The following is a 72,089-nucleotide window of genomic DNA, read 5'->3' as shown; positions in this document are numbered from 1 at the left end:
CCTCCAGATTTCACAACACTTTCTTTCCACTCTCCTTATGTTTCAGGTCTTGGATCTCTTCGTGGGCTCCTACACACTGATATCCATCTCACCCGCTTGTAAGTATCCATCACAGCAGGCGTGGAAACCTGGAGCTTCCTCCAGATTTCACGGCGCTTTCTTTCCACTCTACTTATGTTTCAGGTCTTGGATCTGTTCCTGGGCTCCTGCACTCTGATATCCATCTCGCCCGCTTGTAAGTATCCATCACAGCAGGCGTGGAAACCTGGAGGTTCCTCCAGATTTCTAGCTTTCTTTCCACTCTCCTTATGTTTCAGGTCTTGGATCTCTTCGTGGGCTCCTACACACTGATATCCATCTCACCCGCTTGTAAGTATCCATCACAGCAGGCGTGGAAACCTGGAGCTTCCCTCCAGATTTCACGACGCTTTCTTTCCACTCTACTTATGTTTCAGGTCTTGGATCTGTTCCTGGGCTCCTGCACTCTGATATCCATCTCGCCCGCTTCTAAGTGTCCGTCACAGCAGGCGTGGAAACCTGGAGCTTCCTCCAGATTTCACGACGCTTTCTTTCCACTCTACTTATGTTTCAGGTCTTGGATCTCTTCCTGGGCTCCTGCACTCTGATATCCATCTCACCCGCTTCTAAGTGTCCGTCACAGCAGGCGTGGAAACCTGGAGCTTCCCTCCAGATTTCACGACGCTTTCTTTCCACTCTACTTATGTTTCAGGTCTTGGATCTCTTCCTGGGCTCCTGCACTCTGATATCCATCTCACCCGCTTCTAAGTGTCCGTCACAGCAGGCGTGGAAACCTGGAGGTTCCTCCAGATTTCACAACGCTTTCTTTCAATCTCCTTATGTTTCAGGTCTTGGACCTCTTCCTGGGCTCCTGCACTCTGATATCCATCTCACCCGCTTTTAAGTGTCCGTCACAGCAGGCGTGGAAACCTGGAGGTTCCTCCAGATTTCCTGACAACGCTTTCTTTCAATCTTCTTGTGTTTCAGGTCTTGGATCTCTTCCTGGGCTCCTGCACTCTGATATCCATCTCACCCGCTTGTAAGTATCCATCACAGCAGGCGTGGGGTGGAGGTTCCTCCAGATTTCACAATGCTTTCTTTCCAATCTCCTTATGTTTCAGGTCTTGGACCTCTTCCTGGGCTCCTGCACTCTGATATCCATCTCACCCGCTTGTAAGTATCCATCACAGCAGGCGTGGGGTGGAGGTTCCTCCAGATTTCACAATGCTTTCTTTCCAATCTCCTTATGTTTCAGGTCTTGGACCTCTTCCTGGGCTCCTGCACTCTGATATCCATCTCACCCGCTTGTAAGTATCCATCACAGCAGGCGTGGAAACCTGGAGGTTCCTCCAGATTTCCTGCACGCTTTCTTTCCAATCTCCTTATGTTTCAGGTCTTGGACCTCTTCCTGGGCTCCTGCACTCTGATATCCATCTCACCCGCTTTTAAGTGTCCGTCACAGCAGGCGTGGAAACCTGGAGGTTCCTCCAGATTTCACGACGCTTTCTTTCAATCTTCTTGTGTTTCAGGTCTTGGATCTCTTCCTGGGCTCCTGCACTGTGATATCCATCTCACCCGCTTGTAAGTATCCATCACAGCCGGTGTGGAAACCTGGAGGTTCCCTCCAGATTTCTGGCACGCTTTCTTTCAATCTCCTTATGTTTCAGGTCTTGGACCTGTTCCTGGGCTCCTGCACTCTGATATCCATCTCACCCGCTTGTAAGCATCCATCACAGCCGGGCGTGGAAACCTGGAGGTTCCTCCAGATTTCCTAACGCTTTCTTTCAATCTCCTTATGTTTCAGGTCTTGGACCTGTTCCTGGGCTCCTGCACTCTGATATCCATCTCACCCGCTTGTAAGTATCCATCACAGCAGGCGTGGGGTGGAGGTTCCTCCAGATTTCACGACGCTTTCTTTCCACTCTACTTATGTTTCAGGTCTTGGATCTGTTCCTGGGCTCCTGCACTCTGATATCCATCTCACCCGCTTGTAAACATCCATCACAGCCGGCGTGGAAACCTGGAGGTTCCCTCCAGATTTCACAACGCTTTCTTTCCACTCTACTTATGTTTCAGGTCTTGGATCTCTTCCTGGGCTCCTGCACTCTGATATCCATCTCACCCGCTTGTAAGTGTCCATCACAGCAGGCGTGGAAACCTGGAGGTTCCTCCAGATTTCTACAACGCTTTCTTTCCAATCTCCTTATGTTTCAGGTCTTGGACCTGTTCCTGGGCTCCTGCACTCTGATATCCATCTCACCCGCTTGTAAGCATCCATCACAGCTGGCGTGGAAACGTGGAGGTTCCCTCCAGATTTCACAACGCTTTCTTTCCAATCTACTTATGTTTCAGGTCTTGGACCTGTTCCTGGGCTCCTGCACTCTGATATCCATCTCACCCACTTCTAAATATCCATCACAGCAGGCGTGGAAACCTGGAGGTTCCCTTCAGATTTCACAACGCTTTCTTTCCAATCTCCTTGTGTTTCAGGTCTTGGACCTGTTCTTGGACTCCTGCACTCTGATATCCATCTCACCCGCTTGTAAGTATCCATCACAGCCGGCGTAGAATTCGAGGTTCCCTCCAGATTTCACAACGCTTTCTTTCCAATCTTCTTATGTTTCAGGTCTTGGATCTGTTCCTGGGCTCCTGCACTCTGATATCCATCTCACCCGCTTGTAAGTATCCGTCACAACCAGTGTGGAAACCTGGAGGTTCCCTCCAGATTTCACAACGCTTTCTTTCCAATCTCCTTATATTTCAGGTCTTGGATCTGTTCCTGGGCTCCTGCACACTGATATCCATCTCACCCGCTTGTAAGTGTCCATCACAGCAGGCGTGGAAACCTGGAGGTTCCCTCCAGATTTCACAACACTTTCTTTCCAATCTCCTTATATTTCAGGTCTTGGATCTCTTCCTGGGCTCCTGCACTCTGATATCCATCTCACCCGCTTGTAAGTATCCATCACAGCAGGCGTGGAAACCTGGAGGTTCCTCCAGATTTCTACAACTTTCTTTCCACTCTACTTTTGTTTCAGGTCTTGGATCTGTTCCTGGGCTCCTGCACTCTGATATCCATCTCACCCGCTTGTAAGTATCCATCACAGCAGGCGTGGAAACCTGGAGGTTCCTCCAGATTTCACGACAGCTTTCTTTCCACTCTACTTATGTTTCAGGTCTTGGATCTGTTCCTGGGCTCCTACACACTGATATCCATCTCACCCACTTGTAAGTATCCATCACAGCAGGCGTGGAAACCTGGAGGTTCCTCCAGATTTCACGACGCTTTCTTTCAATCTCCTCGTGTTTCAGGTCTTGGATCTGTTCCTGGGCTCCTGCACTCTGATATCCATCTCACCCGCTTCTAAGTATCCATCACAGCCGGCGTGGAAACCTGGAGGTTCCTCCAGATTTCACAACACTTTGTTCCATTCTCCTTATGTTTCAGGTCTTGGACCTCTTCCTGGGCTCCTGCACTCTGATATCCATCTCACCCGCTTTTAAGTGTCCGTCACAGCAGGCGTGGAAACCTGGAGGTTCCTCCAGATTTCACAACAACTTTCTTTCAATCTCCTTATGTTTCAGGTCTTGGACCTGTTCCTGAACTACTGCACTCTGATATCCATCTCACCCGCTTTTAAGTGTCCGTCACAGCAGGCGTGGAAACCTGGAGGTTCCTCCAGATTTCACGACGCTTTCTTTCAATCTTCTTGTGTTTCAGGTCTTGGATCTCTTCCTGGGCTCCTGCACTCTGATATCCATCTCACCCGCTTGTAAGTGTCCATCACAGCAGGCGTGGAAACCTGGAGGTTCCTCCAGATTTCTAACAACTTTCTTTCCAATCTCCTTATGTTTCAGGTCTTGGACCTGTTCCTGGGCTCCTGCACTCTGATATCCATCTCACCCGCTTCTAAGTATCCATCACAGCCGGCGTGGAAACCTGGAGGTTCCTCCAGATTTCACTGCAACTTTCTTTCAATCTACTTATGTTTCAGGTCTTGGACCTGTTCCTGGGTTTCTGCACTCTGATATCCATCTCACCCGCTTCTAAGTATCCATCACAGCAGGCGTGGAAACCTGGAGGTTCCTCCAGATTTCACAACACTTTCTTTCAATCTCCTTATGTTTCAGGTCTTGGACCTGTTCCTGGGCTCCTGCACTCTGATATCCATCTCACCCGCTTCTAAGTATCCATCACAGCGGCGTGGAAACCTGGAGGTTCCTCCAGATTTCACTACGCTTTCTTTCCACTCTACTTATGTTTCAGGTCTTGGACCTGTTCCTGGGCTCCTGCACTCTGATATCCATCTCACCCGCTTCTAAGTATCCATCACAGCGGCGTGGAAACCTGGAGGTTCCTCCAGATTTCACAACGCTTTCTTTCCACTCTACTTATGTTTCAGGTCTTGGACCTGTTCCTGGGTTCCTGCACTCTGATATCCATCTCACCCGCTTCTAAGTATCCATCACAGCCGGGCGTGGAAACCTGGAGGTTCCTCCAGATTTCACAACACTTTCTTTCAATCTCCTATGTTTCAGGTCTTGGACCTCTTCCTGGGCTCCTGCACTCTGATATCCATCTCACCCGCTTGTAAGTATCCATCACAGTAGGCGTGGAAACCTGGAGGTTCCTCCAGATTTCACGACGCTTTCTTTCAATCTCCTTGTGTTTCAGGTCTTGGATCTCTTCCTGGGCTCCTGCACTCTGATATCCATCTCACCCGCTTGTAAGTATCCATCACAGCAGGCGTGGAAACCTGGAGGTTCCTCCAGATTTCTACAACGCTTTCTTTCCACTCTACTTTTGTTTCAGGTCTTGGATCTGTTCCTGGGCTCCTACACACTGATATCCATCTCACCCGCTTCTAAGTATCCATCACAGCAGGCGTGGAAACCTGGAGGTTCCTCCAGATTTCTACAACACTTTCTTTCAATCTCCTCGTGTTTCAGGTCTTGGATCTGTTCCTGGGCTCCTGCACTCTGATATCCATCTCACCCGCTTGTAGTATCCATCACAGCAGGCGTGGGGTGGAGGTTCCTCCAGATTTCACGACGCTTTCTTTCCACTCTACTTATGTTTCAGGTCTTGGATCTGTTCCTGGGCTCCTGCACTCTGATATCCATCTCACCCGCTTGTAAGCATCCATCACAGCAGGCGTGGAAACCTGGAGGTTCCTCCAGATTTCTAACGCTTTCTTTCCACTCTACTTATGTTTCAGGTCTTGGATCTCTTCCTGGGCTCCTGCACTCTGATATCCATCTCACCCGCTTGTAAGTGTCCATCACAGCAGGCGTGGAAACCTGGAGGTTCCTCAGATTTCACAACACTTTCTTTCAATCTCCTTATGTTTCAGGTCTTGGATCTGTTCCTGGGCTCCTGCACTCTGATATCCATCTCACCCGCTTGTAAGCATCCATCACAGCAGCGTGGAAACCTGGAGGTTCCCTCCAGATTTCCAACACTTTCTTTCCACTCTACTTTTGTTTCAGGTCTTGGATCTGTTCCTGGGCTCCTGCACTCTGATATCCATCTCACCCGCTTGTAAGCATCCATCACAGCCGGCATGGAAACCTGGAGGTTCCTCCAGATTTCTACAACTTTCTTTCCACTCTACTTATGTTTCAGGTCTTGGATCTCTTCCTGGGCTCCTGCACTCTGATATCCATCTCACCCGCTTGTAGTATCCATCACAGCCGGCGTGGAAACCTGGAGGTTCCTCCAGATTTCTAGCAACGCTTTCTTTCCACTCTACTTTTGTTTCAGGTCTTGGATCTGTTCCTGGGCTCCTGCACTCTGATATCCATCTCACCCGCTTGTAAGTATCCATCACAGCAGGCGTGGAAACCTGGAGGTTCCTCCAGATTTCACAACACTTTCTTTCCACTCTCCTTATGTTTCAGGTCTTGGATCTCTTCGTGGGCTCCTACACACTGATATCCATCTCACCCGCTTGTAAGTATCCATCACAGCCAGCGTGGAAACCTGGAGGTTCCCTCCAGATTTCACAACACTTTCTTTCCACTCTCCTTATGTTTCAGGTCTTGGATCTCTTCGTGGGCTCCTACACACTGATATCCATCTCACCCGCTTGTAGTATCCATCACAGCAGGCGTGGAAACCTGGAGCTTCCTCCAGATTTCACGACGCTTTCTTTCCACTCTACTTATATTTCAGGTCTTGGATCTGTTCCTGGGCTCCTGCACTCTGATATCCATCTCGCCCGCTTCTAAGTGTCCGTCACAGCAGGCGTGGAAACCTGGAGGTTCCCTCCAGATTTCACGACGCTTTCTTTCCACTCTACTTATGTTTCAGGTCTTGGATCTCTTCCTGGGCTCCTGCACTCTGATATCCATCTCACCCGCTTCTAAGTGTCCGTCACAGCAGGCGTGGAAACCTGGAGCTTCCTCCAGATTTCACGGCGCTTTCTTTCCACTCTACTTATGTTTCAGGTCTTGGATCTCTTCCTGGGCTCCTGCACTCTGATATCCATCTCACCCGCTTCTAAGTGTCCGTCACAGCAGGCGTGGAAACCTGGAGGTTCCTCCAGATTTCACAACGCTTTCTTTCAATCTCCTTATGTTTCAGGTCTTGGACCTCTTCCTGGGCTCCTGCACTCTGATATCCATCTCACCCGCTTTTAAGTGTCCGTCACAGCAGGCGTGGAAACCTGGAGGTTCCTCCAGATTTCACGACGCTTTCTTTCAATCTTCTTGTGTTTCAGGTCTTGGATCTCTTCCTGGGCTCCTGCACTCTGATATCCATCTCACCCGCTTGTAAGTATCCATCACAGCAGGCGTGGGGTGGAGGTTCCTCCAGATTTCACAATGCTTTCTTTCCAATCTCCTTATGTTTCAGGTCTTGGACCTCTTCCTGGGCTCCTGCACTCTGATATCCATCTCACCCGCTTGTAGTATCCATCACAGCAGGCGTGGAAACCTGGAGGTTCCTCCAGATTTCACAGCAACGCTTTCTTTCCAATCTCCTTATGTTTCAGGTCTTGGACCTCTTCCTGGGCTCCTGCACTCTGATATCCATCTCACCCGCTTTTAAGTGTCCGTCACAGCAGGCGTGGAAACCTGGAGGTTCCTCCAGATTTCCTAACAACTTTCTTTCCAATCTCCTTGTGTTTCAGGTCTTGGATCTCTTCCTGGGCTCCTGCACTGTGATATCCATCTCACCCGCTTGTAAGTATCCATCACAGCGGTGTGGAAACCTGGAGGTTCCTCCAGATTTCTGGCGCTTTCTTTCAATCTACTTATGTTTCAGGTCTTGGACCTGTTCCTGAGCTCCTGCACTCTGATATCCATCTCACCCACTTCTAAATATCCATCACAGCAGGCGTGGAAACCTGGAGGTTCCTTCAGATTTCTGGCGCTTTCTTTCAATCTCCTTGTGTTTCAGGTCTTGGACCTGTTCTTGGACTCCTGCACTCTGATATCCATCTCACCCGCTTGTAAGTATCCATCACAGCCGGCGTGAGAATTCGAGGTTCCTCCAGATTTCTAACGCTTTCTTTCCAATCTTCTTATGTTTCAGGTCTTGGATCTGTTCCTGGGCTCCTGCACTCTGATATCCATCTCACCCGCTTGTAAGTATCCGTCACAACCAGTGTGGAAACCTGGAGGTTCCTCCAGATTTCTACAACTTTCTTTCAATCTCCTTATATTTCAGGTCTTGGATCTGTTCCTGGGCTCCTGCACACTGATATCCATCTCACCCGCTTGTAAGTGTCCATCACAGCAGGCGTGGAAACCTGGAGGTTCCCTCCAGATTTCACAACACTTTCTTTCCAATCTCCTTATATTTCAGGTCTTGGATCTCTTCCTGGGCTCCTGCACTCTGATATCCATCTCACCCGCTTGTAAGTATCCATCACAGCAGGCGTGGAAACCTGGAGGTTCCCTCCAGATTTCACAACGCTTTCTTTCCACTCTACTTTTGTTTCAGGTCTTGGATCTGTTCCTGGGCTCCTGCACTCTGATATCCATCTCACCCGCTTGTAAGTATCCATCACAGCAGGCGTGGAAACCTGGAGGTTCCCTCCAGATTTCACGACGCTTTCTTTCCACTCTACTTATGTTTCAGGTCTTGGATCTGTTCCTGGGCTCCTACACACTGATATCCATCTCACCCGCTTGTAAGTATCCATCACAGCAGGCGTGGAAACCTGGAGGTTCCCTCCAGATTTCACGACGCTTTCTTTCCAATCTCCTTGTGTTTCAGGTCTTGGATCTCTTCCTGGGCTCCTGCACTCTGATATCCATCTCACCCGCTTGTAAGTATCCATCATAGCAGGCGTGGAAACCTGGAGGTTCCTCCAGATTTCTGGCGCTTTCTTTCCACTCTACTTTTGTTTCAGGTCTTGGATCTGTTCCTGGGCTCCTACACACTGATATCCATCTCACCCGCTTCTAAGTATCCATCACAGCAGGCGTGGAAACCTGGAGGTTCCCTCCAGATTTCACGACGCTTTCTTTCCACTCTACTTATGTTTCAGGTCTTGGATCTGTTCCTGGGCTCCTACACACTGATATCCATCTCACCCGCTTGTAAGTATCCATCACAGCAGGCGTGGAAACCTGGAGGTTCCCTCCAGATTTCACGACGCTTTCTTTCCAATCTCCTTGTGTTTCAGGTCTTGGATCTCTTCCTGGGCTCCTGCACTCTGATATCCATCTCACCCGCTTGTAAGTATCCATCATAGCAGGCGTGGAAACCTGGAGGTTCCCTCCAGATTTCACAACGCTTTCTTTCCACTCTACTTTTGTTTCAGGTCTTGGATCTGTTCCTGGGCTCCTACACACTGATATCCATCTCACCCGCTTGTAGTATCCATCACAGCAGGCGTGGAAACCTGGAGGTTCCTCCAGATTTCTAACACTTTCTTTCCAATCTCCTCGTGTTTCAGGTCTTGGATCTGTTCCTGGGCTCCTGCACTCTGATATCCATCTCACCCGCTTCTAAGTATCCATCACAGCAGGCGTGGAAACCTGGAGGTTCCTCCAGATTTCTACAACACTTTCTTTCAATCTCCTTATGTTTCAGGTCTTGGACCTCTTCCTGGGCTCCTGCACTCTGATATCCATCTCACCCGCTTGTAGTATCCATCACAGTAGGCGTGGAAACCTGGAGGTTCCTCCAGATTTCCGACGACGCTTTCTTTCAATCTCCTTGTGTTTCAGGTCTTGGATCTCTTCCTGGGCTCCTGCACTCTGATATCCATCTCACCCGCTTGTAAGTATCCATCACAGCAGGCGTGGAAACCTGGAGGTTCCCTCCAGATTTCACAACGCTTTCTTTCCACTCTACTTTTGTTTCAGGTCTTGGATCTGTTCCTGGGCTCCTGCACTCTGATATCCATCTCACCCGCTTCTAAGTATCCATCACAGCAGGCGTGGAAACCTGGAGGTTCCTCCAGATTTCTAACACTTTCTTTCCAATCTCCTCGTGTTTCAGGTCTTGGATCTGTTCCTGGGCTCCTGCACTCTGATATCCATCTCACCCGCTTGTAGTATCCATCACAGCAGGCGTGGGGTGGAGGTTCCTCCAGATTTCACGACGCTTTCTTTCCACTCTACTTATGTTTCAGGTCTTGGATCTGTTCCTGGGCTCCTGCACTCTGATATCCATCTCACCCGCTTGTAAGCATCCATCACAGCCGGGCGTGGAAACCTGGAGGTTCCTCCAGATTTCTAACGCTTTCTTTCCACTCTACTTATGTTTCAGGTCTTGGATCTCTTCCTGGGCTCCTGCACTCTGATATCCATCTCACCCGCTTGTAAGTGTCCATCACAGCCGGCGTGGAAACCTGGAGGTTCCCTCCAGATTTCACAACACTTTCTTTCCAATCTCCTTATGTTTCAGGTCTTGGATCTGTTCCTGGGCTCCTGCACTCTGATATCCATCTCACCCGCTTGTAAGCATCCATCACAGCCGGCGTGGAAACCTGGAGGTTCCCTCCAGATTTCACAACACTTTCTTTCCACTCTACTTTTGTTTCAGGTCTTGGATCTGTTCCTGGGCTCCTGCACTCTGATATCCATCTCACCCGCTTGTAAGCATCCATCACAGCCGGCATGGAAACCTGGAGGTTCCTCCAGATTTCTACAACTTTCTTTCCACTCTACTTATGTTTCAGGTCTTGGATCTCTTCCTGGGCTCCTGCACTCTGATATCCATCTCACCCGCTTGTAAGTATCCATCACAGCCGGCGTGGAAACCTGGAGGTTCCCTCCAGATTTCACAACGCTTTCTTTCCACTCTACTTTTGTTTCAGGTCTTGGATCTGTTCCTGGGCTCCTGCACTCTGATATCCATCTCACCCGCTTGTAAGTATCCATCACAGCAGGCGTGGAAACCTGGAGGTTCCCTCCAGATTTCACAACACTTTCTTTCCACTCTCCTTATGTTTCAGGTCTTGGATCTCTTCGTGGGCTCCTACACACTGATATCCATCTCACCCGCTTGTAAGTATCCATCACAGCAGGCGTGGAAACCTGGAGCTTCCCTCCAGATTTCACGACGCTTTCTTTCCACTCTACTTATGTTTCAGGTCTTGGATCTGTTCCTGGGCTCCTGCACTCTGATATCCATCTCGCCCGCTTGTAAGTATCCATCACAGCCGGCGTGGAAACCTGGAGGTTCCTCCAGATTTCTAACACTTTCTTTCCACTCTCCTTATGTTTCAGGTCTTGGATCTCTTCGTGGGCTCCTACACACTGATATCCATCTCACCCGCTTGTAGTATCCATCACAGCAGGCGTGGAAACCTGGAGCTTCCTCCAGATTTCACGACGCTTTCTTTCCACTCTACTTATATTTCAGGTCTTGGATCTGTTCCTGGGCTCCTGCACTCTGATATCCATCTCGCCCGCTTCTAAGTGTCCGTCACAGCAGGCGTGGAAACCTGGAGCTTCCTCCAGATTTCACGACGCTTTCTTTCCACTCTACTTATGTTTCAGGTCTTGGATCTCTTCCTGGGCTCCTGCACTCTGATATCCATCTCACCCGCTTCTAAGTGTCCGTCACAGCAGGCGTGGAAACCTGGAGGTTCCTCCAGATTTCTAGCACGCTTTCTTTCAATCTCCTTATGTTTCAGGTCTTGGACCTCTTCCTGGGCTCCTGCACTCTGATATCCATCTCACCCGCTTTTAAGTGTCCGTCACAGCAGGCGTGGAAACCTGGAGGTTCCTCCAGATTTCCTAACGCTTTCTTTCAATCTCCTTATGTTTCAGGTCTTGGACCTCTTCCTGGGCTCCTGCACTCTGATATCCATCTCACCCGCTTTTAAGTGTCCGTCACAGCAGGCGTGGAAACCTGGAGGTTCCTCCAGATTTCCTGACGCTTTCTTTCAATCTTCTTGTGTTTCAGGTCCTGGATCTCTTCCTGGGCTCCTGCACTCTGATATCCATCTCACCCGCTTGTAAGTATCCATCACAGCAGGCGTGGGGTGGAGGTTCCTCCAGATTTCACAATGCTTTCTTTCCAATCTCCTTATGTTTCAGGTCTTGGACCTCTTCCTGGGCTCCTGCACTCTGATATCCATCTCACCCGCTTGTAAGTATCCATCACAGCAGGCGTGGGGTGGAGGTTCCTCCAGATTTCACAATGCTTTCTTTCCAATCTCCTTATGTTTCAGGTCTTGGACCTCTTCCTGGGCTCCTGCACTCTGATATCCATCTCACCCGCTTGTAAGTATCCATCACAGCAGGCGTGGAAACCTGGAGGTTCCTCCAGATTTCTAACAACTTTCTTTCAATCTCCTTATGTTTCAGGTCTTGGACCTCTTCCTGGGCTCCTGCACTCTGATATCCATCTCACCCGCTTTTAAGTGTCCGTCACAGCAGGCGTGGAAACCTGGAGGTTCCTCCAGATTTCCTAACGCTTTCTTTCCAATCTCCTTGTGTTTCAGGTCTTGGATCTCTTCCTGGGCTCCTGCACTGTGATATCCATCTCACCCGCTTGTAAGTATCCATCACAGCGGTGTGGAAACCTGGAGGTTCCTCCAGATTTCTAACGCTTTCTTTCAATCTCCTTATGTTTCAGGTCTTGGACCTGTTCCTGAACTCCTGCACTCTGATATCCATCTCACCCGCTTGTAAGCATCCATCACAGCCGGCGTGGAAACCTGGAGGTTCCTCCAGATTTCTAACGCTTTCTTTCAATCTCCTTATGTTTCAGGTCTTGGACCTGTTCCTGGGCTCCTGCACTCTGATATCCATCTCACCCGCTTGTAAGTATCCATCACAGCAGGCGTGGGGTGGAGGTTCCTCCAGATTTCCTGACGCTTTCTTTCCACTCTACTTATGTTTCAGGTCTTGGATCTGTTCCTGGGCTCCTGCACTCTGATATCCATCTCACCCGCTTGTAAACATCCATCACAGCCGGCGTGGAAACCTGGAGGTTCCTCCAGATTTCTAACGCTTTCTTTCCACTCTACTTATGTTTCAGGTCTTGGATCTCTTCCTGGGCTCCTGCACTCTGATATCCATCTCACCCGCTTGTAAGTGTCCATCACAGCAGGCGTGGAAACCTGGAGGTTCCTCCAGATTTCTAACGCTTTCTTTCAATCTCCTTATGTTTCAGGTCTTGGACCTGTTCCTGAGCTCCTGCACTCTGATATCCATCTCACCCGCTTGTAAGCATCCATCACAGCTGGCGTGGAAACGTGGAGGTTCCTCCAGATTTCTAGCAACTTTCTTTCCAATCTACTTATGTTTCAGGTCTTGGACCTGTTCCTGGGCTCCTGCACTCTGATATCCATCTCACCCACTTCTAAATATCCATCACAGCAGGCGTGGAAACCTGGAGGTTCCTTCAGATTTCTAGCATTCTTTCAATCTCCTTGTGTTTCAGGTCTTGGACCTGTTCTTGGGCTCCTGCACTCTGATATCCATCTCACCCGCTTGTAAGTATCCATCACAGCCGGCGTGGGAATCGAGGTTCCTCCAGATTTCTAACGCTTTCTTTCCAATCTTCTTATGTTTCAGGTCTTGGATCTGTTCCTGGGCTCCTGCACTCTGATATCCATCTCACCCGCTTGTAGTATCCGTCACAACCAGTGTGGAAACCTGGAGGTTCCTCCAGATTTCACAACGCTTTCTTTCAATCTCCTTATGTTTCAGGTCTTGGACCTGTTCCTGGCTCCTGCACACTGATATCCATCTCACCCGCTTGTAAGTGTCCATCACAGCAGGCGTGGAAACCTGGAGGTTCCTCCAGATTTCACAACACTTTCTTTCCAATCTCCTTATATTTCAGGTCTTGGATCTCTTCCTGGGCTCCTGCACTCTGATATCCATCTCACCCGCTTGTAAGTATCCATCACAGCAGGCGTGGAAACCTGGAGGTTCCTCCAGATTTCTGGCAACTTTCTTTCCACTCTACTTTTGTTTCAGGTCTTGGATCTGTTCCTGGGCTCCTGCACTCTGATATCCATCTCACCCGCTTGTAAGTATCCATCACAGCAGGCGTGGAAACCTGGAGGTTCCTCCAGATTTCCTGACGCTTTCTTTCCACTCTCTACTTATGTTTCAGGTCTTGGATCTGTTCCTGGGCTCCTACACACTGATATCCATCTCACCCGCTTGTAAGTATCCATCACAGCAGGCGTGGAAACCTGGAGGTTCCTCCAGATTTCCTGACAGCTTTCTTTCCAATCTCCTTGTGTTTCAGGTCTTGGATCTCTTCCTGGGCTCCTGCACTCTGATATCCATCTCACCCGCTTGTAAGTATCCATCATAGCAGGCGTGGAAACCTGGAGGTTCCTCCAGATTTCTGGCAACTTTCTTTCCACTCTACTTTTGTTTCAGGTCTTGGATCTGTTCCTGGGCTCCTACACACTGATATCCATCTCACCCGCTTCTAAGTATCCATCACAGCAGGCGTGGAAACCTGGAGGTTCCTCCAGATTTCACAACACTTTCTTTCAATCTCCTTGTGTTTCAGGTCTTGGATCTGTTCCTGGGCTCCTGCACTCTGATATCCATCTCACCCGCTTGTAAGTATCCATCACAGCAGGCGTGGGGTGGAGGTTCCTCCAGATTTCCTGACGCTTTCTTTCCACTCTACTTATGTTTCAGGTCTTGGATCTGTTCCTGGGCTCCTGCACTCTGATATCCATCTCACCCGCTTGTAAGCATCCATCACAGCCGGCGTGTGAAACCTGGAGGTTCCTCCAGATTTCTAGCAACTTTCTTTCCACTCTACTTATGTTTCAGGTCTTGGATCTCTTCCTCGGCTCCTGCACTCTGATATCCATCTCACCCGCTTGTAAGTGTCCATCACAGCAGGCGTGGAAACCTGGAGGTTCCTCCAGATTTCACAACACTTTCTTTCCAATCTCCTTATGTTTCAGGTCTTGGATCTGTTCCTGGGCTCCTGCACTCTGATATCCATCTCACCCGCTTGTAAGTATCCATCACAGCAGGCGTGGAAACCTGGAGGTTCCTCCAGATTTCTACAACACTTTGTTTCCAATCTCCTTATGTTTCAGGTCTTGGACCTGTTCCTGGGCTCCTGCACTCTGATATCCATCTCACCCGCTTGTAAGTATCCATCACAGCCGGCGTGAAACCTGGAGGTTCCTCCAGATTTCACAACGCTTTCTTTCCAATCTCCTTATGTTTCAGGTCTTGGACCTCTTCCTGGGCTCCTGCACTCTGATATCCATCTCACCCGCTTTTAAGTGTCCGTCACAGCAGGCGTGGAAACCTGGAGGTTCCTCCAGATTTCCTAACAACTTTCTTTCAATCTCCTTATGTTTCAGGTCTTGGACCTCTTCCTGGGCTCCTGCACTCTGATATCCATCTCACCCGCTTTTAAGTGTCCGTCACAGCAGGCGTGGAAACCTGGAGGTTCCCTCCAGATTTCACGACGCTTTCTTTCAATCTCCTTATGTTTCAGGTCTTGGACCTGTTCCTGAGCTCCTGCACACTGATATCCATCTCACCCGCTTGTAAGTGTCCATCACAGCAGGCGTGGAAACCTGGAGGTTCCTCCAGATTTCCAACACTTTGTTTCCAATCTCCTTATGTTTCAGGTCTTGGATCTGTTCCTGGGCTCCTGCACTCTGATATCCATCTCACCCGCTTGTAAACATCCATCACAGCCGGCGTGGAAACCTGGAGGTTCCTCCAGATTTCTAGCAACTTTCTTTCCACTCTACTTATGTTTCAGGTCTTGGATCTCTTCCTGGGCTCCTGCACTCTGATATCCATCTCACCCGCTTGTAAGTGTCCATCACAGCAGGCGTGGAAACCTGGAGGTTCCTCCAGATTTCTAACGCTTTCTTTCCAATCTCCTTATGTTTCAGGTCTTGGACCTGTTCCTGGCTCCTGCACTCTGATATCCATCTCACCCGCTTGTAAGCATCCATCACAGCTGGCGTGGAAACGTGGAGGTTCCTCCAGATTTCTAACGCTTTCTTTCCAATCTACTTATGTTTCAGGTCTTGGACCTGTTCCTGGGCTCCTGCACTCTGATATCCATCTCACCCACTTCTAAATATCCATCACAGCAGGCGTGGAAACCTGGAGGTTCCTTCAGATTTCTAGCGCTTTCTTTCAATCTCCTTATGTTTCAGGTCTTGGACCTGTTCTTGAGCTCCTGCACTCTGATATCCATCTCACCCGCTTGTAAGTATCCATCACAGCCGGGTGAGAATTCGAGGTTCCTCCAGATTTCTAACGCTTTCTTTCCAATCTTCTTATGTTTCAGGTCTTGGATCTGTTCCTGGGCTCCTGCACTCTGATATCCATCTCACCCGCTTGTAAGTATCCGTCACAACCAGTGTGGAAACCTGGAGGTTCCTCCAGATTTCACAACTTTCTTTCAATCTCCTTATGTTTCAGGTCTTGGACCTGTTCCTGAGCTCCTGCACACTGATATCCATCTCACCCGCTTGTAAGTGTCCATCACAGCAGGCGTGGAAACCTGGAGGTTCCTCCAGATTTCACAACACTTTCTTTCCAATCTCCTTATATTTCAGGTCTTGGATCTCTTCCTGGGCTCCTGCACTCTGATATCCATCTCACCCGCTTGTAAGTATCCATCACAGCAGGCGTGGAAACCTGGAGGTTCCTCCAGATTTCTAGCAACTTTCTTTCCACTCTACTTTTGTTTCAGGTCTTGGATCTCTTCCTGGGCTCCTGCACTCTGATATCCATCTCACCCGCTTGTAAGTATCCATCATAGCAGGCGTGGAAACCTGGAGGTTCCTCCAGATTTCTACAACTTTCTTTCCACTCTACTTTTGTTTCAGGTCTTGGATCTGTTCCTGGGCTCCTACACACTGATATCCATCTCACCCGCTTCTAAGTATCCATCACAGCAGGCGTGGAAACCTGGAGGTTCCTCCAGATTTCTAACTTTCTTTCAATCTCCTTGTGTTTCAGGTCTTGGATCTGTTCCTGGGCTCCTGCACTCTGATATCCATCTCACCCGCTTGTAAGTATCCATCACAGCAGGCGTGGGGTGGAGGTTCCTCCAGATTTCCTGACGCTTTCTTTCCACTCTACTTATGTTTCAGGTCTTGGATCTGTTCCTGGGCTCCTGCACTCTGATATCCATCTCACCCGCTTGTAAGCATCCATCACAGCCGGTGTGGAAACCTGGAGGTTCCTCCAGATTTCTACAACTTTCTTTCCACTCTACTTATGTTTCAGGTCTTGGATCTCTTCCTCGGCTCCTGCACTCTGATATCCATCTCACCCGCTTGTAAGTGTCCATCACAGCAGGCGTGGAAACCTGGAGGTTCCTCCAGATTTCCTAACACTTTCTTTCCAATCTCCTTATGTTTCAGGTCTTGGATCTGTTCCTGGGCTCCTGCACTCTGATATCCATCTCACCCGCTTGTAAGTATCCATCACAGCAGGCGTGGAAACCTGGAGGTTCCTCCAGATTTCCTAACACTTTGTTTCCAATCTCCTTATGTTTCAGGTCTTGGACCTGTTCCTGAGCTCCTGCACTCTGATATCCATCTCACCCGCTTGTAAGTATCCATCACAGCCGGCGTGGAAACCTGGAGGTTCCTCCAGATTTCACAACAACTTTCTTTCAATCTCCTTATGTTTCAGGTCTTGGACCTCTTCCTGGGCTCCTGCACTCTGATATCCATCTCACCCGCTTTTAAGTGTCCGTCACAGCAGGCGTGGAAACCTGGAGGTTCCTCCAGATTTCTAACGCTTTCTTTCAATCTCCTTATGTTTCAGGTCTTGGACCTCTTCCTGGGCTCCTGCACTCTGATATCCATCTCACCCGCTTTTAAGTGTCCGTCACAGCAGGCGTGGAAACCTGGAGGTTCCCTCCAGATTTCACGACGCTTTCTTTCAATCTCCTTATGTTTCAGGTCTTGGACCTGTTCCTGGGCTCCTGCACACTGATATCCATCTCACCCGCTTGTAAGTGTCCATCACAGCAGGCGTGGAAACCTGGAGGTTCCTCCAGATTTCACAACACTTTGTTTCCAATCTCCTTATGTTTCAGGTCTTGGACCTGTTCCTGAACTCCTGCACTCTGATATCCATCTCACCCGCTTGTAGTATCCATCACAGCCGGCGTGGAAACCTGGAGGTTCCTCCAGATTTCCTAGCAACTTTCTTTCAATCTCCTTATGTTTCAGGTCTTGGACCTCTTCCTGGGCTCCTGCACTGTGATATCCATCTCACCCGCTTTTAAGTGTCCGTCACAGCAGGCGTGGAAACCTGGAGGTTCCTCCAGATTTCTACAACGCTTTCTTTCCAATCTCCTTATGTTTCAGGTCTTGGACCTCTTCCTGGGCTCCTGCACTCTGATATCCATCTCACCCGCTTTTAAGTGTCCGTCACAGCAGGCGTGGAAACCTGGAGGTTCCTCCAGATTTCACAACGCTTTCTTTCAATCTCCTTATGTTTCAGGTCTTGGACCTGTTCCTGAGCTCCTGCACACTGATATCCATCTCACCCGCTTCTAAGTATCCATCACAGCAGGCGTGGAAACCTGGAGGTTCCTCCAGATTTCACACACTTTCTTTCCACTCTCCTTATGTTTCAGGTCTTGGATCTCTTCGTGGGCTCCTACACACTGATATCCATCTCACCCGCTTGTAAGTATCCATCACAGCAGGCGTGGAAACCTGGAGGTTCCTCCAGATTTCACGACGCTTTCTTTCCACTCTACTTATGTTTCAGGTCTTGGATCTGTTCCTGGGCTCCTACACACTGATATCCATCTCACCCGCTTGTAAGTATCCATCACAGCAGGCGTGGAAACCTGGAGGTTCCTCCAGATTTCCTGTAACGCTTTCTTTCCACTCTACTTTTGTTTCAGGTCTTGGATCTGTTCCTGGGCTCCTACACACTGATATCCATCTCACCCGCTTCTAAGTATCCATCACAGCAGGCGTGGAAACCTGGAGGTTCCTCCAGATTTCTAACACTTTCGTTCAATCTCCTTATGTTTCAGGTCTTGGATCTGTTCCTGGGCTCCTGCACTCTGATATCCATCTCGCCCGCTTGTAAGTATCCATCACAGCCGGTGTGGAAACCTGGAGGTTCCCTCCAGATTTCACAACACTTTCTTTCCAATCTCCTTATGTTTCAGGTCTTGGATCTCTTCCTGGGCTCCTGCACTGTGATATCCATCTCACCCGCTTGTAAGTATCCATCACAGCAGGCGTGGGGTGGAGGTTCCTCCAGATTTCCTAACGCTTTCTTTCCACTCTACTTATGTTTCAGGTCTTGGATCTCTTCCTGGGCTCCTGCACTCTGATATCCATCTCACCCGCTTGTAAGTGTCCATCACAGCAGGCGTGGAAACCTGGAGGTTCCCTCCAGATTTCACAACACTTTCTTTCCAATCTCCTTATGTTTCAGGTCTTGGATCTCTTCCTGGGCTCCTGCACTCTGATATCCATCTCACCCGCTTGTAAGTATCCGTCACAGCAGGCGTGGAAACCTGGAGGTTCCTCCAGATTTCTGCAACGCTTTCTTTCAATCTCCTTATGTTTCAGGTCTTGGACCTCTTCCTGGGCTCCTGCACTCTGATATCCATCTCACCCGCTTTTAAGTGTCCGTCACAGCAGGCGTGGAAACCTGGAGGTTCCCTCCAGATTTCACGACGCTTTCTTTCCACTCTACTTATGTTTCAGGTCTTGGATCTGTTCCTGGGCTCCTGCACTCTGATATCCATCTCACCCGCTTGTAAGCATCCGTCACAACCCGGCTACAACAGCAGAAGACTACATCAGGTCCCAGTCCTGTCAACTAAGACAGCACAGGCCTACCAAAATTGGAAATTAGAAGACTGGAAAAACAATATGAGCAACATTCAGAAGGTAGGGTCAGAATTTTGCATAAAAAACACGAAAGTGTGTCTCCGTCATGCCTCGTTCAGGCAGTTTTGCTATACTCTTGGCTGTAAATTACTTCAGGTGAATGGAATGTCTCTAAATGCTCATCTCAGCCAAAAAGCCAAGGATTTTTTTTAAAACTGTGAATCATGCAAAACCGCTCTGGTAAAATGCAGGAATTGTTTTAAAAAAGGGAAATGAGCATAATAATTTCCCTTTGACAATAATTTTTTTTTAATATCACAAATTATTATGATCCTACTTTACGTCTGATCTCTGTACTCAAGTAATTACACTAAGTCATGCAACTGTTTTGTGTTAGTTCTTGACAGGGAAGCACGTTTTCTTTCTGGCTGCTTCTCTGTGGTCTGACCAGAAACTAACTCATCCTTATTCTAGAAAGTGAACCACAACATGTGGCAACAGAGCCCACAAACATGAGCTCATTCCTCTTGAGGGAAACTAGCAACTGAAAAAAACAGAGATAGAAAGAGAGAAAGTCCCAGTGTTCCTCTCCACATCCATTTGTCTTTGGACTACATTCCTGCTCCTCTTCCTCAAATGAAATGGTTATCCTGCAAACAATGAGAAGACTGAGCTGCAGGAGCATCTGCAGCATGTGAAGTGGGACATGAAACAAAAATTGGCTCACAAGGTCGAGGTCAACTTCAGCATCAGCACATTCTTTGAGCCAAGGCGTTGGAGAGAAAGCAGGCGCGAACTGAAAATGGCCCTAGTCTCTTCCTAACATGCTTTTATTTCCCACATACTTTGTGATCAGCAGGCCTCAGTATGTTATCAGGTAATACTGAGACAAACAGCTGCTTACGTGCTGAAATGTGGATGTATTATTTGAGTAAAGCATTACCCATGAATCAGAAGAACAATACATTTTGACCAATAGGCTAACAATTAAAGTAAACTCATCAGTATTTAAAATACAGCTGGAAAGGTGAACTGTTCCTACTTTAAGAGCAAGTGCAAGTGCAGGCAGATATGTTGCAAAATGTATTTACCATCATAGTTAAATACAAAAAGAAAGAATGTGCAGAAAAAATCTGAACCCTAAACTCACACCTATGATATTAATTTAAAAATCATAGTTGACCTTTGAGTTATTGTAACAAAAAAAGGAAAAAAGTCTTTTCTGTGGCTAAGTCCTCAATTTTCCTTTATTCCTTGTAATGTTGTCAGTCTCCATATGAGTCACGTTGACCACGTGCTGTGTGCTTCATGCTTTGCTCTGGAATGTCAGGTTTCAAATTGCATGTACCTGATATTGCCTTGCCATGCCATGCCAGAGATATAAGATTGTGTGTAACTGTAAAATAAAATGACTATTATTTATTTGCAATAAAATAACATAAAACACACACCAAAGTACACACAGGACTTTTTATTAGTAAGTTACAATGCGGACACATGCACTGCCAAGGACATTTAAAAAAAATAATACTATGACATTTCATCATGTTTCAGTTAAACAAGTTAAGAATCAAGCAGTTAAGTAAGAAAAGATTTTTCTGTTTATAACAATTAGAACATGTATGATTGAACACAGAAGAAACGTGCACTTTACTGCACTGCAACATAGAAAATTATCCTAAGTGTAGAAAAAGCGTATCATTTTCATTTGACAAACACTTGATGATACAAATGTGTTTGCAGTGACTGACTCACCGAGTTTCTTCCAGAAGCCACAGGTTAACAGGTTAAAGGATATTTATTGTGTCACACAGCATGTTCTTTGGAAACTTGTTCAGCGCAGCGGTTTGAGAAAATATCACAGGCTGTCTGAGCGAGCAGGGTTTCCTTGATGTCATACCCTCCAGAGGCAAGTGCGGTGTTGGTGGTGCATCACGGTGTAGTGTGATGTGCCGGGTTGTCAAAACCGGCTGCTGACATGGCAGAACACTGCCCTCCTTCACCAGCCCAAAGGCACTTTCCACAAGGGGCTTGTCAGGTCAGGGATCTGGTAATGGACCCACAGTGCCTCTGTAGAATCCACTCCTAAAGAAAACATCAATGACAATAATGTAAGGAAGAAGGTTATTATACTGAACAACAACTAAACTAAAAATGTGAAACAGTGGTGCATAAGTTAGAGACTGGGATGTATATATGTACATGACTGAGTTAGCCGTCTTCAGAAAGTGTAATGTTGTATGTAAATCAATACCTATTCTGACACATGCATGTATGAACAAATAGCAACATGCATTTGTAACACAGGAAACCAAATTTTACAAATCTAATTACCGTGCTCCAGTCTGGGCCATCCTATTTGGTACCGGCTTAGTGAAGATCATAGAGTTGATAGGTCCTGGCTTCACACCCTAACAGAAGACACATTTACTATGGATGGTGTTGCTGTTCATATGTAAACATGGTCTCATTCAAAAACTTTAACCTTATTTAAATTACCACTGTCCGTGGCTTGTGCCATTGCTGTTCAGATTCGGTGCAGCTATGCACAGGGGGGATAACCGGCACTCTGAGTTGTGAGTAGTGTGCTGTTTGGAAGAGCAGTGCCACTGTGTGATTGCACATAACAGCACCTGCCACACAGGAGCACTGGCTATGTGTCAGTACCACCAGCGATGAATCCAGAAGCTTAATCTAAGAAGAAAGAACGAAAATTAAAAATGTAACATCATCTTCATGGAAGAGCCAAACAGGAACATAGTTCAGTGTTATGGTTACTGACCCTACAGGCTTACCCTCCTGAATGCTTAGTGTTTCCTTCTCTCCCTATTTAAACAATTTAACCATCCTTGATAACTGTAATAACTTAGATTGTGTATATTTGCCGTATTAACTTGGTGTAAATTTGTTTCTGATCACCCAAACACATCTGACTAGTCAAATTAGGTGTGATAAAGCAGGGGACAAGGAAAACATTCAAGTTGATGGGCCTTCAGGAATGAACTTAACTAATGCTTAAATGAACTGAACCCCACTGAACAGGGATTAACAACTTTACACAGCTTCCTGCCTACACTTAGTCTGTGTGGTGGTGCCTCACTCTTCCTCATTGACCTGTAGCACAGGGCTCTCACACCGACCTCCCTGTCAACCTGTGTTTTTGGACACTGAATAAAGATACAAGTACCATTAGCATTATTTCTGTACTACTCATGTCAGCACGTCTTAAACATATATACTTTACACGTAGCAAGAGTAGCATTGGGTAGTTAACTACCTGCTTAGTTAGCCAACTACCTAACGCTATTATAAAAGTGTCTAACAACAAAAGTGACATTAGTTAAACCTCAACTATAAACACCATTTAAGGAAACATGTAATGCAGAGAATTGACATCAAATGAAACACATAGCGGAGTAACGTAGTGTTTGCATTTCACGTTAGCTAACGTTTCTTTGTCGGTTAATTTACGTTTTCTTACCTTCGTAGTTGTGTGATGCAGCATATAACTTAAATCCTTTATCTAACATGCTGGCGGGGTTGTCGTCACTCTGCAAATCCGATGAACATCAGTGATGTTCACATTTGGGAAACTCTTGTAGGCAGCGAGTGCAAACGCGGAGGTCGGATTATGAATGACTGGGAGGAGTTGCGCCATTAGAACGAAGATTAGGTGACGCGTCAAAAGGCTGAGTGCTTTGAAGTGCGGCCGTGCTTTGAAGTGCGGCCGTAAGGTCACGCCTACTGAGGGCATAAATAGAGGTCAAAAACAGCATTAGTGTGTGTTAGTCTGTTCCTCTGGCTTTGCGTTTCTTAACGTTTTGTCCATTTCCATCAGCATCGGCGGAGCCTTGGGCATACGCTGTGCGATTTTTTCAGTGGCGTTATTCAGCGCCTGCTCAAACTGTACGATTGACTCGCAGGCAGTGTTGCCAACTTAGCGACTTTGTCGCTATATTTAGCGAGTTTTCAGACCCCCTAGCGACTTTTTTTCTTTAAAAGTCGCTAAAAAGACGATGAAAGCGCGTATCGCTTTTACTCTCAACAAGCAGCGGGTGCTGTAACACAGTCAGTTCTTCTTTTACTCTTTTACTCTTATGCTGTTTTGTGGATCACAAGGTTTAAAACTACTTATAAACACACACACACAAAGTAACTCCACCAGAGTGCCTATTTCAGATCACTTTTGCCGGTCCAAGCCCGGGTAAAGGAGCAGGGTTGGAATTGTGACATTAAAAACCAATAATTGCTAAAAGAAATTTAATTTGTAGTTCTAAATAAACTCTAAATGCATTTAGGACGTTTTTACTCACTTTATGTCTCTTCCACGATGTTATTTCTCTCTCCAACAACATAGGTTACAATTATATTAGCATGATCAATTATGCAAATTAGGTGATGACGTCATTTAGCGACTTCTAGCGACTTTTAGGACAGCCAATAGCGATTTTCCTTACCGAGGAGTTGGCAACACTGCTCGCAGGGGTTAGAAGTTCGTAGGTCACGATGCAGGGTCTCACACTATACGGCCCGATGCTCTGATGCGACCTGAGTGCTCACACTAAGCATCCCTAAGGTTATAACACAAAATCTGTCCCTCTCTCTCCTCTATGTCTTTCACTCACACAGACACACACACCACCACCATCAACTGTGCTAAATTGCTAATGAAAATATTGATCAGGCAGCTGTGATTGAGCAGCAATGTCCATTCAAATATTTTCACGGTTGTTGTGGTCGTGATAATTTTGTGAGGAGACATCGAAAAGGCTCAGTATCGATCCGCACGGTACTACGGTCACTACTATGGAACTCCAAAGTGTTCAACGGCCAGTCCACGAAGCGCTCGAGGAAACAATGGAGAAAAGCGATAAAAAAGAATGTAAGAAAGCAATGAGGCCAGCTGGTCCACTCCTCCAGACCCGGACAGACCCGGCGGTCAAACATGAAGAGTACCGCCGGGTCTGGAAACAACCCCGCCGGGCGAGGCCAAACGGGGTGGGGTTATAAAGAAAATGCAGAAGAAATTGGCTAAAGGCCCAGTTCCTAAAACAAAACAAAAGAAAACCCCACCAAAATCGCCATCAAAATAAGGGGTCCTCCTGCATGGTGGAGAAAATAAAAAACTTTTCAAGTAAAAAAAAAAAAAGAAAAGGCTCGGAAGAGCTTGCAAAAGTTCTACAACTTGTGCTTTCATCGCTTGTGTCCAGATCACATGCTGCACTACTGTGCTGCTCCGTCTTTTCGCCTTCATTTCTGTGTTTGCGCGTGCGCAGTGTGGGAGGCTGCAGTCAGTGTTGCCAACTCCTCAGTAAGGAAAATCGCTATTGGCTGTCCTAAAAGTCGCTAGAAGTCGCTAAATGATGTCATCGCCTAATTTGCATAATTGGTCACGCTAATGTAATTGTAACCTACCTCGTTGGAGAGAGAAATAACATCGTGGAAGAGACATAAAGTGAGTAAAAAACGTCCTAAATGCAGTTAGAATTTATTTAGAACTACAAATTAAATTTCTTTTAGTAATTATTGTTTTTTAATGTCACAATTCCAACCTTGCTCCTTTATCCGGGTTTGGACCGGCAAAAGTGACCCGAAATTGGCACTCTGGTGGAGTTACTTTCTGTGTGTGTTTATAAGTAGTTTTAAACCTTGTGATCCACAAAACAGCATAACAGTAAAAGAACTGACTGCGTTACAGTCAGTGCGGGAGCAGCGGCTTCGCTCATGCGCGATTCATTTGCCGTTTGGAGGCGTAGGTGTGAACATCTCCTGCCCTGATAGCAGCTGGGGGAGGACTATCCTCCGCCTGTGAGTGCTTTGGCACGGGTGAGGTGCCCATGGCAGCGCCGCTGCTTGTTGAGAGTAAGAGCGATACGCGTTTTCACGTCAAAAAGTCGTCATAAATAAGTCTCCAATAACACCAGAAAAAGTCGCCAGATTTGTCGCTAGTCGCTTTTTGGAAAAAAAAAGTCGCTAAGGGGTCTGAAAACTCGCTAAATATAGCGACAAAGTCGCAAAGTTGGTAACACTGGCTGCAGTGACCCTCACGATGGCCGACAGGATTTCAAACAGGCTTGATTTTCTTATGACCAAACGATTGATGATCGGGAGCTGGTCGAGGTGTTAATCGCTTCTTGTTACTCCATGTATACAACACGATGCACGATGAAGACGAAACTCGGGCCGATCACCAAAACGGTCGCATGACTGAAAAACTCGGCTCAAAATGAGCCAAAAATCGCACAGTGTATGCCCAGCATTACCTACGAACTTCTAACCCCTGCGAATCAATCGTGAAGTTTAAGCAGAAGCTGAATAACGTGACTGAAAAGATCGCACAGTGGATGACCAGTTTTATTCAGCTCCTGCTCAGCATTTTTTTTTACGTTTTTATGAATCTTCATCAGTTAAACTAACAAAAAAAAAAATGGCGGGCATTCGCAGGGGGCTAAAGAAGCTTCTGGGTTGGGAGATGAAGTATCTTTAAAAAATTTCAAGAATTCAGGAAGCTTTCTTTCCAAACTCGTTATGTTTCATGTCTTGGATCTCTTCCTGGGCTCCTGCACTCTGATATCCATCTCACCCGCTTCTAAGTGTCCGTCACAGCAGGCGTGGAAACCTGGAGGTTCCCTCCAGATTTCACAACGCTTTCTTTCCAATCTCCTTATGTTTCAGGTCTTGGATCTCTTCCTGGGCTCCTGCACTCTGATATCCATCTCACCCGCTTGTAAGTGTCCATCACAGCCGGCGTGGAAACCTGGAGGTTCCCTCCAGATTTCACAACGCTTTCTTTCCAATCTACATACAGTTAAGCCCAAAATTATTCATACCCTATGCAAAAATTGCTAATTTCATATTTTTGTCTATGAAAAGATAGACTGAGAAAACTTTGGTTTCAATCCATTTTAGTTATGGCAGATTACAAACCAATACATCAAATCTGGTTTCTTTGCTGTTGACTTAAAGGTTACATAATCAACATTTTAGGTTTTTATGCATGTCCATAATTATTCATACCCCTGTATGATCATAGAATGATCATGGAGTTTAAGCTATTGTTGGGTGTCAAAAGTAGGGGTCATCATTATTAATGCCAAACCTATAACCCACTACCCTTATGCAATCCCTTTTGCACCCTGTTATGTCATAAACTGAAATAAATTCAGTGACTGTGCACATTCATTTTCACTTCATGGTCAACAGTCAAACCATTGACATGGCGAAGAAGAAGGAACTGAGTGAAGACCTTCGGTCGCGCATTGTGAATGCACACAAGGATGGTAAAGGCTATAAAGCTATAGGAAAGCAATTTCAAGTGCCAGTGGCTACGGTACAGAGCATTATCACCAAGTTCAAGAAGTTCCACACTGTAGAGAATCTCAAGGGGCGTGGCCGGAAACCAAAGATGACATCAAGATTGTCAAGAAAAGTTGTGAGACAGGTCAGCAATAATCCTCGGATCACCACCAAAGCTATCCTGAAAAACTTAAGTGACTCTGGGACCACCATATCAAGGCAGACACTCCAGCGCACATTGCACAATGAGGGCCTCCCTGGATGCTGGCCAAGGAAGACTCCACTCCTCCAGCCTAGGCATGTAAAAGCCAGACTAGCCTTTGCAAAAGCACATATCGACAAGGATGCAAGCTTTTGGTTGTCGATGCTGTCGTCTGAAGAGACAAAAATGGAGCTTTTTGGCCACAGGGATGTGGCCTTCGTTTGGAGAAGGAAAGGTGAAGCATTCCAACCGAAGAACACAGTCCCGACAGTCAAGCATGGTAGTGGAAGCATTATGCTTTGGGGATGTTTCTCTGCCAGTGGGCCTGGCAATCTAATCAAAGTGAATGGCATCATGAAAAAGGAACAGTACATGGAGATATTGGAGGAAAACATCAAGCAGTCAGCAGAAAAACTTGATCTGGGGCAGCAGTGGATCTTCCAGCAGGACAATGATCCTAAGCACACAGTGAAAGTAGTCAAGAAATTGTTAAAGGACAATAATGTGACTGTTTTGGAGTGGCCAAGCCAGAGCCCAGACCTGAACCTGATCGAAAATCAGTGGAGGGAGCTTAAGAAACGAGTTTCAGCAAGAAGACCTTCTAACCTCAATGACTTGGAGACCTTTCGCAAAAGAGGAATGGGCAAAAATCCCTGCTGAAGTCTGCAGAAACCTGATCAGCAACTACCGAAAGCGTTTGCAAGCTGTCATTGCAAACAAAGGCTATGCAACTGACTATTAATCATGGGGTATGAATAATTATGGACATGCATAAAAACCTAAAATGTTGATTATGTAACCTTTAAGTCAACAGCAAAGAAACCAGATTTGGTGTATTGGTTTGTAATCTGCCATAACTAAAATGGATTGAAACCAAAGTTTTCTCAGTCCTTCTTTTCATAGACAAAAATATGGAATTAGCAATTTTTGCATAGGGTATGAATAATTTTGGGCTTAACTGTATGTTTCAGGTCTTGGACCTGTTCCTGGGCTCCTGCACTCTGATATCCATCTCACCCGCTTGTAAGTGTCCGTCACAGCTGGCGTGGAAACCTGGAGGTTCCCTCCAGATTTCACAGCGCTTTCTTTCCAATCTACATATGTTTCAGGTCTTGGACCTGTTCCTGGGCTCCTGCACTCTGATATCCATCTCACCCGCTTCTAAGTGTCCGTCACAGCTGGCGTGGAAACCTGGAGGTTCCCTCCAGATTTCAATTCAATTCAATTCAATTTTATTTATATAGCGCCAAATCACAACAAAAGTCGCCTCAAGGCGCTTTATATTGTACAGTAGATAGCACAATAATAAATACAGAGAAAAACCCAACAATCATATGACCCCCTATGAGCAAGCACTTTGGCGACAGTGGGAAGGAAAAACTCCCTTTTAAAAGGAAGAAACCTCCGGCAGAACCAGGCTCAGGGAGGGGCGGCCATCTGCTGCGACCGGTAGCAGATTTCACAACGCTTTCTTTCCAATCTACATATGTTTCAGGTCTTGGACCTGTTCTTGGGCTCCTGCACTCTGATATCCATCTCACCCGCTTGTAAGTATCCATCACAGCAGGCGTGGAAACCTGGAGGTTCCCTCCAGATTTCACAACGCTTTCTTTCCAATCTACATATGTTTCAGGTCTTGGACCTGTTCCTGGGCTCCTACACTCTGATATCCATCTCACCCGCTTTTAAGTATCTGTCACAGCCGGCGTGGAAACCTGGAGGTTTCCTCCAGATTTCACAACGCTTTCTTTCCAATCTCCTTATGTTTCAGGTCTTGGACCTGTTTGTGGGCTCCTGCACTCTGATATCCATCTCACCCGCTTGTAAGTATCCATCACAGCCGGCGTGGAAACCTGGAGGTTTCCTCCAGATTTCACAACGCTTTCTTTCCAATCTCCTTATGTTTCAGGTCTTGGACCTGTTTGTGGGCTCCTACACACTGATATCCATCTCACCCGCTTGTAAGTGTCCATCACAGCTGGCGTGGAAACCTGGAGGTTCCCTCCAGATTTCACAACGCTTTCTTTCCAATCTACATGTGTTTCAGGTCTTGGACCTGTTCCTGGGCTCCTGCACACTGGTATCCATCTCACCCGCTTCTAAGTGTCCATCACAGCCGGCGTGGAAACCTGGAGGTTCCCTCCAGATTTCACAACGCTTTCTTTCCAATCTCCTTATGTTTCAGGTCTTGGATCTGTTCCTGGGCTCCTGCACTCTGATATCCATCTCACCCGCTTCTAAGTGTCCGTCACAGCTGGCGTGGAAACCTGGAGGTTCCCTCCAGATTTCACAACGCTTTCTTTCAATCTACATATGTTTCAGGTCTTGGACCTGTTCTTGGGCTCCTGCACTCTGATATCCATCTCACCCGCTTCTAAGTATCCATCACAGCAGGCGTGGAAACCTGGAGGTTCCTCCAGATTTCTAACAGCTTTCTTTCAATCTCCTTATGTTTCAGGTCTTGGACCTGTTCCTGGGCTCCTGCACTCTGATATCCATCTCACCCACTTGTAAGTATCCGTCACAGCAGGCGTGGAAACCTGTAGGTTCCCTCCAGATTTCACAACGCTTTCTTTCCAATCTCCTTATGTTTCAGATCTTGGACCTGTTCCTGGGCTCCTGCACTCTGATATCCATCTCACCCGCTTCTAAGTATCCGTCACAGCAGGCGTGGAAACCTGGAGGTTCCCTCCAGATTTCACAACGCTTTCTTTCCCATCTCCTTATGTTTCAGGTCTTGGACCTGTTCCTGGGCTCCTGCACTCTGATATCCATCTCACCCGCTTCTAAGTATCCGTCACAGCCGGCGTGGAAACCTGGAGGTTCCCTCCAGATTTCACAATGCTTTCTTTCCACTCTACTTATGTTTCAGATCTTGGATCTGTTCCTGGGCTCCTGCACTCTGATATCCATCTCACCCGCTTCTAAGGATCCGTCACAGCCGGCGTGGAAAGCTGGAGGTTACCTCCAGATTTCACAATGCTTTCTTTCCACTCTACTTATGTTTCAGATCTTGGACCTGTTCCTGGGCTCCTGCACTCTGATATCCATCTCACCCGCTTCTAAGTATCCGTCACAGCAGGCTTGGAAACCTGGAGGTTCCCTCCAGATTTCACAACGCTTTCTTTCCAATCTCCTTATGTTTCAGGTCTTGGACCTGTTCCTGGGCTCCTGCACTCTGATATCCATCTCACCCGCTTGTCAGTATCCATCACAGCAGGCGTGGAAACCTGTAGGTTCCCTCCAGATTTCACAACGCTTTCTTTCCAATCTCCTTATGTTTCAGGTCTTGGATCTCTTCATGGGCTCCTGCACTCTGATATCCATCTCACCCGCTTGTCAGTATCCATCACAGCAGGCGTGGAAACCTGGAGGTTCCCTCCAGATTTCACAACGCTTTCTTTCCAATCTACTTATGTTTCAGGTCTTGGACCTGTTCTTGGGCTCCTGCACTCTGATATCCATCTCACCCGCTTGTAAGTATCTGTCACAGCAGGCGTAGAAACCTGGAGGTTTCGAACTTTTTCAAGTTTTTTTTTTTCTTTCATTTGAATGCAAACTAAAGTACTGTTTATATTCACCATTTCTCAACGAAGCATGCTTTTCTTTCAGATCTGTTTATACCATTCCATTCGTAAAGCAGCTGCAAAACGATATTTTGAATTATTCTAAATGAAGTTTTGTTTACAGCATCCTGTAGATACCCCTCTTTCTGCACTTAGGGTCCAGTAAACGATCAGAAGTGCTCGTAACGTAGTCAAAAAGTCTCTCCACTTTCACGCTTTTCCAGTGTATAGTTATTGAGGGCTGCGTCTGATGCTTTCAGATCCCACAGTGTGACATTTACACTTGCTTGTGGCCATGACTTACTATCTGTGAGGAGATTTAAGTGGAGTTTAAGACTTAAAGTTTTTTGTATTTCTGTCACTCTGCATGGTCCTTAGTGATTAAAGCTCCATCAGGTATCTAATAGATTTCTTTTTTTTTGAAAGCTTAAGCAATCTGTCAAATCTGCATTCTGGCAAAGATTTTTAGCTGATTCTTTGATCTTAATTATTTTTTTTAGCATCAGCATCATTTCCAGTTGCATGGTGGCATCTATTTTTATCCAAAAAGCCCAACAAATGTTAAAACTAACAACAAAGAGTAAAACATAAATCAAATAAAACATTTCAGCCAGAAACAAAGCTAAAATCACCACACAATTTGGATGTTGGTCATTTACTCATCAGCTGAACGTTGTTCAGTAGTGGTTTGTGTAGCAAACAAATAAGCAACTTTGAAAGGCAATAATATACAAGCAGGGTCTGTTTTTCAAATCCACAAAGAGCCCCCCAAAAAATTTTGTCTGTTTCTGTCATGTGTGCATCCTTTAAACTGCAAATCACCACCTGTGCTTACCGTGGGCTTCTATATTTATGCAAAAATTTATAATGAAATCGTTAAATAACAACTTCTGGAAAGAGTTAACGGTCACTCCTGTTGACAGATGAAGTGACGATGAAGAAGAACAGATGAGTATAAACAGATGGATGCATGGAGGCCTGCCCTGTATGATTTATAACTGTGGGTCTGTCAGTGTTTACTGCCAAAAATTGGCTTGTTTCAGCAATAACATGCATACACACACACAAACACACCCTCACTCACATGAAAACATCAGACCAACCACAATGGACCTTTCTCCCACATTTTTACCTCACTCTCAGTGGAATTTCAGCTTCACGGCTGCTTTCATATCCAAAAACTTTGTACCTCTCAGGTTTCCTCGTCATTGCTTCGGAGCCAGCAGAAGACATGGAGCGGCAAGCTGGAAAAGAATACACGCAGAAACCTGAACACACCCATGTTTTATATTTGAAGTTTAGAAAGTTTTTTTATGCACCTTAAAAATCTGGCAATCTCACAAACCTCAAAAGACTGAAGTTAAATTCTCTCCGGCCTTAAAATTTGTGAGCTGTCTTAGATTTGTCCCACTTACTTTTTATGAAAATCAATCTGCAAACTTGGTGTCTGGATCAAAGAGAGCAGAGGAAAAAATATTTTGGAGATGAACTTGACTTTGTTCTGCTGCAGCCAAAAATGGTTTTCTCTGCCTCATGTCTAAGTGCCTTGGTGTTTGTTGAGGTTTTTGCTTTAAACCGCAATCCTGCCACAACAAAAAAGAAATGAACGAACAAAAAGAGAGAGTCTGGGGAAAGAGAAAATGAGGTGATAAACCAGATTCAGCAAATTGATGTGGAAGCGAGAATGGTTGATGTGTTTTCTTGTACATTTTTCTGCAAGTATTGACAGGGTGACTCAGGACTCATGCATAATCAGGTTATATCAGTGTTCTTTGGCTAGCTGATCACATTAAATCATCACATGTGACATCTGCATTACATTACATACCTCCATCATGTCTGCATAATAGTGAAAGGCAATGAAAACTCTGGGCTGCTGGGCTTTTTTTCATAATCACTTCAATATATGCAACAACGATTAAACATCTATATTGTTGCTCATTCTATTTAATGATATAAAACACTTTAGAGGTCAAATAGTTTGTCAGCTAATCAGTACATTAACAAAGACTCTTCACATTATCTTCTTAAACTTTCTGTGTGACTGGATTTTGTATTTTTTAATATTTTATAGAAGAAACAAGAACAAATAATCATTAGATAAATCACTAATGCCAATAAATGTTTCAACAATACAGTGTTCAGACCAAAGTTTTGCCTTTTGCATCTTTCACAAATACAGTTGCAACCAATAACTGACATCTTCTTTTGTTGTTGTTTTCTACATTAAAGCAAAGGTAAATCTTTCAGCTGCAGGTCTGTACAAGCAGCAGTATGTTTGTACTGCACACAGGCTTTTACTGCCAAGCATGATGGTTTTTTTTTTTTTTTACCTGTTCTTAAAATATTTGAAATATTGTATTTGCATCACTTTGCATCTTTGACTTTCTATTTACTCTGCATAAAATCTAAATTTGTATAAATTTAATCTGGAAAGTAGACCATTGGATTGTATATAAAAGTGAGCATTGTGGCCAGTGGCATTACTGTTTTTGTGTTTTTGAAACTAGTCATGAAAAGCATGGGAGGATCTGTCTGAGAAACTCAATGCTGAAGAAAGAAGCCACATCCAAAGGCAGGCCCTGCTTTACTATTTTATTCTCAATGAAACTACAATTTAGAAAATAAAGATTGTACTATATTAAAAAAAAATACTCTGAAGCCGTGAATCTGGTAAAAAGTGTTCACTGAGGTTAAAGATCTGCAAATAGGCTTGTAGACTTGTATTTTCACCCCCTGCTGGCCATTAAAAAGAATGCAGGTTTGAGACTCTTTCACTTTTTCAGGCTATGTCACTGAATCCAGTCTGTGATTGCAGCCCTAAGCCACTCCCACACAAACACTGCCTGCATCGATATCATATAATGGAGATATTTTTTTTATTGTAGAAATCTCCATAAATAGTTATGCGTTGAAGAGTAAACTCCTGGCTGAATTTTACAGCAGATTATTTCATTCTCATTCAAATTCTTCTTAGACATCAGGCAGAAGGATATGTGGAAATTCTTTTCAGAGCACAGGAAGCGATAAAGCAAATGAAATGTGAAATGCTGCAGCTCACCATGACACTGAACCTCCTCAACACCCTCATCACGCATGAAAAATGGCCTCCCTGAGCTGTTTTTCTGACTCCACCTTATGTAATCCTTCACATTTCACAAATATATTAAATTAAATTTGCTAAAGAAAGTTGCCAAAGTGGGGAAATGCCTATAGCAACAATAATTTGCAGTTAAAACAGGATCCAATAAAATTTGACATAGTAAAGTTAATAAACCGATTTAGAGTGTTAGAAATTTGAAATGCAAAATGGTTACATTTCTAGTTATATATTTATTCACAGATTAATGGAACCAATCAGAATTTTAGTTGTATAATTTCCATCCCATTCACAGGTCCATAAATGAAAGTAAATACACAGCTGCAGGATACCATATTTATTATATTTGTGGGGACAAGTACAAGAATTTACTCAATTTATCAGAATTTCAAAGAAGAAAATTAGAGGACTTCCAAGTCTTTAAGTCTCTAAGACAGTATTACTGGAGTTTAAACAGTTTGTTTGTATTGTCTGACTTCTTTAAAATTTATTTTTAACAGGGCAAAACCCATACAGGACATAACACACAACAAGGAAAACAAGACAAGTTGAAACAGACAGGACAAAGAGGGATAGACAGTGGGGTGCTGGGATGTAAGTCAAGTCAAATGAGATGGGATCCTAGATGTATGTAATTTATTATTTAATGATTTAATTTTAAATAAAAGCACGTTTTTAAAATCAATAATCATGAGTTTCAGAAAAGAAGAATTAAAAAACTTTCAATAAAACCTCATTTCAAAAACCATTTTTAAAAAACTGATTTTTGAATTTAAAAAAAAGAGAAAGAAATCAATTGATACAAAAATCTAAGATTTATTTCTGACATTTAAAATAGTGATTCCACTCCTCATTTAAAATCCATTTCCTCTCCTGTTAGCTCACAGATTAGCTGTGATATTAGCTAATGGATTAGCTTTGGGATTAACTATTTGATTTGCCATCTATTTTTAAAATCCCTGTCATGGAGGAATGCTGTGTGTTGACAGAAGAGGAGGACCCAAATGTACTCCAGGATACAAAACGTAAACTCTAAAACCTCACCTGTATTGCTGACACAATCAAAGAGAAAACTAAACTGGGGAACACTAGAAACAAAACTAGGAACAAAACACAGTGTAATATGAGGGTACGACACGACACAAAGAAAACAAAGGGCATAAATATGAGAGTAATCATGAAATGGGAGACAAGACGGAAACACAGCTGGGAGAAATGAGACCTAATGAGTTTATGAATGTATTACGCCCCAGCAGTACAAGCTTTTTACTGGTTTTAGTAAGCTAATGTGCTCTTCACAAATAAAGTTTGAAGCAGCTCAGAGTATTAGAACTAGAGCTGGGTTTAAAAAACTGATTTTCCCGATTCAAATCGATTTTAGTTTGAATAAATTGACATCGATTGATTGAATCCTGAATTGGCTTTTAAATATAAATGTATTTTGCCAGAAACACCAGAATCTTAGGTTAAAGCTGAAACTATTTCAACAACTGCCAAACAGCTAAAACGCCAACAGGATTAAAGAGCAGGTAAACAGAAAAGATTGCAACACTCTTAGCTGTGTCTCTAATCAAACCTGTATAACTTTTCTGTGCTTCACTTCTGCAGTATCAGGAAATGTTCATGTGTTGATTCATGGTTTTCCTCATTTGTTGTTCTACTGCTGAATCTTTTTATGGTTATCTGCTAAAGTCAGGCCAGGAAAATCTCCTTCATGTTTTTCTGTTTTATCCTCAGTTACTTTGACACAAAGGCATCTGCTCTGATGCGTACACCTCTGATAGATATAAAAAGATATAAAAATGAATAGATGGATATAAAAAATATAGTATGTACTAATAAATGACCAGAATTATAATATTTCTGACTGTCTGAGTGAAAATTAAATCGAATCGGGGATCAAATTAAATTGGTACCTTGTGTATTGGAATCAGATCAGTTACAGAAATCAGTGACAATAAAAAGCCTTAATTAGAACCCCGTTACTTTCACACAGTGTTAGAACAATGGCTGCAACCTACAGCCTTAAAATCATGATTAAAATGCTGACATGCTTTGATGCTATGTGATACTTAGAGTTAAAAGAACTGGGACAGGCTGATTAAAATAATAACTGTCAGTTCTCTTATCAGTGTCACTGCCCTCTGTCTAGCAGAGGGCAGTGACACTGTTGATTTAGTTTCATAAGCAAACGTTTTGGCCTCTTATCACTTAGATTCCTGAATCTTAAAAGTAACTGCATTTAAAGCAGGAACTGCACACTGAGCCATCAAAAGTTTGGTAAAGTAGCATGAGTACTCTAAAGGTTTGTAGTGTCCTGTTAAAAAATCCCATGGGCATCACACCACATCTGACATCTATAGTTCCATTTTGTACAGGATATTGTTGAAATTATAAACTACATATCCCAGTCATCCGCTTATCAGTAATGTTTTAGTAAGTGGGGTCCGTGATAAATCAGTGGTGATTAACCTGCAAGTGTTTTTAACAAACTGTTTTTTGTAGAATGCATCAGCAGCTGTGGAGAGATGTATTTGAATATCTAATGGTTCCACTTTTCCTAACCTGGAAGCTGAGGATGGCTGATTCGTAACAAGGACACACACCTCACGCTTATCATGGGTGTTACATCCTCTGTGCAGCAATTCAACAGAGAACACTTTCTGTTCAAAGGTGATTTGTAGTTTTTATATACTAGGTTTTATATACTTGCACTAGTTTTTTACATACTAGGAGAAATAAAAATGCAAACAGCAGTTTGTATGTTATGAGGCTGATCTGGAATAGTTAATGGGAACAAACACTGATAAAAGGGGTCAGTTTCACCTATATTGCAAGGACCTTCACTTCCCCTCAGCTTTGGTGAGCATTTCAGCATTTAACTACTCTCCTTAAAAAGTCGATTGAATTCAACAGTTTGCAAACATTTCATCATTTTCAGACTGAAGAAATCCCTTGGATGAGGATAAAACAAATTTCAAGGAAAGAACCAGAGGAACTAAACTTTTGGGCAAATCCTTGCATATAATTCATTCATAAAGACATTTTTATGTATACATTATTTTTCAGTTGTTGTTTCTCTTGACTTATTTTCAGTCTTATCAGAGAAAACCACTGTAAACTTTCTGCCAATCATCTGACAACAACATCACTGACCCACTTTTGACAAAAAAAAGAAGACACAAATTAAATGTCAAATTAGAACCTACACACGTTTAGGAAGGCTTAAAAGCCTTGAGTAAACCGTTTAGTTAATTGATTATGAGAACAGTTGACTGCAAAACACCTTAATAACTTTTACTTATTAGTATTTGTTCTCGAGTTTTAAAAAGGTTTCTAAAGCTATGTCAGACGTTAGCTATGGTATAATTAGTTTTGTATGTATAGTCCAGGTCCCAGCCAGTTTTATATGAATCATCTTTCCTCACAAAACTGATGAAAGATCCGCTTCTTTTAAGTGGCTGCCAGCACGGTCCTCATTATGTTTTGTTTCCTGCCAGTTTCCGCTGAAGAGTTGTTGGTTTTTTGGGGGGGGTTTTCACTCTATCATGGGGACCGACAAAAGCCAAGAACAACTGCTTTTCAGCTCCTCTTTTATCCAGCCATGTTTTTGTATTTTATATTATGGCTTATGTTCTGGCTCCTTAAGAGTCGCCTCTCATGTTATGTAGTGTTATATAAGTTCATGCAATCTTTATTTGTTTCTGGTACACTGTTCATCTGGACCGGAAGGCGGCCGGTCCAGACGGAGTACCTGGCAAGGTACTAAGAGCATGCGCACACCAGCTCACCCTCATCTTCACCAGACTCTTCAACCTCTCACTGGATCAGGCAGCCATCCCATCCTGTCTAAAATCAGCCACAATCATCCCAGTGCCGAAGAAGTCTCCCATCTCCAGCCTGAATGATTACCGCCCTGTGGCCCTCACACCGGTAATCATGAAATGCTTTGAGAGACTAGTCCTTCAGCACATCAAGGATTACCTCCCCCAGAATTCGACCTCCACCAGTTTGCATACCGTGCAAACAGATCCACAGAAGACGCCATCGCCACAGCCCTCCACACTGTGCTGAGTCACCTAGAGCAGCGGCAGAGCTACGTCCGAATGCTCTTTGTGGACTACAGCTCATCCTTTAATACTATCATCCCGGACATACTCATCAACAAACTGGTCATTCTTGGCCTCCCTCCTCTCACATGTGCCTGGATAAAGGATTTCCTCACAAAACCGCCCCAGACTGTGAGACTCGGCCCTCATCTCTCCTCCACTGCTTTTACTGAGCACCGGCTCCCCACAGGGCTGTGTGCTGAGCCCCCTCCTGTATTCTCTCTACACCCACGACTGCAGTCCGACCCACAACAACACTCTCATCATCAAGTTTGCTGATGACACCACGGTAGTTGGACTCATCTCGAAGGGAGACGAGGCAGACTACAGAGAGGAAGTCCTGAAGTTGGCAGCATGGTGTTCAGAAAACAACCTGGCACTGAACACCAAGAAAACCAAAGAGCTCATTGTTGACTTCAGGAGACACAGCACCGACTTGGCCCCCCTCTACATCCATGGGGAGTGTGTGGAGGGTCCACACTTTCCGGTTCCTTGGTGTCCTCATCTCTGCTGACATCTCCTGGACGGAAAACATCTCAGCGGTCATCAAGAAGGCCCAACAGCGGCTGCACTTCCTGAGAGTCCTCAGGAAGTACAAGCTGAACTCCAACCTGCTGCTGACCTTCTACCGCTCGTCCATTGAGAGCCTGCTAACCTACTGCATCACGGTATGGTATGGCAGCTGCACCAAGGCGGATAGAGTGAGGCTTCAGAGTGTGGTCAAGACAGCACAAAAGATCATCGGCTGCCCTCTCCCCTCCCTGTTGGACATTTATTTCTCCCACTGCCTCAGCAGAGCAGCAAACATTATCAAGGACAGCTCCCACCCTGGCTTCAACATGTTCAGCCTGCTTCCCTCAGGGAAGCGCTACAGGTGCATCAGCACAAAAACCCACAGACTCAAAAACAGTTTCTTCCCCAAAGCCATAACCACCCTGAACTCACACATGCACCGATAACACAGCCCCCCACTTCCCACTTCCTCTATGGACCACCACTATTTATACCAATTCTATGTGCAATAACTGTATATACATAACACTATTTATACCAATTCCATGTGCAATAACTCAACTGTACATACATAACACTATTTATTACATATTACTTACGGCTTGTAAATTGTACATTTTATATATATATATATATATACACATCTTCTTCCATATGTTAATACTGTCCATATGTACATAGCGCTGCAGAACTGTACACCCCCCCCCCAGCATGTTTACACTGAGTAGGAGATGCTCTGTATCTCATTGTACAACTATATAGTGACAATAAAGGCATTCTATTCTATTCTATTCTATTCTATTTTATTTTGACATCCTACCGGAAGTGCTACTTCTCATTACTTCCTGTCTAACGGGAGAAGGACGGTCTGCTACTCCTGTGCCTGCCTATGCTGCCTCTTAAGCCAGCACAGTCTGTAAGTTGGCGGTAATGTTGTGTTTTACCAGTGAATGTTTAGCACTAACTGCCGTGAGTTGTTTGTGATATTTTGACAGAGTAAATTCACTCAATAATGTGCTTTATTAGTCATTAGCCTAGACGCTAATTAGCGCTAGCTAACCGCTAACGTTAGCTTGTTAGCTTGTTTCGTTCTGCTTTGCTTTGCATAGTAACAGGTCATAGCATCTTCCAATTGTAAGAATGTTTGCTTATGTCAGCTCACACGTGATATTTTGTGTTTGTTTACAGTTTTACCATTCATCCATTCATGTATTTCAACAAAGCCATGCTATGCATCCAATCAAATAAATCCACCAGAAAGGAACAACGGTGTGGTTTTTCTACACTGTAAAAAGAAAATAGGTGAACCAACTTAATTGAATTGTTTCAATTGGTAACACCTAATTTAATTAAGTTCTTTGAAATGAAGTTAATACATTAGATAAATCAGTTGTGCACTCTAATGTATTAACTTCATTTCAAAGAACTTAATTAAATTAGGTGTTACCAATTGAAACAATTCAATTAAGTTGGTTCTTTTTTCAGTGTACATGGGATGATGGTTGTCTGTCTGCCTAATTAAGTGCGAGGGCAGAATAGTAAAAAGACTGGCGAAACGGCTACTTCAGGAGGCACATTCTCCCAGACATCTGACCCAAACGTGACTATGCTGTCAGCAGAGGAGGAGCAGCTGGAGGTCCGGTCCACCTGCTCTGGATCAACATCCAGATCCCACAGCTCATTCGCCAAAGCAGCAGTCGAAGCACGGGCAAAGGCCGAAGCAGCACGCGCCAGAGCAGAGTTTACACGACGGGAGATTGAGGTGAAAATGAGGCAAGCAGAGTTAAGTGCTACACTAGAACGTCTTGATGCATTCTCAATCATCCAGGAAAGTAAATCTCCAAAAGTTGAATCTGTTCATCTGGACGTAGCGTTTTGTGGGAGAAACGTTTCGTCACTCATCCAAGTGACTTCTTCAGTCTCAGCTGACTGCAGGTTTCCCAAACCTTATAAACAGTACATTTGCATAATGACTGAAACCAGCCCAGTGAAGGAACAATGGGCTGTGAGGTCAGTTCCTTAATCATAATTATGCAAATTCTCATGACCATTGATCAACAATCACTGACCAAAACCCACTGATCAAAGAACACTGATCAATGGCCATGAGTACCATTCACAGAGAGTTGGGGAATGGCTGCAATCACAGCGTTGTAAGATGGTGAAAGATGTACCCTTAGGCCCCCTCCTCCAGAGATGGTCTTTCCCTCTTCACGTAAATGGCCTCCTTGACTCCGCGCTCAAACCAGCGTTCCTCCAGCGTTGATCAATGGTCATGAGAATTTGCATAATTAAGGAACTGACCTCACAGCCCATTGTTCCTTCACTCGGCTGGTTTCAGTCATTATGCAAATGTACTGTTTATAAGGTTTGGGGAAACCTGCAGTCAGCTGAGACTGAAGAAGTCACTTGGATGAGTGACGAAACGTTTCTCCCACAAAACGCTACGTCTAGATGAACAGATTCAACTTTTGGAGTGCTACACTAGAAGCACTAAAAGAAGAAAAGGAAGCAGAAGCTGCGCTCGCTGAAGCCAATGTATTTGAAGCAGCAATAGCAGAGGAGGTAAGCGGGGAAATGTGGTCATCTCGTGTGTCAGACAAACAATATGGGGAATCACGACAGGGTCAAGAGAACTCACAACCAGCGATGAACTCTCACGCTCTACTCCAGCTTCCAGCTTCAACCCAGTCATACAGACTACAGAGTTATGGTAAATGGCCTGTATTTATATAGCGCTTTACTAGTCCCTAAGGACCCCAAAGCACTTTACATATCCAGACATCCACCCATTCACACACACATTCACACACTGGTGATGGCAAGCTACATAGTAGCCACAGCCACCCTTGGGCGCAACTGACAGAGGCGAGGCTGCCGGACACTGGCGCCACCGGGCCCTCTGACCACCACCAGTAGGCAACGGGTGAAGTGTCTTGCCCAAGGACACAACGACCGAGACTGTCCACGCTGGGGCTCGAACCGGCAACCTTCCGATTACAAGGCGAACTCCCAACTCTTGAGCCACGATCACCCCAGTTATCTTGGATATTCTTCACCAGAGCATCGCAGAGAAGACTTGCCGGACCCTAATCACTTTACACCCATAAAACAATGTGACATCAGTCCAATCCCCGATCCAGCCACTTCATCTCAATATGTCCCACAGGTAAATCAACAGGACATCAAAGATGAGATTGGCAGCCATCTGACACCAGCTGCTGATACCCAAGAAAAATGTGGCCAAAGGTATGTAAGTACCACACCTCAACCTATGAGCTTTTCCCCTTACACTCCACCTTTCCAGCCAACGCAATACAACAACGGGAACAGTGACTTTGCTAATCTCGCTAAGTTTCTGGCAAAAAGAGAATTGGTGGCAGATGATCTGACAAAGTTTACAGACAGAGCAGAGGACTACTGGGCATGGAGAGCTTCTTTCTGTAATGCTATTGAAGGGTTAAGCTTAAAGCCTAGCGAACAGTTAGATTTGCTCACCCGGTGGCTTGGAGAAGAGTCGTCTAAGCATGCCAAACGTATACACTCTGTCCATCTCAACAATCCAGCAGAGGGCCTACGTCGAGTTTGGACACGGCTACAAGAATGTTATGGCACTCCAGAGGCTATCGAGAAGTCGCTCCTTGACAGACTTGAACGCTTTCCTAGAGTGTCAAACAAAGACCCCCAGAATCTCAGAGAACTTGGCGACCTACTTTCTGAAATTGATGCAGCCAAATCAGACGGCTCTTTACCTGTGCTAGTGTATTTGGACACATCACGTGGCATTGCCCCGATAGTTGATAAGTTGCCAACAAATCTTCAAGACGGGTGGATGTCAGAGGGGACTAAATACAAGCAGAGACATGATGTATATTTCCCTCCATTCTCATTCTTCTGTCGCTTCATACAAGATGAAGCGAAAATGAGAAATGACCCCAGTTTTAAGTCTATTGTATCAGGTCCCACGTCCTATCCAACAACTCACAACAACCACTATACAAGATTTGTCAAGTCAAGACCGCCTGTTGACGTCCACAAAACAGAGGTAAACAAAACTCACAAACCAAGCTTAGGAAGCACGAGTGAGTTCACAAACAAACTGTGTCCCATCCACAAGAAACCACACCCGTTAAAGAAGTTTAGAGGCTTTAGGGAAAAGACACTAGATGAGCGTAAGGCATACCTCAGAGAACACAACATCTGTTTTAGGTGCTGCGATTCCTCAGCTCACCAAGCTAAAGACTGTAAGGAAGAGATTACTTGTCTAGAGTGCAACAGCAACAAACACGTTGCAGCACTGCATGCAGGTCCAGCTCCACAGACACAAAACACAAAAGCTCAAAACATTGCCCCAGACCAGGACAGGGAGGAGCATGGCGGGGAGAGTAGCCTAGACTTGGAGACTAGCTCAGCATGCACTCAAGTTTGTGGGGACTTAGGTGGGGGGCGATCCTGCTCAAAAATATGTCAAGCCTACATTTATCCAAAGGGGCATCCAGACGAAAAAGTCAAGGTTTACGCTATCATAGATGACCAGAGCAATAGGTCATTAGCGAAGTCAAATCTTTTCGACACCTTTGGCATCCCAATGAGCAACCTAGTGCCATACACACTTAAGACATGTACAGGGGTTTCCACCACAAATGGCCGCTTAGCTGAGAACCTCTTTATACAGTCCGTTGATGGCCAGTTCAGCTCTCCTCTGCCTTCTTTGCTCGAGTGTGACTCACTCCCAGACAACAAGAATGAAATCCCAACGCAAGAGATTGCTCTAGCCCATCCGCACCTCAAACACCTAGCAGGTCATATGCAGCCCCTAGACCCTGAGGCCGAGGTTATGTTGCTGTTAGGCCGAGACATAATACAAGTGCACAAAGTGTATGAATGAGTGAATGGACCAGTCAATGCTCCATTTGCCCAGAGACTTGCACTTGGGTGGGTTATTGTAGGGGATGTATGCCTAGGAGGAGCCCATAAGCCAGCCATCATAGGCACATACAGAACGAGTGTTCTAGAGAACGGGCATCCAAGTCTCTTAACACCCTGTCAGAACAGTTTTCATGTCAAAGAGCAGCCACAGTCACACAACAAACCCTGGGACACTCACAGTTCATGTCAAATAGGGAAATACATATTCCAGCAAAGTGAAAAGGACGAAGAGCTGGCCCCTTCCTATGAGGACCAAGCCTTTCTGGAAATTATGGAAAGAGACTTTTACCAAGACGATGCAAATAGCTGGACAGCTCCACTTCCTTTCCGTACACCGAGAACCCGCCTCCCAAACAACAGAAACCAAGCACTCAGCCGCTTAGAGTCGCTGCGCTGCACATTAAATAAACGCCCTGAGATGGAGAGACACTTTATGGATTTTATGCAGGGGTTGTTTGACAGAGATCACGCAGAACCAGCACCAGCTCTCGAAGAAGAAGAATGCTGGTATCTGCCCTTCTTTGGCGTCTATCATCCGCAGAAGCCTGGGAACATCACGGTGGTGTTTGACTGGAGTGCTAAGTTTCAGGGAGTGTCCTTAAACGATGTGCTGCTCAAAGGTCCAAATATGAATAACAGTCTGATCAGGGTGCTCATCCGTTTCAGAGACGAAGCGGTGGCTGTCACAGCGGACATACAACAAATGTTCCACTGCTTTCAGATGCGAGAAGACCACAGGAACTTCCTCCGGTTCCTTTGGTACCGCAACAATGACCCAAGAGAGCCAGTTGTCGAGTACAGAATGAAAGTGCATGTGTTCGGCAACGGCCCTTCCCCAGCGGTGGCAATTTTCGGTCTGAGAGCCTCCAGGGAGCTAGGGTTTGACAAAAGGATTCCTTGTGACCCACATGTCAAGTCCTTCCTAAATGATAATGGATGTAGTTGGGTCTTCAACCCTCCCTACTCTTCTCACATGGGGGGCAGTTGGGAGCGGATGATAGGAGTGGCACGTAGGATATTAGACTCCCAGCTCACTCAACTTGGTTCCAGGCCCCTCACGCACGACGTCCTGACCACCTTCATGGCAGAGGTAGCCGCCATCATCAATGCACGGCCGCTGGTTCCAGTGTCAAGTGATCCAGATGTTCCGTGCATCCTTACTCCCGCCATACTCCTCACGCAAAAAGTTGGTGCACCTCCAACACCCTCAGGCGACTTCGGGGAGAAGGACCTCTACAGGCAACAGTGGAAAAGAGTTCAGAGTCTGGCCAACTCTTTCTGGCATCGCTGGCGTAAGGAGTACTTGTCAACACTACAATGCCGCCGCAAGTGGCATTCCACCAGACCAAACCTGCAGCAGGGGGATGTGGTCCTCCTGAAAGATCCTCTCGTGAAGAGAAATCAGTGGCCCATGGGGGTGATTGCAAAGGTTCATCCTAGTAGTGACGGACTTGTCAGGAAGGTAGAAGTCAAGGTGGTGAAAGATGGTAAAGCCAAAGTTTACTTTAGGTCAGTCACGGGCGTTGTTCTTCTTGTATCAGATGCTGTGCAACAAGTTTAGTTTGGTTCCAAGTGTGACATCTTACTGATGTCAGGCGGGGAGTGTTCTGGCTCCTTAAGAGTCGCCTCTCATGTTATGTAGTGTTATATAAGTTCATGCAATCTTTATTTGTTTCTGGTACACTGTTCATTTTATTTTGACATCCTACCGGAAGTGCTACTTCTCATTACTTCCTGTCTAACGGGAGAAGGACGGTTTGCTACTCCTGTGCCTGCCTATGCTGCCTCTTAAGCCAGCACAGTCTGTAAGTTGGCAGTAATGTTGTGTTTTACCAGTGAATGTTTAGCACTAACTGCCGTGAGTTGTTTGTGATATTTTGACAGAGTAAATTCACTCAATAATGTGCTTTATTAGTCATTAGCCTAGACGCTAATTAGCGCTAGCTAACCGCTAACGTTAGCTTGTTAGCTTGTTTCGTTCTGCTTTGCTTTGCATAGTAACAGGTCATAGCATCTTCCAATTGTAAGAATGTTTGCTTATGTCAGCTCACACATGATATTTTGTTTGTTTACAGTTTTACCATTCATCCATTCATGTATTTCAACAAAGCCATGCTATGCATCCAATCAAATAAATCCACCAGAAAGGAACAACGGTGTGGTTTTTCTACATGGGATGATGGTTGTCTGTCTGCCTAGTTAAGTGCGAGGTAGGGCTGCACGATTTTGCATAAAATGAGAATCACGATTTTTTTGCTTAGAATTGAGATCACGATTCTCTCACGATTTTCTTTTCCAATATAAATATTTATTGCACTTATTAACTGCACATCAACTTCGTAATAGTTGAAACTGAACATAAAAACAATAAATAAACATAAAAACAATAAATGCCTCACATTTTGTCGTTGCCGCAAAATGTTGTACTGTTTGAAATTCCGTCTCCACCGTTGCTTGATACTGCGTGTATCAAGCAGGTAGTGCAACAATAGAAAAATAGTTGCGGGAGGGCACTGTGTAGCGTTTGTCGAGGGCAGGGGTCAGCAACCTTTTACACCCAAAGAGCCATTTGGACGCGATTTCCACGCAAAAGAAAACTCTGGGAGCCGCAAATACTTTTTGACATCTAAAATGAACATAACACTGTATATATTGTTTTTTTTTTACCTTAATGCTTTGTGTGAACAACTAAGGTGTGTTGCTTAAATGCATGAAGTGCTACAGAGAAAATTACATTTTATTTATGTAATTATTTATGTAATTAACACATTTTGAACTTTGCAAAATTCTGCCTAAGTATGTATTTTACCTGGTTAATATCTGTGGCGGGCGTGGACTGCAGCGCCGCTCAAAAAAACGATCAAAACTAATAGAAATAATTTTATATTTATATTTCAATATCACAATAATCTTCCAATTTAGAACTACAAGTTAAAAAAGAACCAACATAAATAAAATAGACTTTAGCTAATTACTTACAAAAAATTATTTATTTCTCCAAACCACGCGGAGCAGTAGAAGGACTAAGACAGGTTGCCGACCCCTAGTCTAGGGTGTTGATCATTTTCCTAAATCCCTCGTTTTGCACAGTGTTGATGGGAGCCATATCTTTGGTCAGGTGATAAGTAACAGCCTCCGTAATTTCTTTGTGCCGGCAGGAGTTCAGCGTGTATAGGGAAGCGCTGTATAAGGTCCCCGTTATTGATGTTTGGGTGGTTGACCGGGATGGATTTTCTCCTGTCACTTCCTCGTCATCCCTGATGTGTTCTCCCTTGTTTTTTCCCTGCCAATTTGAGTATCACGCGGCACAGATTCTGTATCACGTGGTATAAGGCTCCGCCCTTGTCATTTGTTGAGCAGGAAGAGTGAGCGCTTGTTTTAATGCAGATTACGTCCCGGATCAAAATGCGGTACAATTGTCGTCTTTTTTTTTTTTTTTTTTTAAATCGTTGTCATTTGGGAATGAGATCGCACATAAGTATGAATCGAGATCGCGATTTTCTAACGATTAATCGTGCAGCCCTAGTGCGAGGGCAGAATAGCTTATGTTCTGAATCCTTTGTTGTGCTGTTTCGATCATTATAGTTATTATTATTATTATTACCCAGGTTCGGTTATGGCTATTATGGTTTTAGTTCTTAGGTTTTGCTAATGTGTGCTTTCTTTGTGCCTTTCTGTCCTGCTTTTCAGGCCTCTATTTTCTGTTTCCTCAGTCTCTGTTAAGTTTTCATGTCTAGAGTTCAGTTGGTGTGTTTCCTGTTTTACTTTGAAGGTCTGTGTCTCATGTCAGTGGTCGTGTCCAAATTCATGGGCTGCATCCTCCTGAGGACCCGGCCTTCGCGGTCTACGTGGGCTGGGTCCTCAGAAGGTCGGGTAGGCCGGAAGTAAACAGCCGTGGAATTGGACGGTCTAGCCTTCTGATCAGCGTCACCGCTGTCTCGATGGAGGTTAATAAACTCGGCCGTCTGCTCCTTGCTATCTAAAATATAACAGGACACTGGCGTAAATTCTCGACCATCTCACACTTCTGTTTAATCAGTTTTCTGTTTGACGTTTATTCAGCTGTGTGAAAACCACCCGGGGGATTAATAAAGTTTTATTTTATCTAATCTAATCTAATAACTTTAATCTCAGCCAAAGCGATTTACTCACAAACAAATAAAACACTGAAACAAGGCAAACAATATCATTTTTAGGTTGTCTAAGTGACTTATATATTACGTTTAACCAGAGTAGCGAAAGTCCGCGGTGATCTGAAAATGATGTGCCGGGAGTTGTACCGTTCTCGGCGGCTTCAGTGACCCTCGAGCTCCCGGCTTGCTATCGAGCTGGTGGGTAACAGACGTCTCCGAAAACGTCGAAGCACTTTTGCAAATATGCGATATCTTGATAAACCGAGCGGATATTTGAAGTTTACACAGCCACATTCTCGCCTGAAAATATATTAAAAGTTTATTTTGTGACCCAGAAAGATTAATAAGAGTAATTTTAAAACTTAGTAGCGGCCGCCATTGCCGGAAACTGGAGTTTGGCTGGGCGCTATGAATTCTGGGATATGGTGGGCCACGAAGGACACACCGACCCATCCTTCAAATTGGGAAAAGGAGGACGCATTTGTCGGCTGCATTCAGAGGAGTCTGAATTTGGACAGCCTTCGGCGCGTCGCTGTGACGTAATCGGTCTACAAATGCGGCCTCAGGAGGATGCAGCCCATGAATTTGGACACGACCAGTGTGTCTAGCTTTGCTTCCTCTGTCTCGTTAAGTCTGATTTCACCCAGCTGTGTCTCCCTGATGACTCATTTCCTTTGTTATCCCTCAGTGTATTTAAGCCCCGTGTTTGTCTTTGTCAGTGTTGTGATCTCTCTCATATATGGCAAATGGCCTGTATTTATATAGCGCTTTTCTGGTCCTTAAGGACCCCAAAGCGCTTTACATATCCAGTCATTCACCCATTCACACACACATTCACACACTGGTGATGGTAAGCTACATTGTAGCCACAGCCACCCTGTGGCGCACTGACAGAGGCGAGGCTGCCGGACATGTCTGTGTGTTCTGCCTGCTTAATTTATTTTTGCATCCTCAAGTTTAATTAAGCTCCCCTCATGTCCAGAAATAATGCTGCTTTTCTGCATTTCAGTTTTGCCTCAGTGTTTGAGTCTGCATTTTTGGGTCCTTTCCTGCCTGCACACAGACCATGACAGGTCTGTTGTTTTATTTTGCAAGCTGGTTATTTGATGCTACTCCAGCCAGGCAGAGAATCCCCCGCTGCCCCGCCCTCTCCTCCTTGTGGGGCAAGCAGCAGACACACCTTGCAAATGGAGGGGACCCTGACTCTGCTAATGGGCAAGAGAAAACTGTTTGGTGCTTATGCAATCCCCAAAATGCGCTAGCATGATGTCGGGGCAACATGAGTGAGAGCAACTTTTTTTGCTCATGCCCATGATGCCGCCCCCCCCACCACAATGCTGCCCTGGGCAATGGCCCATATCGCCCATATCAAAAACCACCACTGCCTGGGAACAAAACAAGTTATAGCCAAGGGCTAGATTGAAATATTGAGTCCTTTTTGTCTGATTTGCTATTTTTGTTTTACATTTCAGATTTAGTGTGTGCAGCCAGACATCATGGCAGACTGCCAAAACTGATTCCTAAGAAAAGGGGAGACCGTTGTGTGTCGTCATAGTTTTACACCTGTTGATCCACTTTCTGTCAGCCACACCTAGAACCTTCAAATCCCTGCAGATTTGTCAGTTGATCATGGCCTGTCCTGTGACTGGCTGAGCTTCATGCTTGGAAAAGTTCTTTCACACTGTTCATCCTGGAGCTGCTTTATGTCCATGATCTGAATGGAAACACATCTGCATCATTGTAGCTACAGTGGATGTTTCAGTGTCAGGACTGAAGGTGGAGCTTTGTGCGTGTTGGGCTGAGGCTGAAGCAGTCGCCCCCAATGGGAGCGCTCAGGTGTGAAACTACGAGGAAAGCCGACATCCTCCTATTTCCCCACGAGTGATCTATGCGCGTCTGGACTTGTTTCCACTGATCTGGTTTAACAAGGTGTGAAGCTGACCTCTGAGCTGTGACAGTGTGAGCAGTGTGAGAGTGTCAGTAGATGATCAGCAGAGGAAAGTGAGAGCTGCTGTGAGCTGATGTCCTGAAGGGCTTTTAAAGAGTCTCTGAGTTTGACAGGAACATGAAGATGTTTGTGGTGTTTGTGATCCTCCTGCACGGTAAGTACACCTTCCTCTCTCTGCTCTCATCATCAGCTTTTCTCTTATCTCTCTCTCTTTAATGTGTTGAAGTGCAGCAGGTCTTGAGATATGAGAACCCAGCGAGTTGCGTCCAAGTTTGCTGAGTTCATGACTTGACTGAATCGGTCTGTCACAAGCAGTGTTGGTCAAGTTACTTGAAAAAAGTAATCAGTAACTAATTACTGATTACTTCCCCCAAAAGTAATCCCGTTACTTTACTGATTACTTATTTTCAAAAGTAATTAATTACTTAGTTACTTAGCTACTTAATTACTTTTTAAAAACACGATTTACAACCTGAATAGGTAATAAAGTGATAGATCTTTCAGCCCAATTCTACTTTTTCTGCATAATCCATCATACAAAATGTAATCAAATGGAAAAGTCTCTTTTTAAAACTTGTTTTATTAGTTTTAATCTTTTAACTTCATGCATCAAGCAAAAATTAAATTATATGCAACATTCTCTGACTGTTTAACATTTAAACCTATTTTCTGCACATTCCAGCACATAAAATAAAATATTTTTTTGTGTTTACACTCACTCTTTCAAATAGATGCAAATAAAACACAGCAGAAAATAAATAAAGTCAAAGACTAGTTGCTCTATTTTCACCTGTAAAGTAGGACTGGGGTAGGCGGAGATTTGCCCAGGTGTAGGTGTGCCGCAGCGGTCAGTTGAAGACTCTGTGAGTTTCTCTATGAGTTTCGTATTAGCGCACTCGGTGCTTGCTTGGAAGTTTAGGGGGGTTTTTTCGCTGTAAAAAGACGTTTTCTTCCCACGCACAACGGACACTAATGTTTTTGTCACTTTTTATGGAATCAAACTCAAAGTAAGGTCAGTACTTCCACGCTTTAAACGCTGCATGCTCATACTCTCTCCCGCACTCATATATTATCCATTCTTGATCTGCACACAGCTGTTGCCACGAACGTCGCACTCGCTTAAGTCACTGTCATGAGACACTCGCAAAAAACTACGCAGTAACGCAGCGTTCCTACGGGAAAGTAACGGTAATCTAATTACCGTTTTTGCAATAGTAATCCCTTACTCGTTACTTGAAAAAAGTAATCGGATTACAGTGCCCATGTCTGCTCACAAGGAATGAATGGACGCAAGAGCAGGACTGTGCTTACACTGAAAATGAACAATATCACCAGGAGCTATATACAAGGTACAAGTGAAAAGGAGCTCTGGGTAATTCAGGGACAAGGGAGGGAAAACCACACACGCTTATGATCACACTCCAGGGATGAAAACACGGACAGGTCCAGGAAGATCTATATAAAAGAAAACAAGTCAGGAAAAGATTAGGGATGAGAATTTCCAGGAAATAGCCGGGGCTACACTGACTAGTGTCGTTCAACGATCCAGCAGTGAGAAACACTGAGCTGTCGTCTTAAGCAGTGGCTCGAGTGACAAGATAATGAGCAACAGGTGAGTAATTATTTTCAGGGGCCCAGGCCTGAGGGGGGAACCCACAACAAGTTCAACCCCTGCAGAGAAGAGTGAGGGAGAGAGAAAGAAGAGAGACACAACAACAACAGTGCGATCTCAGAGGTGAACGCCGGGGAGACACGGGAAAGCATGACAGTTTCTGTCAAACACTGGATTAGTTTGTCTGGCCGTTTTTCAAAGGCAGCTGGAAAACATGGTTTTTAGATATGCTCTACACTAAAAGATAGAAGATAAAAATATTTCTGTACGGAATATAGATTCCTAATAACAGCAAGATTCCTCCTTGTGAATTCATAAGTAAATATGTCCTGTTGCCTTTGTAACATGTTTTGGAGCATTTGTGGACTGTTGGAGTGAAAAACAGTGACTGTCCTGAAGGAGTGTGACTGCTCATCTGTCTTGTCACACAAGATCGAAATTATGGCCTGTGAGGTTTGTTATAATGCTCCAGTTTCTGTGTTACTGACATTGTATCAATAGTTTTGTTTTTTTTAATTGGAAAAAGAATGCTGTGTATAATTGAAGCTATTTCGCGTTCTTGGGCTACATGGTGGTGTGGTGGTTAGCACTGTTGCCTCCTAGCATGAGTTCAACTCTGCCCCACTGGGGTCTTTTTCTGTGGAGTTTGCATGTTCTCCTCATGTTTACGTGGGTTCTGCATGGGTACTGTGACTTCCTCCCAATGTCCAAAGAAATGCAATGTTTATGGTATTAGGTTAATTTCAAAATTGGTGGGAATGTTGCCCCACCCCCATGACCCTGACTAGGATAAGTGGAATAGCATGGATGAAGAAAATGTTGGTTGTATCCATTCTTTTAACTCTGGGTCAAACACACAACATTCATTTGATTTGTGCTTGTGTCTCTGTCCCTCCAGTTTCCCAGCATGCTCTGGCTGTGGTGGTGGAGGTGAATGAGGGGGAAAGGTCTGTCCTTCTGTCCTGTCTGTACCCAGATTATATACTTGAGGACAATTCAACAGTGATGTGGACTCGCAGTGACCTTGATCCCAAATCTGTCCACATACGACGAGAAATAGGAGACAATCTTACAGGACAAAACCAGCGTTACAGCAGACGCACATCAATGAATCGTTACGCTTTCATCATTAAAGACTTCAGCCTCACTCTGAGGAAACCCATAAAGACTGACAGCGGCAACTACACCTGCTCCATCAGTGCTCGAGGAAAAGAACGGAGACTCAGAGACATCCAGCTGCAGGTCAAAGGTCAGCATCAAATTCTAACACCTGCTGTAATTACATGTCGTATTCAGTACTACAGAGAAAGTTGAGAGTATTTCTTAAACGGTTTCTGAAGGTCGTGATGAACCCAACAGGAACATTTGCAGACTTGACCTTTGTGAAAACAGCAAAATATGAGAAGCAAAAGAAATTCATTCTGTGCATGTGCAGATCTATTTGTGTTTACCTCTGGGAGGTTCAGCACACACACACACACATCTGTACATACATTACATACATTAAAATCACACAAATCATTTAGAGGCCTTTTGCTGCCACTTCTATGGTTGACACTGGTTTATTGTCCTCTCAGAACAGCAAGTGGAGGTGAAGGTGGAGAAAGGGGTACAGTCTGTCATCCTGCCCTGCAAAACAAAACCTGACCTGCCCGAGGACACCACAGTAGAGTGGACTCGCTCTGACCTCGGACTCATCAAAGTCCATGAGTATTCTAACAGAAATGATGACCTTATAACTAAGGATGAAGTTTACAGAGACCGAACGAAGATGAATGAAGATCTGTTGAGAACTGGAGACCTCAGTCTGACCCTGAAACACCCCACAGTGAGGGACACAGGAGGATACATCTGCACCATCTACAGGGACAAAGACATCCTGAGACAGAAAGTCATGCTGCAGGTCAAAAGTAGGTGCTGGAGATAAAGGTCAAAGGTCAATACTGTAGACACAGGTTAGAGATTAGAAGTCATTTTTTATGTTTCCCCACAGAACCATTTCCATCCTGGTTCAAAGATCTTCTGGTTCTCCTGTTTGTCTTTGTGATTTTTGGAGGTCTTTTATATTATTTACGTCACTATTACATGTCAGGTAAGTGTCTTTCCTACTACACTACCCATAATACCAGTGGTTAACAGGTGTCCTCTGGTGGCTCTTTGACTGTGTTCAGAGCAGACACTTGAGATCTTCATGGTTTCTGTGCTGATGTGTGTGAGACATGGCCGACTGTGGAGGCTCAGTCTGTCTGTTCTTCTGCTCTTCATCCAACATGTCTGCAGCACTTTACAGGACGCTGCAGACTAGTTACCAAAGAACGAGTCAGGAACACATCAGGAACAAACTGAGACACAATCTGACTGAGACTAGAAGACAAGGAGGGGACAGGGAGGTCATGTGACCATCACAGCTGCTGCTGATGTCATCATGTTGTCCTTTGTTGTCTTCTCAGATTACCAGGTGGAGGTGGATTCAGGGGTGGAGTCTGTCAAGCTGCCCTGCAAAACTATATTTAAATTCCTAAAACACATTAAAGTGGAGTGGAGGGACAGAAACAACAGGAAGGTCCACGTGTATCACAATGGCTCTGACCAGGTTAGAGAACAGCACCGGTTTTACAGAAACCGAACAGAGATGAAGAGGAATTTACTGAAACCTGGAGACCTCAGTCTGACCCTGACGTATCCCACTGATGATGACAACTCCACCTACACCTGCACCGTCTACAGCAGGAAGGGAAACATACTGGCAACGAAAAATGTGCAGCTCCATGTCAGAGGTCAGTGCTGCTGATACAGGTCAGAGGTCAGTGCTGCTTATACAGGTCAGAGGTCAGAACATAGCTTTTACTTTGTTTATCCCTGAATCCCACACAGTGCTCCTGTCTGTGATGTGAATCGTGACAACCCCAACTCCAAATCTGTACAGGGGCTTCGCTCAGTTCCTAATACCTAGTGAGAAAACGCATGAATTAAACTGGCAAGCAACACACACATAAAGTTCTCACTAAGAAACCCACCGTGAACTCAACGATCCAGCACCGACTGAAGCTCAGGCACACAGTTAAGTAGAGAGGCAACTGATGAAGGCAATCAGCTGGCTTCAGAGCAGGAACTCTCCTCAGCCTGATGATGCTTGTAATTCTTTCTTTCAGATACACACACCCATGTCCAGACAGCTATACACATATACAGGGACAAGGCTGTGCAGAGATTTTTAAAAAGGCGGGTGCTCAAAGTTCAAAAGGAGCACGTAGAAACAGGCCGAATAACAACAAACCACATTCATCAACAATGTAATATGGAATCACATCATACTATATCACTGTCATCAGGTGGGGACAAGGCAAAGCAAACTTAGCCTATGTCTACATGATGGGTACAATGTTGCTGTTGAGGGGTTTCTGCTGCTCCTGCAGCTGATAGTGCTGGAGGGCAGGGCTGTGCTGATCTGAGACTGTAGACATTAAAAAGTCCATAGGAGAGATGGTAGCTGATTAAACAAGTGTTATGAGATAATAATAAAATGCAAAGATTGGTGAAGGTGCTTGGAACCATAAGGAAACAAAACTGTGGGAAATAAACTCGGCTCTGCCTGTGACTCAGTTTGCCTCTCTTACTCCATCTCCTCATCTCATCTATCACTCTCCACTTTCTGTCCATCTGAGAACAAGGCACAGTTTGTTATTGCATTAAATTATCCACACTTCACAAATCTTGCACCTAATCCATACAAAGTAATGATAGACAATGTTATAGAACTGTTCTTACGAAGCATTTATAGACAGTGTTATAGCATGAATAATTATTTTCAAAAATCTAAATACATAAAAGAAACACTAATATTATCTGTTTCTTAATGTATATGTCTTTTTTAATATCATAATCATAATAATCCACGATTATGCTGATATGCATATCAGCATTTTCCTCAGAAAGGCAGGAAAAGCCGTGTAACTTACTTTAAAACTAAATACGTTCCCTAAAACCGTGGACCGAGCTACAGACCCATGACAGCTGTCTTTTTAACATGTTTTAATACTTTGTTCCATTTTATTTGAAGAAGCCTTTTAAAAAGTCGGTGATCACAGTCGGCCTCTGGGTTTTTGTTACCATTGTTCATTTTAAAGTTCAGTTTTTAAAACCTTACGATGTAACTACAGCTCAGCCCTTGCAGCAGTATATGAATGACCAAGATTATATTGCAGTTCTCCTCACTGAAGTTTGGGTTAGGGATAGTTAGTAGTCTGTTAACAGCATCCTGCCATGCAATTATATTTGTCCCTAACATTTGGGAACCCTCAGGTTAACTTTGAGTCGAAAAAAGTTAGCATTCATCCTCCAGCTTTACTGTGTTCATGCTAACCATAGCTTTGTAGCTAGCCACCAAATAGGATGATATTAAAAATTATATACCAGCTAGTCCAACATCAGTAATCCTACAAACACTACTGCTGTTTAGTTTTCTGTCTTCACTTTATGTTGGAAGTGATAGCAGAGCTGTACATTTCAATTTTTGTTGTGGTGGTTAAGCTGCCAGATTTTTTCAGTCAAACTTGATTTTATTGCACAGATGTCATTTTCTCCATTCAAATAAAACATGTTCAGAGCTGCTTTTGCTGCACAGCTCATGTTGTGTTTTTTTCTCCTCTCAGTCCCCCAGGTGGAGGTGGATTCAGGGGAGGCATCTGTCCTGCTGCCCTGCAAAACTACTATAAACCTGCTTAAAGATGCTAAAGTGGAGTGGATGACCAAATTCAACAGGAAGGTCCACGTGTATGAGACCGGATCTGACCAGCTTGAAGATCAGGACAACTATTACAGAGACCGAACACTGATGAATAAAGACCTGCTGAAAACTGGAGACCTCAGTCTGACCCTGAAATACCCCACAGACTGGGACACAGACATCTACACCTGCACCGTCTACAACAGGGAGGGAAAAATAATCCTGATGAAACAAGTGGAGCTGAAAGTCAGAGGTCAGTGCTGCTGCTGGGTGTGAGCTGCAGGAGAAGAAGAGATGATGAGATCTTCATGAACATAAATCTTATTTTGTGCTTTAGACTGTTTATGAAGTTTGTTGTCCTCTCAGTCTGTCATGTAGAGGTGGAGGAGGGGGCGGAGTCTGTCGAGCTACCTTTCAAAACCACAAAAGACCTGCCCGCAGATGCTAAAGTGGTGTGGTGGAACAATGATGACAGGAAGGTCCACGTGTATAAGAACGGCTCTGATCAGCCTGGAGAACAGCACCAGGATTACAGAAACCGAACAAAGATGAAGAGAAGATCTCTGCTGAAGTCTGGAGACCTCAGTCTGACCCTGGAACAGCCCACAGAGAGAGACAGCGGGAGGTACAGCTGTAGAGTCTACGGGGAGATCAAGAGATACAAAAGAGTGCTGCTTAGAGTCAAAGGTTTGTGTGTGTGTGTGTGTGTGTGCGTGTGTGTGTGTGTGCGTGCGTATGTGTGTGTGTCTCTGACTGTCTTGTGTCTCCTCTGCAGGGAGAGTTCGGGTCCAGTATCACACAGCAGACATCAGGAACAGAAGCAGCTCCATTGATCTGACTCCTCTGATGGCTGATCAATCAGTTTGATCTGTGTGTTTGTGCATTTTTCTACCTTAAATGTCCTGTATATTGACTGTTACCTGTAATGCCACTTTCTGACCAACAGCTGGCACTCTTACAAATACCAGATCTGATTTGACTGCAGTTATATCAGAGGAGGAATGCTTGTCCAGTCACACCTGCAGTGACGTGTAACACTGATCGCTAATGAATTGATACACGTTACGTATTAAGCAGAATATTGGGCTATTATTAATCTGAAGATTTAAGAACTGCTACTGGAGCTGATGCTCAGTAATAAATAAATACACACAACACAAAATGCTTTTGCAGGTACCATGTATGTACAAAACCAAGGAAAAATAAGGGAAGAAGAGGAAAGATTTAAACAATCACTCCTGCTGCAGTAGTTCAATTAAAACCTTCAATCAAAACAGTGACAACTAAATAGTCCTGTAGTTTAGATCAAGCAAAACAGATTCTCAAGTTCAATTAAATTTCCTATAAATCACACACCACAATATCAAAAACACTGGTCCACACTGAAGAGGAAATGTCCATGAGTTTTATCTGAGTGTCCATGATGTCCAAGCGCTATTGTCCATAAACGGGGGAAATAATGTGTATGGTTGTGGAAATCAGTGAAATTTAATAATGAGTTCAGAGAGGGGGACAGAGCGTCATCTTTGACAACTTCCTACCAGACCAAGCAGAAGTGGAAGCTTCAATGCAATCGAGTTGATTTTGGTAAATATATTTGATCTGAAAACGTGAAAAACTTTGCTTTTCATAATGTAAATATCATTACAGTATATAACTTTAGAAATACTTCCTTTTGACTTAAATTTAATAAAATAAAAAAAAATGTATTTTTAAAATAAAGCACTCCAGCCTCTTCTGTTCCATGTGAGAGGATTTTCTCTAAGGCAGGAGAAATTATCTCCAAGAAAAGAAACAGACTCGGCCATCACACAGCTGGTGTTCTTTATTTTATTTTGTACAACCATTTAAAAATACTACGATAACTACATGCGAGAACAATCGGGTGTCACAATAAGATGTTTCACAAATTATTTGAGTCAGTAAAAAAAAACAAAAAAAAAAACTGTCCGCCACAAGACGGAGGAGAACACCACAGGGATAAATCCTGCAGGCAGTGGCGGTCCTAGCCTGTTTGGCGCCCTGGGCGAACACTCCCTCTGGCTTTGAACTTTTCTTGTCCATCTTCCATTGGTTTTAGTTTTGCACTCCAGTGTGAACACCCATCCCCCAACCTGAAGATCACCACAACATAACCTAATAGACCTACACCTTAGTTCACAGATTCGCTTTGTCTCTGGTTTATTTCTGGGATTTCGCATAACCCATGATTCAAATCATGAATCCATAATGGGCTTGGATTTACAACATTATGAATGAAATGTGCTCTATTTGGAAGCAGCAGGTCTCCCTCCCATACACCTGAAAGTCCTGAAAACGCATTGTGAATTCTGTCTCGAGTCTACGGATGTATCTGTTTATGTCCGCGGTGCTGATGCTGCGCTGAGCGGACAGTTCCTGAAGCATTTGAAGTGTCGGAATGTGGAAATTTCAATATAGCTAATTTGCAATGTGCACCGCTGGCCCAGCCATTTTTTTTAATGCACCTGCTCAGATTAACTCACTGCGTGTCGTGCCCAGGGCTGGACTGGGACAAAAATTCAGCCCGGGCATTTTGACTAGAGACCAGCCCACCAGGTATTAAAGCCATAAAGCCTTTGAATGAAAACAAACGCTGTTGTGACAGTGATGTACAGTCTTGTTGGTATATGTATGATTTCTATACATTTTACATCAGATAAAAACTTTGGTTGTAAGATTCAGATAATTATTTATTAAAAACGAGACATTTTAAATGAGAATAAGAAAGTATTTCTTTGTGTCCACCTTTCCCTGTTAATGCCCTACCTGGCCCCCTGGCAACACTTTGCTAGACCCGCCCCTGCACAGTTACCAGCTGTCAGCTACTTAGAAGAGGATCCTGGTGTTATTTGTCTCTCAGAAACAGTTCATACCTTCCCTTCAACTCATTCATGTCACCTAAAAGGTAAACCTGTTTCTCCATCACCTGTTCAGCTCTGATGATTCAGTAAGGACATCTCCTGGTTTCATCTTCATGTTTCCCTCTCACCAGATAACCAAACCGATATCATGACCAGCAGCTTTCACAGCTGTGGCTCCAGCAAACCTCAGCTGATACTAGAAAGTAATATTAAATAAATTCTAACAGCTGATCAAGCTTAAACGTGCTGCTGTTGTTTAGCGCAACATCCGCTGGTTTCCTCTTTCTGGCACAAAATGGGCGATAAATAAACAAGAGAGAAAAGCCGATCAGCTGATCATTGATCAGTTTCATGACTGAAGTAGGAACAGGAGAGGGAGGGGGAGAGAATGAGAGGAGAAGAGGCAGCTGACAGCGTAAAGCATTTTGCAGAATAACTCCAGCTTTGTGTCTTTTTCATTGTAGCTGAAGTACGGGACAAACTGTGTTCCTTTTCAGCTCAATATGAAACACGTAATATTTTCTCTGAATGCGGGACGATTCTGTTTTTTACTGGACAGTTGGAAACTCTACTAACCTTATGAATAAAATAAAGTTTACTATCAGTAACATCATAGCACCCACCCAGCTGTATATAAACTCCGTCATGCTAGCTAGTACGCAGTTCGAGTTATTGTAACTGACTGTAAAACGTCCGCATAATGAAAATAAACTCCACCTAAACTTGGTTTATATCTGACCCAGATAGACTGCAGGTCATAACTTCTTACCTGAAGTTCAGTTCACCTGACGCTCGGACCGGCGGCCTCGGGTCTCTCCTCCTCCTGCCTCCCCAGAGAATCCCCCGCCGCCCCGCCCTCTCCTCCCTGTGCCACAAGCAGCAGGCGCACCTCGCAAATGGGGGTGCCCTTACTCCCAGCAAATGGGCGATAGAAAACCAATCGGTGTCTATACAAACCCCGAAATGCGCTGGCATGATGTCGGGGCATCATGAGTACGAGCAACTTTTTTTTGGAGATGCCCGTGATGCCGCCCCCACCACGATGCCACCCTGGGCATCCGCCCATGTCGCCCCTATCAAAAACCGCTACTGCCTGCAGGCCTGACAAAAGGTGTATCACTCCTCTGGTTTTCCACCTGGAGACAGGGTTTACATTGCAATCTGCCTTTGTGACATTCATTAACAGTGTTGGTCAAGTTACTTGAAAAAAGTAATCAGTAACTAATTACTGATTACTTCCCCCAAAAAGTAATCCTGTTACTTTACTGATTACTTATTTTTGAAAGTAATTAGTTACTTAGTTACTTTTTAAAAACATGATTTACACCCTGAATAGGTAATGAAGCGATAGATCTTCAATCGTTTCAATCCCAATTCTACTTTTTCTGCATAATCCATCATACAAAATGTAATCAAATAGAAAAGTCTCTTTTTAAAACTTGTTTTATTAGTTTTAATCTTTTAACTTTATGTATGGGCAGAAATCTGTGCCATCAGAAACTGAATTTGAATAAGTTAAATTTGAATTTGAATTGCTCGGATTGAATCTGAATTGTAACTTGAATAAATGCTTTTGAAAACTGAATTTGAATTAGTCTAATTTGAAATTGAATTTATGGTTTGAAAATGAATTCATTTGCTTTGAAACTGCATTTTATCCTTTAAAAATTCAGCTCTCGAATAATTTCAGTTTCACTCTCACCATTCAGTTTCAGTTCTACAATTCAATTTCAGTTCCAAAATTCAGTTTTTTGGAACTTACATCCGGCTAATTCATGCTGCACTAATGAATTAGACTAACTATTAACTTTAGCTAAAGTTATTAAGTTAGCTAAAGAGTTGGGATGCCGTGTAAGACATAAATAAAGCTAAAATACAAAGGTTTGGACACCGTTTTGCATGTTTCCCTACTGTAGGTGTCTGTGCAAGCATACAGGGCTCTGACAGGGTACAAGATGACAACTTTGGAATTCTACTAGAAACAGTCGATCATATTTGTTTGTCAAAGCTGAATCCAGGGCAAACTAGGCTAAATTAGCGTTTTTAGCTAACAGCTATAATAAGCATAAAAGTTACTGTACGGCTATCAATTGTTAACATGACGCTTGTTCTTATACATGTAATACATTTATTACCAACCTGAGAGTTTATCCGCTGGTCATTCGACATGACGAATGACTTCTGAAGTCTTAATTCAGCTCAAGACGCTGTAGATTCCCGTCAGTAACACTTTCAGTCCGCTAGTAAAACGTAGTTCTATTAATCTGCGCTGTTTACTCTTGAACCGAACGGATGTAAGTTCCAAAAACTGAATTTTGGAACTGAAATTGAATTGTAGAACTGAAACTGAATGGTGAGAGTGAAACTGAAATTATTCGAGAGCTGAATTTTTAAAGGATAAAATGCAGTTTCAAAGCAAATGAATTCATTTTCAATATATAAAATTCAATTTCAATTTAGTGATGATCATTTTCAAACCACAAATTCAATTTCAAATTAGACTAATTCAAATTCAGTTTTCAAAAGCATTTATTCAAGTTACAATTCAGATTCAATCCGAGCAATTCAAATTCAAATTTAAATTATTCAAATTCAGTTTCTGATGGCACAGATTTCTGCCCATATTTATGCATCAGGCAAAAATTAAATTATATGCAATGTTCTCTGACTGGAAGAAATTTGTTTAACATTTAAACCTATTTTCTGCACATTCCAGCACATAAAATAAAATAGTTTTCTGTGTTTGCACTCAATCTTTCAAATAGATGCAAATAAAACACAGCAGAAAATAAATAAAATCAAAGACTCAGCGGTCCTGTTGCTCTATTTTCACCTGTTTAGCAGGCGGAGGTTTGCCCTGGTGACTGAAGAAGTCACTTGGATGAGTGACGAAACGTTTCTCCCACAAAACGCTACGTCCAGATGAACAGATTCAACTTTTGGAGATTTACTTTCCTGGATGATTGAGAATGCATCAAGATGCTTTGTAAAGTCTTTATCTGATGAGCTTCAGTAAGAAATACAGTATTTTTTTTAAATACAATGTATTAACCTGATCATAAAACAGGGAATCTGTTTTGTACTTACTGACTTGATATAAACTGTCATGTACTTTTTATATTTTTCTTTACTCTCAGAGTATCAGACACCACCACAGCTGAAACAATCAGTCACTCATCCAAACAGGATGAGTTTAATTGTTAATTTACTGGATTAGCAATTAAAATCCACCAGTGAAACAGCTTGCAAATATAATGTATAAAGAAATAAAAAAAGACAGATTAGTAATTTAATATGATGCATTAATTAAAAAGGTATTAAATCACCTCATCAGCAAAGTTGAGGCACATTAAATGCTAAAATAGACATTTCCTGTCTGATCGGTTCAATACAGTATTATACCTTGTTGTAACATCAGCAGTCTTTACATCAAATCTCAGTAGGTGGGGTCATCACCATGGAGACTGGCGGTTCAGACCGGTCAAGTGATATCTGATGTTTTTAATGTCACTGTGAGTAGGAGAGCTTAGAGCACAGTATCTGTATGTTTTCCTGTGACTGACAGTACAGTCATGCAGTATATATACCAGCAGTACTAAGATTAGAAACAATTACCAGATGTGTCCAGCAGGGGGAGCGTGGAGCTGTTAAACTACCACAAAGTTTCCTCACTTCAGTCATTACATATGAGCTGAGGAACATTTGTGTCTGAGCAGCTTTCATAGTAAAAAGTTCATGTTTATGGTAACTAACATGTGCTCACATGTTAGAATGAAGGTAAACACTCCTACAGATTTATGTAGTGTACATGTTGAAGGACATATCCTAGTCAAGAATGAGCCCAATCCTCAAACCCTCAAAGTGTTACTGGAGCCAGGTTGGATACCATATTTATTATATTTGCAGGGACAAGTACAAGAATTTACTCAATTTATCTGAATTAGAAGAAGAAAATTAGAGGTCATCCAAGTCTTAAGTCTGTAAGACATCATTACTGGAGTTTAAACAGTTTGTTTGTATTATCGGACTTCTTTTTTATTTTGTTTTTAACAGGGCAAAACCCTAACAGGACATGACACACAACAAGGAAAACAAGACAAGTTGAAACAGACAGGACAAAGAGGGATAGACAGTGGGGTGCTGGGATGTAAGTCAAGTCAAATGAGATGGGATCCTAGATGTATGTAATTTATTATTTAATGATTTAATTTTAAATAAAAGCACATTTTTAAAATCAATATTCATGAATTTCAGAAAAGAAGAATTAAACTTTCAGTAAAACCTCATTTCAAAACCATTTTTGAATTCTAAATTTAAAAAAATGATTTTCAAAATTGTTTTTAAAACACAATTTAAGAAAGAGAAAGAACTAAATAGATACAAAAATCTAAGGTTTATTTCTGACATTTAAAATGGCAATTCCACTCCTCATTTAAAATCCATTTCCCCTCCTGTTAGCTCACAGATTAGCTTTGATATTAGCTAATTGATTAGCTTTGGGATTAACTATTTGATTTGCCATCTATTTTTAAAATCCCTGTCATGGAGGAATGCTGTGTGTTGACAGGAGAGGAGGACCCAAATGTACTCCAGGATACAAAACGTAAACTCAAAAACCTCACCTGTATTGCTGACACAATCAAAGAGAAAACTAAACTGGGGAACGCTAGAAACAAAACTAAGAAAAAAAAAACAGTGTAATATGAGGGTACGACATGACACAGAGCAGAGAAAACACAGGGCTTAAATACATATGAGAGTAATCGTGGCATGGGAGACAGGAGGGAAACACAGCTGGGAGAAATCAGACCTAATGAGCTCCTGTTTTTAGTAAGCTAATGTGCTCTTCACAAATACAGGGAGTGCAGAATTATTAGGCAAATTAGTATTTTGTCCACATCATCCTCTTCATGCATGTTGTCTTACTCCAAGCTGTATAGGCTCGAAAGCCCACTACCAATTAAGCATATTAGGTGATGTGCATCTCTGTAATGAGAAGGGGTGTGGTCTAATGACATCAACACCCTATATCAGGTGTGCATAATTATTGGGCAACTTCCTTTCCTTTGGCAAAATGGGTCAAAAGAAGGACTTGACAGGCTCAGAAAAGTCAAAAATAGTGAGATATCTTGCAGAGGAATGCAGCAGTCTTAAAATTGCAAAGCTTCTAGAGCGTGATCATGGAACAATCAAGCGTTTCATTCAAAATAGTCAACAGGGTCGCAAGAAGCATGTGGTAGTGATGGCCAAATGAAGCTTTCTGAAGCACTGAAACTTGTATTGAAAAACGGTTCATTACTCGAAGCTTTTCAACACAGTCCTCTCTGGTGACATCTTGTGGCCAAAAATATGAAGAGCAGCTTGAATCCACAAAATAAAACCAACTGCTTCATAATGATTGCCCACTCTACAGAGTGGAATTCTGTCTGATATTGGGCTGCTGTTGTGTTGCTTTGAATGTGTATTTTTTGGTGTTAAAAAATGTAGTTTATTTATTTAATAAATAATTTTGACCAGCAAACTTTCCTTGTGTGAACATGCACCATGGCGTGGTCTTTCTTTGCTTGTGACTGCTTGATGTTGGTAAATACAATAATTGAAAAATACCACGTTACATATAACATACATATAATAATGCACATTATGCAGTATGCTTCTGCTGTGAGGTCCTACCTCCATGTACTTATGCATTTAATCTCTAGACGGGTATATTTATAAATAATATTATATTAGGAAATTTTCCTATACATATTTTTGACCTGGGGAGAATTGATTGTGAAATGGAAAGGAAATGCTCATGAACTTGCAAATTAAAAACATGATGCATTTAAGGTAACCCTTTTTCATTTTTATTTAAGAAGAAAATTAGTTCCACTGTGCGATGGCCGAATCTGTTCCTTTTCGTGGAGATAATTTCTCCTGCCTTAAGGAAAATCCCTTCACATGGCACAGAAGAGGCTGGAGTGCAGAAAAACTGGTAGAGATGCAGTTATGGCTCCACAAACTATCAGCTAAAGAGAATAAATAAATAAAATTGCTGCACATTTTGTAGACTAACATTTTAAGATTATTTTTTTAAATAAAATATATCTTTTTATAACATTAAATGTTACGAGTCATATGGAAGTTATTTAATGATATTTATATTATGAAAAGCAGATTTTTTACATTTTAAGTTTTTCCCGTTTTCAGGTAAAATAAAGACGCACAAAACAAAAGCAAACAGCCAGAAAACAAAGCTGGAAAACCCACCCGATTGACCAGAATCAACTCAAAATACTCCCACACAACAGAACCAAATCTCTCAGTAGAATGATCAGTGGTTCGCTATCTGTCACCATCAAGACACTCCACAAATCCCGTGAATGATTCACTTCGTTCCATTTGAATCAGGTACCGAAGCAGTTACGTGCGTAATGAAGCTTCGGACGTCACTGGTCACGTGACTTTTGCCAAACGAAGCAAGCCTCGACACAGTGCTTCTGAACCAGTGTGTTGTTTTTATCGACACACGCTCCGGAGCCTCAGCTTCAAGCGGGCCATCACTAGCGTGTGGAAAAACCAAGGCGCAAAATAACTGCCCATGAACTGAGAAAAGTCAAGCGTGCAGCTGCCAAGATGCCACTTGCCACCAGTTTGGCCATATTTCAGAGCTGCAACATCACTGGAGTGCCCAAAAGCACAAGGTGTGCAATACTCAGAGACATGGCCAAGGTAAGAAAGGCTGAAAGACGACCACCACTGAACAAGACACACAAGCTGAAACGTCAAGACTGGGCCAAGAAATATCTCAAGACTGATTTTTCTAAGGTTTTATGGACTGATGAAATGAGAGTGAGTCTTGATGGGCCAGATGGATGGGCCCGTGGCTGGATTGGTAAAGGGCAGAGAGCTCCAGTCCGACTCAGACGCCAGCAAGGTGGAGGTGGAGTACTGGTTTGGGCTGGTATCATCAAAGATGAGCTTGTGGGGCCTTTTCGGGTTGAGGATGGAGTCAAGCTCAACTCCCAGTCCTACTGCCAGTTTCTGGAAGACACCTTCTTCAAGCAGTGGTACAGAAAGAAGTCTGCATCCTTCAAGAAAAACATGATTTTCATGCAGGACAATGCTCCATCACACGCGTCCAAGTACTCCACAGCGTGGCTGGCAAGAAAGGGTATAAAAGAAGAAAAACTAATGACATGGCCTCCTTGTTCACCTGATCTGAACCCCATTGAGAACCTGTGGTCCATCATCAAATGTGAGATTTACAAGGAGGGAAAACAGTACACCTCTCTGAACAGTGTCTGGGAGGCTGTGGTTGCTGCTGCACGCAATGTTGATGGTGAACAGATCAAAACACTGACAGAATCCATGGATGGCAGGCTTTTGAGTGTCCTTGCAAAGAAAGGTGGCTATATTGGTCGCTGATTTGTTTTTGTTTTGTTTTTGAATGTCAGAAATGTATATTTGTGAATGTGGAGATGTTATATTGGTTTCACTGGTAAAAATAAATAATTGAAATGGGTATATATTTGTTTTTTAAGTTGCCTAATAATTATGCACAGTAATAGTCACCTGCACACACAGATATCCCCCTAAAATAGCTAAAACTAAAAACAAACTAAAAACTACTTCCAAAAACATTCAGCTTTGATATTAATGTGTTTTTTGGGTTCATTGAGAACATGGTTGTTGTTCAATAATAAAATTATTCCTCAAAAATACAACTTGCCTAATAATTCTGCACTCACTGTAAAGTTTGAAGCAGCTCAGAGTATTAGAACTAGAGCTGGGTTTAAAAAACTGATTTCCCCGATTCAAATCAATTTTAGTTTGAATACAGTGATATCGATTGATTAAATCCTGAATTGGCTTTTAAATATAAATGTATTTTGACAGAAACACCAGAATCTTAGGTTAAAGCTGAAACTATTTCAACAACTGCCAAACAGCTAAAACGCCAACAGGATTAAAGAGCAGGTAAACAGAAAAGATTGCAAAACTCTTAGCTGTGTCTCTAATCAAACCTGTATAACTTTTCTGTGCTTCACTTCTGCAGTATCAGGAAATGTTCATGTGTTGATTCATGGTTTTCCTCATTTGTTGTTCTACTGCTGAATCTTTTTATGGTTATCTGCTAAAGTCAGGCCAGGAAAATCTCCTTCATGTTTTTCTGTTTTATCCTCAGTTACTTTGACACAAAGGCATCTGCTCTGATGCGTACACCTCTGATAGATATAAAAAGATATAAAAATAAATAGATGGATATAAAAAATATAGTATGTACTAATAAATGACCAGAATTATAATATTTCTGACTGTCAAACTTAAATCGAATCGGGGATCAAATTGAATTGGTACCTTGTGTATCGGAATCAGATCAGTTACAGAAATCAGTGACAATAAAAAGCCTTAATTAGAACCCTGTTACTTTCACACAGTGTTAGAACAATGGCTGCAACCTACAGCCTTAAAATCATGATTAAAATGCTGACATGCTTTGATGCTATGTGATACTTAGAGTTAAAAGAACTGGGACAGGCTGATTAAAATAATAACTGTCAGTTCTCTTATCAGTGTCACTGCCCTCTGTCTAGCAGAGGGCAGTGACACTGTTGATTTAGTTTCATAAGCAAACGTTTTTGGCCTCTTATCACTTAGATTCCTGAATCTTAAAAGTAACTGCATTTAAAGCAGGAACTGCACACTGAGCCATCAAAAGTTTGGTAAAGTAGCATGAGTACTCTAAAGGTTTGTAGTGTCCTGTTAAAAAATCCCATGGGCATCACACCACATCTGACATCTATAGTTCCATTTTGTACAGGATATTGTTGAAATTATAAACTACATATCCCAGTCATCCGTGTATCAGTAATGTTTTAGTAAGTGGGGTCCGTGATAAATCAGTGGTGATTAACCTGCAAGTGTTTTTAACAAACTGTTTTTTGTAGAATGCATCAGCAGCTGTGGAGAGATGTATTTGAATATCTAATGGTTCCACTTTTCTAACCTGGAAGCTGAGGATGGCTGATTCGTAACAAGGACACACACCTCACGCTTATCATGGGTGTTACATCCTCTGTGCAGCAATTCAACAGAGAACACTTTCTGTTCAAAGGTGATTTGTAGTTTTTATATACTAGGTTTTATATACTTGCACTAGTTTTTTACATACTAGGAGAAATAAAAATGCAAACAGCAGTTTGTATGTTATGAGGCTGATCTGGAATAGTTAATGGGAACAAACACTGATAAAAGGGGTCAGTTTCACCTATATTGCAAGGACCTTCACTTCCCCTCAGCTTTGGTGAGCATTTCAGCATTTAACTACTCTCCTTAAAAAGTCGATTGAATTCAACAGTTTGCAAACATTTCATCATTTTCAGACTGAAGAAATCCCTTGGATGAGGGATAAAACAAATTTCCAAGGAAAGAACCAGAGGAACTAAACTTTTGGGCAAATCCTTGCATATAATTCATTCATAAAGACATTTTTTTATGTATACATTATTTTTCAGTTGTTGTTTCTCTTGACTTATTTTCAGTCTTATCAGAGAAAACCACTGTAAACTTTCTGCCAATCATCTGACAACAACATCATTGACCCACTTTTGACAAAAAAAAGAAGACACAAATTAAATGTCAAATTAGAACCTACACACGTTTAGGAAGGCTTAAAAGCCTTGAGTAAACCGTTTAGTTAATTGATTATGAGAACAGTTGACTGCAAAACACCTTAATAACTTTTACTTATTAGTATTTGTTCTCGAGTTTTAAAAAGGTTTCTAAAGCTATGTCAGACGTTAGCTATGGTATAATTAGTTTTGTATGTATAGTCCAGGTCCCAGCCAGTTTTATATGAATCATCTTTCCTCACAAAACTGATGAAAGATCCATTTCTTTTAAGTGGCTGCCAGCACGGTCCTCATTATGTTTTGTTTCCTGCCAGTTTCCGCTGAAGAGTTGTTGGTTTTTTGGGTTTTTTTTTCGCTCTATCATGGGGACCGACAAAAGCCAAGAACAACTGCTTTTCAGCTCCTCTTTTATCCAGCCATGTTTTTGTATTTTATATTATGGCTTATGTTCTGAATCCTTTGTTGTGCTGTTTCGATCATTATAGTTATTATTATTATTATTACCCAGGTTCGGTTATGGCTATTATGGTTTTAGTTCTTAGGTTTTGCTAATGTGTGCTTTCTTTGTGCCTTTCTGTCCTGCTTTTCAGGCCTCTATTTTCTGTTTCCTCAGTCTCTGTTAAGTTTTCATGTCTAGAGTTCAGTTGGTGTGTTTCCTGTTTTACTTTGAAGGTCTGTGTCTCATGTCAGTGTGTCTAGCTTTGCTTCCTCTGTCTTGTTAAGTCTGATTTCCCCCAGCTGTGTCTCCCTGATGACTCATTTCCCTCGTTGTGATCTCTCTCATATATGTCTGTGTGTTCTGCCTGCTTAGTTTATTTTTGCATCCTCAACTTTAATTAAGCTCCCCTCATGTCCAGAAATAATGCTGCTTTTCTGCATTTCAGTTTTGCCTCAGTGTTTGAGTCTGCGTTTTTGGGTCCTTTCCTGCCTGCACACAGACCATGACAGGTCTGTTGTTTTATTTTGCAAGCTGGTTATTTGATGCTACTCCAGCCAGGCAGAGAATCCCCCGCTGCCCTGCCCTCTCCTCCCTGTGGGGCAAGCAGCAGACACACCTCGCAAATGGAGGGGACCCTGACTCTGCTAATGGGCAAGAGAAAACTGTTTGGTGCCTATGCAATCCCCAAAATGCGCATGATCTCGGGGCAACATGAGTGAGAGCAACTTTTTTTGCTCATGCCCATGATGCCGCCCCCCCCACCACAATGCTGCCCTGGGCAACGGCCCATATCGCTCATATCAAAAACCACCACTGCCTGGGAACAAAACAAGTTATAGCCAAGGGCTAGATTGAAATATTGAGTCCTTTTTGTCTGATTTGCTATTTTTGTTTTACATTTCAGATTTAGTGTGTGCAGCCAGACATCATGGCAGACTGCCAAAACTGATTCCTAATTAAAGGGGAGACCGTTGTGTGTCGTCATAGTTTTACACCTGTTGATCCACTTTCTGTCAGCCACACCTAAAACCTTAAAATCCCTGCAGATTTGTCAGCTGATCATGGCCTGTCCTGTGATTGGCTGAGCTTCATGCTTGGAAAAGTTCTTTCACACTGTTCATCCTGGAGCTGCTTTATGTCCATGATCTGAATGGAAACACATCTGCATCATTGTAGCTACAGTGGATGTTTCAGTGTCAGGACTGAAGGTGGAGCTTTGTGCGTGTTGGGCTGAGGCTGAAGCAGTCGCCCCCAACGGGAGCGCTCAGGCATGAAAATATGAGGAAAGCCGATGTCCTCCTATTTCCCCACGAGTGATCTGTGGCCGCCCAGACTTCATTCCACAGATGTGCTTTAACAAAGTGTAAAGCTGAACTCTGAGCTGTGACAGTGTGAGCAGTGTGAGAGTGTCAGTAGATGATCAGCAGAGGAAAGTGAGAGCTGCTGTGAGCTGATGTCCTGAAGGGCTTTTAAAGAGTCTCTGAGTTTGACAGGAACATGAAGATGTTTGTGGTGTTTGTGATCCTCCTGCACGGTAAGTACACCTTCCTCTCTCTGCTCTCATCATCAGCTTTTCTCTTATCTCGCTCAATAATGAATGTGTTGAAGTGCAGCAGGTCTTGAGACATGAGAGCCCAGCGAGTTGCGTCAAAGTCTGCTGAGTTCATGACTTGACTGAATCGGTCTGTCACAACGAACGAGCGGACGCAAGAGCACTGACACTGAAAATGAACAATATCACCAGGAGCTATATACAAGGTACAAGTGAAAAGGAGCTCCGGGTAATTCAGGGACAAGGGAGGGAAAACCACACACGCTTATGATCACACTCCAGGGATGAAAACACGGACAGGTCCAGGAAGATCTATATAAAAGAAAACAAGTCAGGAAAAGACAGGAGACGAGAATTTACAGGAAATAGCCGGAGCTACACTGACTAGTGTCGTTCAACGATCCAGCAGTGAGAAACACTGAGCTGTCGTCTTAAGCAGTGGCTCGAGTGACAAGATAATGAGCAACAGGTGAGTAATTATTTTCAGGGGCCCAGGCCTGAGGGGGGAACCCACAACAAGTTCAACCCCTGCAGAGAAGAGTGAGGGAGAGAGAAAGAAGAGAGAAACAACAACAACAGTGCGATCTCAGAGGTGAATGCCGGGGAGACACGGGAAAGCATGACAGTTTCCGTCAAACACTGGATTAGTTTGTCTGGCCGTTTTTCAAAGGCAGCTGGAAAACATGGTTTTTAGATATGCTCTACACTAAAAGATAGAAGATAAAAATATTTCTGTACGGAATATAGATTCCTAATAACAGCAAGATTCCTCCTTGTGAATTCATAAGTAAATATGTCCTGTTGCCTTTGTAACATGTTTTGGAGCATTTGTGGACTGTTGGAGTGAAAAACAGTGACTGTCCTGAAGGAGTGTGACTGCTCATCTGTCTTGTCACACAAGATCGAAATTATGGCCTGTGAGGTTTGTTATAATGCTCCAGTTTCTGTGTTACTGACATTGTATCAATAGTTTTGTTTTTTTTAATTGGAAAAAGAATGCTGTGTATAATTGAAGCTATTTCGTGTTCTTGGGCTACATGGTGGTGTGGTGGTTAGCACTGTTGCCTCCTAGCATGAGTTCAACTCTGCCCCACTGGGGTCTTTTTCTGTGGAGTTTGCATGTTCTCCTCATGTTTACGTGGGTTTTGCATGGGTACTGTGACTTCCTCCCAATGTCCAAAGAAATGCAATTTATGGTATCCTGACTAGGATAAGTGGAATAGCATGGATGAAGATAACGTTGGTTGTATCCCTTCTTTTAACTCTGGGTCAAACACACAACATTCATTTGATTTGTGCTCGCGTCTCTGTCCCTCCAGTTTCCCAGCATGCTCTGGCTGTGGTGGTGGAGGTGAATGAGGGGGAAAGGTCTGTCCTGCTGTCCTGTCTGTACCCAGATTATATACTTGAGGACAATTCAACAGTGATGTGGACTCGCAGTGACCTTGATCCCAAATCTGTCCACATACGACGAGAAATAGGAGACGATCTTAGAGGACAAAACCAGCGTTACAGCAGACGCACATCAATGAATCGTTACGCTTTCATCATTAAAGACTTCAGCCTCACTCTAAGGAAACCCACAAAGACTGACAGCGGCAACTACACCTGCTCCATCAGTGCTGGAGGAAAAGAACGGAGACTCAGAGACATCCAGCTGCAGGTCAAAGGTCAGCATCAAATTCTAACACCTGCTGTAATTACATGTCGTATTCAGTACTACAGAGAAAGTTGAGAGTATTTCTTAAACGGTTTCTGAAGGTCTTGATGAACCCAACAGGAACATTTGCAGACTTGACCTTTGTGAAAACAGCAAAATATGAGAAGCAAAAGAAATTCATTCTGTGCATGTGCAGATCTATTTGTGTTTACCTCTGGGAGGTTCAGCACACACACATCTGTACATACATTACATACATTAAAATCACACAAATCATTTAGAGGCCTTTTGCTGCCACTTCTGGTTTATTGTCCTCTCAGAACAGCAAGTGGAGGTGAAGGTGGAGAAAGGGGTACAGTCTGTCATCCTGCCCTGCAAAACAACACCTGACCTGCCTGAGGACACCACAGTAGAGTGGACTCGCTCTGACCTCGGACTCATCACAGTCCATGAGTATTCTAACAGAAATGATGACCTCATGACTCAGGATGAAGTTTACAGAGACCGAACGAAGATGAATGAAGACCTGCTGAG

The 72,089-nt window shown here is 43.6% G+C and overlaps 2 protein-coding genes across 4 annotated transcripts; both read left to right on the top strand.

Annotated features, from left to right (window-relative positions):
- The first annotated feature begins 41,091 nt into the window (after window positions 1–41,091).
- LOC120438408 lies at window positions 41,092–45,129 on the top strand. 3 transcript variants are annotated; one of them, XR_005611863.1, is made up of 3 exons: window positions 41,092–41,310; window positions 41,624–44,791; window positions 45,062–45,127. XR_005611863.1 is itself a non-coding variant. In XM_039608820.1 (2 exons), exon 2 carries the CDS (start codon window positions 43,258–43,260, stop codon window positions 44,545–44,547), a length of 1,290 nt encoding a protein of 429 aa, XP_039464754.1. In that variant the 5' UTR covers window positions 41,092–41,310; window positions 41,624–43,257; the 3' UTR covers window positions 44,548–45,129. The 3 variants fall into 3 exon arrangements, 2 of the variants coding, with proteins under 2 accessions (XP_039464754.1, XP_039464753.1); XM_039608820.1 differs by having other exon boundaries at window positions 41,624–45,129; XM_039608819.1 differs by lacking the exon at window positions 45,062–45,127 and having other exon boundaries at window positions 41,624–43,556.
- A 3,721-nt stretch (window positions 45,130–48,850) lies between these two features.
- Window positions 48,851–57,409, top strand: LOC120438386. The gene is made up of 8 exons (XM_039608782.1): window positions 48,851–49,221; window positions 51,578–51,928; window positions 52,257–52,589; window positions 52,673–52,771; window positions 53,130–53,456; window positions 55,332–55,658; window positions 55,772–56,092; window positions 56,181–57,409. Exons 1-8 carry the CDS (start codon window positions 49,185–49,187, stop codon window positions 56,270–56,272), a joined length of 1,887 nt encoding a protein of 628 aa, XP_039464716.1. The 5' UTR covers window positions 48,851–49,184; the 3' UTR covers window positions 56,273–57,409.
- The last annotated feature ends 14,680 nt before the right edge of the window (window positions 57,410–72,089 follow it).

Source organism: Oreochromis aureus, linkage group 3 (assembly GCF_013358895.1).
Source record: "Oreochromis aureus strain Israel breed Guangdong linkage group 3, ZZ_aureus, whole genome shotgun sequence".
Lineage (NCBI taxonomy): Eukaryota > Metazoa > Chordata > Actinopteri > Cichliformes > Cichlidae > Oreochromis > Oreochromis aureus.
The sequence above is the reverse complement of the archived record's forward strand: the minus strand, read 5'-3'. Positions and strand labels throughout refer to the sequence as shown.

Excerpts from the sequence above, each read along its gene's own strand:
- LOC120438386 (XM_039608782.1), top strand. The coding sequence starts at position 49,185 with ATGAAGATGTTTGTGGTGTTTGTGATCCTCCTGCACG. Across the intron at positions 51,929-52,256 it reads CATCCAGCTGCAGGTCAAAG|AACAGCAAGTGGAGGTGAAG; the intron begins GTCAGCATCAAA and ends TTGTCCTCTCAG. Across the intron at positions 53,457-55,331 it reads TGTGCAGCTCCATGTCAGAG|TCCCCCAGGTGGAGGTGGAT; the intron begins GTCAGTGCTGCT and ends TTCTCCTCTCAG.